Genomic DNA, 71570 nt, shown 5'->3' on the forward strand with positions numbered 1-71570 from the left:
AAACAGGGCCACACTGGGTGTGAAGCCTGTTTTATAAAGTCCTTGTTTACATTCATGGGGACAGCCCTCATGACCTCACTACCTCCTAAAGGCTCCACCCCTCAATGCTAGAATAATGGGACATTAAGTTTCCACTTGAATTTTGGAGTGAGCTATTGTTAGAATATTTATCCCCATCAAAATGTAAGTTGAAATTTAATTGTCATTATAACGGTGTTAAGTGGGACCTTTAAGAGGTGATCCTGGCTGGGCAAGGTGGCTCACACTTGGAATCCCAGCACTTTGGGAGACTAAGGTGGGTGGATAACTTGAGGTCAGGAGTTCGAGACTAGCCTGACCAACATGGTGAAACCCCATCTCTACAAAAAAAAAAAAAAATTTGCTGGGTGTGGTGGCATGTGCTGTAGTACCAGCTACTTGGGAGGCTGAGCCAGGAGAATTGTTTGAACTAGGGAGGTGGAGATTGCAGTGAGCCAAGATGACACCACTACACTCCAGCCTTGGTGACAGAGCGAGACTCCATCTCAAACACAAACCAAAAAAGAAGAGGTGATCCTGCCCTCATGAGTAGAATTAATAAGGGTGAATTCAGCCTCCTTTTGTCTCTCTTGCCCTTCTTTCTTCTGCCATATGAAGATGCAGTAAGAAGGTCCACACCAGCTGCCTGCACCTTGATCTTAGACTTCCAGTCTCTAAAACTGTAACAGTATAAATTCCTGTTCTTTGTAAAGTACCCAGTCTCAGGTATTCTGTTATAGCAGCAAAAAAACAGACTAAGACAAAGGAACACAAACATACAAACCATAGCAAGCTCTAAGCTGTATTAAAATGATATTTGGGACCAGGCGCAATGACTCACACCTGTAATCCCAGCACTTTGGGAGGCCGAGGCGGGCGGATCACCTGAAGTCGGGAGTTCGAGACCAGCCTGACCAACATGGAGAAACCCCATCTCTACTAAAAATACAAAATTAGCCGGGCGTGATGGTGTATGCTTGTAATTCTCGCTACTCGGGAGGCTGAGGCAGGAGAATCGCTTGAACCTGGGAGGCAGAGGTTGCAGGGTGAGCCGAGATCATGCCATTGCACTCTTGCCTGGGCAACAAGAGCAAAACTCCATCTCAAAAAAAAAAAAAAAAAAAAAAAAAAAAAAAGATAATTGGTAAATGTCAGAAAGGGGCCTGCCATTCCTCTCATTCCTCCAGGGCTAGGCTTCTACAATGTGGGTGGCTTCTCCGGCGTTAGGCTCCTGCCATGTGCACTGACCAGAGGCACCTCGTGACTACAAGCTTCCCAAAGAACCTTTTTGAGCAGCTTCACAGCAGAATGCTGTTGACAAGGCAGCTCCTTGGTGCCACTGGTGCTCCTTCTGGTGGTTTTCCAGAATGTCCCAGGGGCAAGACACATCATCTAGTGAGCTATGTTGCACTTTTCCTGACATCTAGATCTCAGCTCTGGGCATGCGGAAGACTCTTCTTTGGGTGCTCTATCAGCTCCAGGGGCAGTGGCTACTCCATTTCTGCTTTCTCTTTATTCTACAGAGTTTTCTTTAACTTTTAATACCCAGTCCCTCATTACCTGAATCCCTTAAACTTTTCATGTTCAAGTTACTGTGTTGTTTTTTTCTTGTCACTGAACTCTGATACGCTGTTTTTATTAGATGTTTAAATGTTTTTTATTTTACATTCTGCTGCTGACCAGAGAAATGTTTAAATTTTTATACACTACATGTTATTTATATGTATGTAGTAAATTACCGTGTTTTAGTCCAATAACTAAGGTGTTTTTTGTTGTTGGTTTTTTTTTTTTGTTTGTTTTTTGAGACAAGAGTTTTGCTCTGTCACCCAGGCTGGAGTGCAGTGGCGCGATCTCATTTCACTGCAACCTCCGCCTCCTGGGTTCAAGCAATTCTCATGCCTCAGTCTCCCGAGTAGCTGGGATTACAGCTGCTTGCCTCCACACCCAGCTAATATTTTGTATTTTTAGTAGAGATGGGGTTTCAGCATGTTTTCCTGGCTGGTCTCAAACTCCTGAGCTCAGGCAATCTGCCTGCCTTGGCCTCTCAAAGTGCTGGGACTACAGGCGTGAGCTACCATGGCTGGCCCAAGGTTTACCTATTGCAAAGAAATAAGAAAATCTTGGTTATTGGACTAACGCATGGTAGTTCACTACATACATCTAGTGCCTGTCTATGCTTGCATCGACAGATTTTCAACACTGGTCTGCACTCAAGACATTGAAAAATGCCAGAAGGCAGAATGTGATACTATCCTTAAATCTCCAGGTAGTTCATCTATTCGGACCCCAAGAGTTGTCTCTCTGACAAATATGAAATCTATTCAAATTTTAACTGTTCAAAAATGTTAAAACTTGAGGATTTTACTCCACAATATGTGCTCTTCTAGAACCTTTCCTGTGGTAGTGGGGGGATCAGAAAAGGGCAGATTTGATCTAATCACAGTTATTAGAAAATGGCTTGCTATTACCTTTTAGATGAGCTAACCCAATGCTAAAATTATTATTATTGAGACAGAATCTCACTCTGTCGCACAGGCTGGAGTGCAGTGGCAAGATCTCGGCTCACTGCAACCTCCGCCTCCCAGGTTCAAGCAGTTCTCCTGCCTCAGCCTCCTGAATAGATGGGACTATGGGGCGCGCCACCAAGCCCAGCTAATTTTTGTATTTTTTAGTAGAGACAGGGTTTCAACATATTGACCAGGGTGGTCTCGAACTCCTGACCTCATGATCTGCCTGCCTCAGCCTCCCAAAGTGCTGGGATTACAGGCGTGAGCCACCGCGCCTGGCCCAATGCTAAAATTATTATATGTATTAATGGTGTCTTAGATCTCTGTACTTTATGGCTTATAATTAGCATTGTGATTCCACATCTAGGCCATATCCTAAGTATGGATTCTATTTAAGACAAATTTGCTGCAAAATAATATTTCATTGTACAATATCTTTATTAAAGGAATGCATTCCAGCAACACTGTCACCATCTTTGTTACCAAAGAAATATATCCTTTTAACAAATAATCTGTATCTTAGTTTTTTCCTTTCCAAAATAAATGGTGTATATCAACTCTCGTACGATTCTAAAAGCATTGTGCTGTGCTGCCTCACAGGGGTATGTTCCCAGAGGTTTCTCTCTAGAGCAATCCTAATAGGACAATTGTTCTCTCTGAGGCTTCTTGCTTCCCATCGCTCCTCCCTTGGGGAACTGCTGCTTCTCTGTAGTTTGCTTCCCTGTGACACAGGGACCATAGTTTCTGCTCTAATTACACCTTTTCCACTCTGAGGTAGCCGAACCATATACTACATTGCCTTAGTCCTGTTCACCCATGGTGATTCTTTTCCATTTGCCACCCGGCCTCTTCCTCCTTAGTCACTTCGTTTTTTTGTTTTTTTTTTTTTTGTTGTTGTTTTTTTTTTTTTTTGAGAGACAGAGTCTTGCTCTGTCGCCCAGGCTGGAGTGCAGTGACAGAATCTCGGCTCACTGCAACCTCTGCCTCCTGGGCTCAAGCAATTCTCCTGCCTCAGCCTCCCAAGTAGCTGGGATTACAGATGTGTGCCACTGCACCTGGCTAATTTTTATATTTTTAGTAGAGACGGGGTTTCGCATGTTGTCCAGGCTGGTCTCAAACTCCTGACCTCAGGTGATCTGCCCACCTCAGACTCCCACAGTGTGTGGGATTACAGGTGTGAGCCACTGCGCTCAAAACGCTCCTCAGTCACTTCTAACAATTGTCCTCACTTGAGGAAGCTGGCCTTTCTCCTGTACCCTGTTTTACCAGTTGTCTTTTTAAAAAGTAACTTTCCTCCAAATAACTTACTAATTGTATTCATATAGCACTCCTCAGGAGCTCAAATAATTTTAATCATTTTTTAAGGCAAAGAAAATACTTTTTACATTTGCTAGATGTTTATTTGCAGAGCTACATAAATGTAACACCATTAGAATGGGATTCTTCCTACTTTGGGAAACTACCAAAATAGTCACACACACTCTCACACACATATACCCCAAAGAAAATATATCCAAGAACGTGGTCACAGTTTTCAGTTTTTATCATTTAAAAAAATTTTTTTATATCCCAGCCCTCACATGTAAGACTGGTCAGTTTTTAGAATCCTCAGCCATATCAAGGATATAGAAGGGGTCCAGGATAGAGACCAATGAAGAAATTTCTTTGAAGAGAATTATAAGTGCTCAATTCAGCCTTCTTGGACAAAGGAGTTACTACCTTCTACTTTGAAACCCAGTGAACTTCAAGGAAACCCTTCAGAGAACTTTGAAATGTGTTTTCTACAACCATTTAGTTGGGGAGCCCAGACAGGGCTGCTGCCATGCGATCTCCCTGAACTTGTTTATTTTTTCAGGCCAGGGATGTGGGAATGTTTCCTGAGGACCAGATGTGTGACACTCAGGACAGAGTCAGCATTAAATAGCCTCAAGAAGTAAAGAAAACCTCAGGACAGAGGCTGGATACTAGGGGCTAGGAAATAATTACAGACTTTTTTTTTTTTTTTTTTTTTTGAGACAGGGACTCTCTTTGTCACCCAGGCTGGAGTGCAGTGGCACAATCAAGGGCTCACTGTAGCCTTGACCTCCCAGACTCAAGTGATCCTTCCACCTCAGCCCCCTGAGTAGCTGGGACTACAGGCACACACCAGCATGCCCGGCTAACTTTTCTGTATTTTTAATAGAGAAGAGGTTTCACCAGGTTGCCCAGGCTGGTCTCAAACTCTTGGGCTCAAGCGAATGGCACCTCTGAGCCTCCCCAAGTGCTGGGATGACAGGTAGGAGCCTCCGAACCTGGCAGAAGACTATTTTAAATTGAGATGGGTCCATCAGATACCAGGGAACTACAGGAGAGGTAACCCAGCAGAGAACCTCCAAAGAGGTCATACAAATGCCTGAGAGAGAAAAGGTCGGTTTAATTATCTGCAGGGTCCAGGGATTATGAAGCCAGCCAGCCAAGGAAGAACCACCCCATCTCCTCACTCCTCACCTTTCGTACCTCCAGTCTACACTTTAATCCCACTGAGGAGTTAACTTGCAGTTCACAGTTCCAGAAAAGTATAAGGAGAAAGCTGAAATCAGAGGCATCATGCCCTCTCCACTGCCAGCTTGCGGTTTAAAGCAGGCCCGAGCTGGAAGAAGTGAGTTAAGATTATGTTCTGATGATTACATAGGACTGCACATATTACTTATTGAAATAAAACTGTTTTCGCAACCAATCATGATGAAGATATTTTCTGTTATCTGTGAGTAATCTAAAAATGTATGGGTCAGGTCAAGTCTTCATCCTAGGGCACCAGAGTATACTCCCACCATATAAAGACACAAAAGTAAAAGCAATCTTTTAATCTCAATCCAATCCACACATGATGCTTATTCTACATACTCATGTACATGAGAACCATTTTTTCATGGCAACTTTTCTTGTCAAAACATCCTTTTTCTTACAAGGAAGATTTTGTTTAAGTCCTTCCTTTTTTTTTTTTTTTTTTTTTTTTTTTTTGAGATGGAGTCTCGCTCTCTTGCCCAGGCTGGAGTGCAATGGCATTATCTCAGCTCACTGCAATCTCTGTCCCTCTAGGCTCAAGTGATTCTCTTGCCTCAGCCTCCTGAGTAGCTGGGATTATAGGCATGCACCACCACGCCTGGCCAGTCTTTCCATTCTTAGTTCCTGAGGTTATTCATAGTCTTCACCCTGTGCTTCTCTTGTATTATGATCCAACTTCTTCGTTAAAAAAACAAACAAACAAAACACCTAAATATAATCCAAATGTGAAATAGCCTCTTTCTCTGAAACAAATTCTTCAGTAAAATAATTCTGTAATATATTAGTTTCCTTTTGTTACATGAAGTTATGCCATTATAAAGGAAAGTTTCAATTACAGGCAAGGTTAAACTCTGCAAGCAACCCAAAACTCAAAAAGGGCTGAATAAGTCAATCAGGTAAAGACAAAAGAATGGCTCCTTATCATTCAGCTTTCTTAACCACCTTTCTAAAGGTTCCTCCATCCCCACTGTCTATTATGCTCATGGTATCCTTGTCTTTACACACTTATCACTATCTGTAACTGCCTATTATGTCACCTTCCACATACATACATATAGTACATGCATACATGATTGAAATGTCAGAGCAGGGTCTTTGTCTTGTTTTCCACTTAAAAGTTTCTGGGCATAGAATAGCTTTTGACACATAGTGGTCACTAAATAGGTATTTGCTTCATGAATGAAGGGCACCATTTAGTCAGTAAAAATAAAAGGGAACCACAGAATAGGTAAACTTCCGAGTGTCTAGTGTTGTCTTTAAACTAAGCTCCCCATTCCTCACTGCCCAGTCTCCCGACCTCTTGGCAAACTGGTTTTTCTTTGATGCTCTAACATGAGAGAGGTTTATGAAAAGTAAACACTAGCCTAAATTTTGCCAAATCCAGAATTTTAAAATATATCTTCATTCTCTTTGGCCTCAGCCACATGTGACCGATTGCCCCTCTCAAACAATCTCCTTTCTTGGTTTGTGTGACTACGTCCAATTCTAGTTTCCTGAGCTAATTCTGCAACCACTTAAGTCAACTGTCAACTTTAAGAGGGCAGGAACCACATCTGGTTTTGCTCCCACTGTATCTCTAACATGGCTTGGCACACAGTAGGTGCTCCACACATACATATGTGAACAAATGAACTTCTCCCTCTCTCTACTTCTGTCTCCAATGGACAACTCCCCACATCTTACTTTGAGCCTCTAAATTATCTTTTGTTTTTGGAGTCTGTAAATTTACAAATGGTTTCCATCAATACTAAATCAAGGATAGTTACTGAAGTTCATTGATGAACTCAAGTTCTCTTGCTTACTCTGATGTCTAAATGCCTATCAAATCTCATTATTACCTCATTTCCATGCTTATATTTTTACCATTCTAACTCTTAAAATCAGTTTCCATTCACAATTGTTACTTCCAAATGTAGATATCCAGTCCTGACTTTCCAACTCAACTGCTTCCTAAACACTTCCCTCCCCCTTGGTGTCCCCACAGGCATGTCAATAAAACCCAACTTTACTATTTTCCCCTTATTACCTCTTTTCTATATTCCTTATCATCCTATATCTCAATGGAGCAACCACCTCCTCCCTTGCTTTTGTCCAGAAACCTAAGGCATCCCAAAACACCTGTCTCCCTGTTATTTTTGAGGCTTGCTGTATTAGACACAATGCTGTTGTTACATATATGATCTCATGTAATCCTCACACACCTTATGAGATGCAGAAAATCATACAGAAAGAGGAACTTGGAAGTTAGCTACTCACTTGCATTCAAGTTTCAGATCAGAGAACTCCCCAACAGCCCCACAGCCACTGCCTTAGTCTGAGTCATGATTTTCACATGAACTATTTAAGAACCTGTTACCTAGTTTGCAGCTTCAAGACTCATCAATGCACACTAACACTTTCCACATTCATCTTGCTAAACAACTATTCCTAACATTCTGCTTTAAATCCTCCATAATTTGTCAAGACAAATTCTTCATAATCTGATCGCTGCTTTTCCCTCAATTCTTTTCTTACCAACCCTACATCCACCTTCTTCTAATCTGACACCCAGGGTGTCTGCAGTTTCATAGCTATGCCCTCCTCTGACTGGTTACCCTTATGTCAGCTGTTTCATTGCTGGCAAAGCCACTTACCTCCTCTCTCATCACGATTTCTTCAAGTCTTCCCTGGTTCAGCTTAAATCTTAGCCTGGCTTCACCTATTAAGTGACAAACTCCTTTCCAATGCTCTCACAGCAACTGGTGCATTTATCCATCATAGTGTGTGTGTGTGTGTGTATGAACAATATGTAATTATCTGTGTCTCAATTAGAGGTGAGGCCTCTGAAGAAATTGTACTTTCAACTTTGGCTCAATAGTTTACTGAATGAATCTGCCCGTTACTACTTTTTATTAAGTGCAGGGCAGTTACTGTGGGAGTTACAATTAAGGTATGGTTCCCAAAGGTTTTCAATGCCATAGACTCAACCTTTCTATTTATTTTTTTTTTGAGGCAGAGTTTCGCTTTTGTTGCCCAGGCTTAAGTGCAATGGCGTGATCTTGGCTCACCGCAAACTCCACGTCCCAGGTTCAAGCCATTCTCCTGCCTCAGCCTCCCGAGCAGCTGGGATTACGGCATGCACTACCACGCCCGGCTAATTTTTTGTATTTTTAGTAGAGACAGGTTTCTCCATGTTGGTCAGGCTGGTCTTGAACTCCTGACCTCAGGTGATCCGCCCACCTTGGCCTCCCAAAGTGCTGGGATTACAGGCGTGAACTACCGCACACCACAGATTCAACCTATTAGCCTTTCTAATTTTGTAACTTTACAGAACATAACCAGTTACATGTGTAAACAGGTAGTCTGCTTTATTTGACAGTCGGGGGCAAATCAACCTGACTTTGTGAACTGAGATGGGAGGGAAGTAGGGGCTGGAGGGAGGCTTTTCAGGCAGAGGACAGAGTTGAAAAGCATATGGGGTACTTAGGAAAAATAAATTTAACATTTATTTAAATTTAACATTAAATTTAATTTTTGCACACCGAAACACAACACTGCAGAAAAAAGCATAATTTCTGCTGAAAAATTTAAACTATAATGGGTGTTTATACATAACTATAACTTAAGGCAGGACTAAGTGCTGTTAAAGACAAATATTGACAACAGGTGGGGTGTGGTGGCTCGTCCCAGTAATCCCAGCACTTTGGGAGGCCAAGATGAAAGGATCACTTGAACCCAGGAGTCCAAGACCAGCCTGGGCAACAGTTTTAACTCCATCTCCAATGCAAAATCCACTGCTTATTTTGTTTCATTTGAAAATTTGGCAGCGATTCTCCTGCCTCAGCCTCCCAAGTAGCTGAGACTAAGGCACATACCACACCCAGCTAAATTTCGTATTTTTGGTAGAGATGGGGTCTCACCATGTGGGCCAGGGTGGTCTCGATCTCTTGACCTCGTGACCCGCCCACCTCGGCCTCCCAAAGTGCCAGGATTACAGCTGTGAGCCACCACACCTGGCCTCAAGGGTTATTTACATGAGGGTCAGGGTACTTTCACAGCCTGGGCAACAAGAGTGAAGGTACTTTCACCAGACTGAAAGTCCAGTCTATCTTCAATAGACTATCTTCACTTTAAAGTTTGGTGACGACAGCCAGGCGCAGTGGCTCACGCCTGTAATCCCAGGACTTCGGGAGGCCGAGGCTGGCGGATCACGAAGTCAAGTTTGAGACCAGCCTGGTCAACATGTTGAAACCCAGTCTCAACTAAGAACACAAAAAGAATTAGCCGAGTGAAACTCCATCTCTACAAAAAACACAAAAATTAGCCAGGTATGGTGGTGTGCATCTGTAGTCCCAGCTACTCAGAAGGCTGAGGCAGGAGAACCACTTGACTTGAGCCCAGGAATTAAGAGGCTGCAGTGAGCTGGGATTGTACCATTGCACTATCTCTAAATAACAAAGGCAATGGCAACTGGACTCTAACCATACATCATCCCTTTTTTTTTTTTTTCTCGAGAGTCTCGCTCTGTTGCCCAGGCTGGAGTGCAGTGGCACAATCACGGCTCACTGCAAGCTCCGCCTCCCGGGTTCACGCCATTCTCCTGCCTCAGCCTTCCGAGTAGCTGGGACTACAAGCGCCTGCCACCACACCCAGCTAATTTTTTGTATTTTTAGTAGAGACGGGGTTTCACCGTGTTAGCCAGGATGGTCTCGATCTCCTGACCTCATGATCCACCCCGCTCGGCCTCCCAAAGTGCTGGGATTACAGGCGTGAGCCATTGTGCCCAGCCCTAACCGTGCATCTTTAAAGTATAGTCTCACATTACGGGAAGAAGCCCAAGAGAGATTTAATCAGCAGGGTTTCTTTACCAGTGAATGTTCAGAAGCTGAGACCTGAAGGGTAAATTACGAGTTAAAATACAGGATGAGAGTAACAATTAGGTAGCACATTATAAAGCCATTCCAGGTTACACGTAAAACGGATACCCTTCCAAGGCCAGGTTAAGAATCTCAGATGTTCTAGTATTCAAGTTCCCTTCAATTGCCCCTGCCGTCTCACTCAGCAGTTGGTTGACTTTGTCCCTTTATTTCTTAAAAAAACCCCAACCCTGTCAATAATCCACCAAAACTGTGAAGGCATGACAGCAAGTTTCAGCGCTTCCTTCAGCACAGAAACACCCAAGTTAATTTAGTTGAGGGCTAAAAAAATTCGACCAAGTAGTCCCACATCATTGCCTTTAGTCTACAAATCTCAGGGTTTTTACTTGATTTTCCTTTATTTCCTGCTCAATCTTTACTTGTACCCAGCCCTACCTTTTCTCAAACCTACTTATTTCTGAGTCACACCTAGCAGGCTTTTTTCACTTAGCTAGTCACCTTACACAGCCCACCAGCCAGGTGTGCCAAGTGAGCATTAGATACTAGGATTAGATCATCTTTTGAAAAACAGAAGCCACCTAAACTCCTACCTGTATGTTTCCAGTGGTACTCCGAGGCTCTATGTGACCAATAATCATCCCCCTAAAGTCATGACAGTATAGCAAACGAACATGCTACTAAAGGTAATTTAAACATCATGCTCTTTCCAATTTACTCGAATGTCTTAAATACCCATCTATGCCACATGAGCTGTGCTATTTTAATCTGCTGTACTGTCTTCCAGTGCCCTCTGCTTCAAGGACTCCTGGAATTCTGCTTGTTAGTCATTGCCTTAAAACGCGTTACAACCCCAGTCCAAAGGAAACATTCCAAAACAGTCACTTAACAAGTAAATCTGATATTAAGCTAGCCCAGTCCTTAAACCTACATTATTTCACTGATACTACAAGTCTAACTGATTAAAAATACCTCAGCACACACCAGATATGTATTTTTTAAAACCAGAACATTTATTGCATGACTAATCGTTGACATTCTTAAGATGAACTAGATGCTGCAACAGCTGCCCTCTTGGGTTTAGGTGTTGTTCCTTCACGGAATCCATGCCTGCACGATGTCAAAAACAAGAACAAGTTACTTCAGCAACATCGATGAATCAATTTTAATTTTTGTTAAACAGATTTCAATGCGCTTATCTCAGTTAAATGCTGAAATCAGTACTGCATTCATATGTTCAGACATTTATTTTTACAACATCACTGATAAGCTGCAATTCTTCACTTTGCTTAAAGATACCCATTTTCAGATATAGTTAATCGCAATTGCAATTAAGGCTCAAACACTTATTTGGCTATACTAGTCAAGGGCCAGTATGTTTGTGCTTACTTGGCAAGAGATCAAAGATTATTTGTGAAAATGGTTCCCTATGCTGAGAATAGATCACAACCGCTTTGACTAAGCAAGGAAAAAACAATGAGCATGTTTAATGGCAGACATTTTCTAAACCAAGAGCTTTGCATTTTAACTTACTAAACATCCATATCTACTCTAAGAGAGGTCAACTATCCTACTTTTAAAAGCCTGGCTTCAGTTCAAGCTCCTAACTCCTATATCGTACTAACAGCCCATTCAACATTAAGCCCACAAAAACGTATGACTCTAAGTGCAAAGAAAGTTGCTTCAGCACATGAACACATCTATGGCTGTCCTTAAGGCAACAGCAACAATCAGGGCTGTTTTCTATAGCACTCTTGCCCACAGCCACTATACTGAAGATTGAACAAAGCCTGACTCCCAGATCTTATTCACTACTGTCTTGACAAATTTTGACACCAATTAAAGATAAACATAATAAATATCAACTCTTTGGGACCCTGGCTCAAAAAATGCTCCTGAAACTTAATTTATACTATTGTTTAGTGAAAAAACTAATAAAATCCAAAGTAACTGATCTCAAGGTTACAGTGGCAGAAGATAAAAGTTTTCAACATCTGGCCTGCGGCGGTAGCTCCCGCCTGTAATCCCAGCACTTTGGGTAGGCCCATGGCTTCAGCCCAGGAGTTCTGAGATCAGCCTAGGTCATGGCAAAATCCCATTCTCTACAATAAATACTAATTAAAAATTAGCTGGGCATGTGGCAGCGCACACCTGTAGTCCCGGGTACTCGGGCGGCTGAGGTGAGATCACCTGAGGCTGGGGAGACTGAGGCTGCAGTGAGCCGTGATCGTGCCACTGCACTCAAGCTTGGGCAACATAGTGAAGCCCTGTCTCAACAGCCACCAAAAATAAAAATGCTTCCAACAACTCATCCCCAGTAACCATCAGGGTAGTGTTATTTTTACAAGTAAACACGAGGGTTTCATTCAAGCCCATAGGACCAATTATGATCGAACATACAAACTGTACCTGAATCTGCGGTATACAATTTTTAGGTGCCTCATTCGACCAGTTCCGGTGGTATTTCGTCTTTTAGCCTTGGCACTCCAGTTATCTAAGACAAAGTTCAGAAAAGATTTCAAACGGTTTTCCCCCACACACCTTGTAGGTATTGTTAACACACGAGTTTTATGCCACCTCATCGGCATACAGATGTACAAGTTTTAAGATAGGCACCAAATGAAGTTCAAACCTATGCCCCCACTTAAGTGCAATACAAACAAAAGCTAACACAGTTGGTCTGAAAAATGTTACTTACACTTTCTCTTGCGCTTGGCAGGGTAGCCACATTTGCCACAGGTCGACTTCTGAAGGTGGTAGGCCTTAGAGCCACAGCGGCGGCACAATGTGTGCGTCTTATTGCGACGCTTTCCAAACGATGACGTTCCCTTCGTCTGCACATTAAAGGAATAGCTAATTATGAAACGCGGCAATTTCTAGATTTACTCGAGTTCTTCGGGAAACCAAGCACTGATAAAATCTAAAGGCAATCATAAAGGTCGGAACTGTGGGAGAAGACTCCACGAATTCCAAGTCAGAGACCACTACCAGCATTTCACGTTACCTAAAGCCCTCCACAAGAGTTGCAACGTTCTGAAATATACCTTATCTTTATAGACTCCGGCCAGACAGCATCACCAATGAATTATTTGTTACACACAGCCAAACATTCCCAAACTCCTTCCTTCAGCTCCCAAACAAGGCTAGAGCTATGAAAGGTCTCCAAAGGTTGTACAGAAGCAAGGGACACAATGCGGCTCTAGCTCCACAATTACGGCGGGATCGGTCCCCCAAGCACCAATTAGCAGCCATTCTTCTGGCTCTTGAGGGCCACTGCATGCCTCTTTTCTGCCCACCAGTTCCCCTTATCCGGAATCTTGCCAGACCCCCAAGGACAGCAGACAGGGAGGCACAAAGAACGAGGATGGAACGCGATTCACACAGACCCTCGTCACAACTCACCATCTCGCTTCTGCAGCCGAGACCAGAGAGACCGGAAGAGAAGGCACTTCCGCTATATCACGCTCAGAAGCTTCCGCCCAGGGAAGTACTTCCTGCGGAGGGCTGTGCAGCGTTCCCAAGCGTCCGTCGCCGTAGTGTCGGTGGGGTCAAGAGGAGGATGCGGTACCAGGCGCGGCCAATCGCGTCTTCAGTGCCGGAAAGGTGGGTGGGACTCCCAGTTGGCTGGCGACCGGTTGGCCGAGTGTTTGCCTGCCCCGCTTGGACCGTGAGCGGCTTTTCGTGCCGCCGTTCCTGGTGCTACTGTTACTGCTGATCGGTTTCGCGCGTTAGCAGGCAGATCTGTTGCCGTACCGTGGATTACTGTCGTCTGGGCACATGGAGAACCTGGAATGCGTGGCTGGCCCTGCCTGGGGGTACACGCACCGACTGAGCGTCCCCGGCGTGTAATGACCGTGTGCGTCTGGGATCAGCCCTATTCAGGAGAAAGCAACTTCTCCAGCCGCCTCCTCATTCCGATCCCGGAAGCTCTTGGCCGACGCTGACTCTCCCTGTGAGAGGTCGCGAGGAGTACGGAGGCCTGGAGCTGGAGCTTAGGATGTAAAGGGAAAGGCAAATAGTGATTTTTGTTATTGTTGTCGTTACTGTAGTAAATCAGAGGCAAGTTATCTGATCCCATATTTCATTGTGCCGAGGAATCACACATGGAACTTGTTCAATGGTTTCCAGGGGCCTGGCCCCGTGGCTTAACGCCTGTAATCCCAGCACTTTGGGAGGCTGAGGCGGGCGGATCTCTTCAGCCCAGGCGTTGGAGACCAGCCTGGGCACATAGGGAGACCCTGTCTCTACAAAAAATTAGCCAGGCGTGGTGGCGCGCGCCTGCCATCCCAGCTACTCAGAGGGTGGAGGTGGAGGTCGCAGTGAGCTGAGATGACGCCATTGCACTCCAGCTTAGGTGACTGAGTGAGACTGTCTCAAAAAAAAAAAAAAAGAAAAGAAAAGAAAAGAAAACTAAAAATAAAATGTTGCCGGAGCTGCTTTTCTTTCTTGGAGGTTCTAGGAGGGAGAATCTGTTTCCTTTCTCAGCTTCTAGAGACTGCCCAAACTCTGGTTTATTGCTCCCTTGCATCTTCAAAACCTGTGATACTGTAGTTTCCCTCCTGTTTCTGTGGGGTTTAAGTTCCACCACCCTCAGTGGATGCCTGAAACCACAATACCAAACCCTATATATACTGGTTTTTCAGTACATGTGTACCTGTGATGAAGTTAGATTTATGAATTAGGCACCATAAAAGATTAACAACTAATAGAGCAATCATAACAGTATACTGTAATAAAAGTTATGTGAGTGTGGTCGGTCTCTTTTTCTGGAAATACCTTATTGTCCTGTACTCACCTGTTTTTAAACCATGGTTGACCATGGGGTAACAAACCCTGAAATCCTGCAAAGGGAAACCTTGGATAAGTGGAGACTACTGTAGGCTTTCTCACATTGCATTACTGTTTATTCTGCATCCCTCTTTTTCTTTTCCTTTTATTTATTTATTTTTTTTTTTTGGTAGTAGAGACAAGATCTCACTATGTTGTCCAGGCTGGTCTTGAACTCCTGAGCCTTCCTGTCTTGGTCTCCCAAAGGGCTTGGGTGCCCTGCCACTCCTCTCCTACTTTTAAGGCCGCCTGTGATTACATTGACTCCACCCAGATAACTTCCTTATCTCCAGTTTGGCTAATTAGCAACCTTAATTCCCTCTGCAATTTTAATTGTCCTTTGCCACATAATCTAATTTATTCACAGGTTTAGGGGATTAGTACCTTGTTATCTTTGGAGACAGCCATTATTCTGCCTACCACAGGGGCTGTGAGAAATGAGGTCAGTGTAGAAAGGGTAGGACAGGTGTCAACCATTAAGGAACCAAGCAGTGTGACAGGCATTATGTCAGTCTCTTTACTCCAGACATTCCCAGAATTGAAGACAGGAGAGAGAATGACTTTTCCTCCTCTCTAGTGTGAGGTGGTTCTTTTTGGTGTATGTCAAATCATGTAAATTTTGCCCTGGTCAAGCAAACTCTTGGCTTTCTAGAGGTCTATGAAGGCTAGTCAGACCCTCCAACTTTCTATACAATTGCTAGGTTTAAGTCAGGACTAGAGACTATATCAACTTTTTTTTTTTTTTTGCGCGACAGGATCTCACTGTGTCACCTGGGCTGGAGTGCAGTGGTGCCATCTCGGCTCACTGCAACCTCTGCCCTCCCGGGTTCAAGCAATTCTTGTGCCTCAGCCTCCCAAGTAGCTGGGACTACAGGCACACGCCACCACACCAGGCTAATATTTTGTATTTTTAGTAGAGACGGGGTTTCACCATGTTGGCCAGGCTGGTCTCGAACTCCTGACCTCCAGTGATCAGCCCCCTACTCAGCCTCCCAAAGTTCTGGGATGATAGGTGTGAGCCACCATGCCCAGCCAGGACTAGATCAACGTCTGAAATGGTTGATCTAAGGCTGTTAGCCTAGGCATTCACCCCCTGACATTTTGCTTTTTGGCAATGACAGAAACTATATTAAGTCCTGCATCCATGGTTCTGATACAATCAAGTCTCTTGACCACCAGGACTCAGCACTGAGACCTGCCTCTTTTTATTTCTACAATACATGAAACTACTGTTGACTTTTGTCTTGAAAACATCACATAAATTCGTTAGCAGCAATTCAAGGGAGAATTTTCTATACATTCATATCTATGATAAAGTTTAATTTATGAATTAGCACAGTAAGATTAACAACTAATAATAAGGCCAGGTGCAGTGGCTCATGCCTGTAATCCCAGCACTTTGGGAGGCTGAGGCAGGCAGATCACCTGAAGTCGGGAGTTCGAGACTAGCCTAGCAAAAAAACAAAAAACAAAACAACAATAATAAAATAGAGCACATTTAAGACTTTTAGTCCTGTGTTATTCATTCCGATTTGAGGTCTATACTTTCAATTTTGTACCTCCTGGCTATATTTTATGTAATAAAGAACATCCTGGTTACACTCACCCTTCCCCCAACTCACTTCCTTTGCATTCTAAGGCTGTACTATGCAAATTTCTGTTATCAAGAAACAATTTCTTTTTGAGAGGGAGTTTTGCTCTTGTTGCCCAGGCTGGAGTGCAATGGTGCGATCTCGGTCACCACAACCTCCACCTCCCGGGTTCAAGCAATTCTCCTGCCTCAGCCTCCCAAGTAGCTGGGCTTACAGGCATGTGCCACCATGCCTGGCTAATTTTGTATTTTTATTAGAGATGGAGTTTCTCCATGTTGGTCAGACTGGTCTTGAACTCCCTACCTCAGGTGATCTGCCTGCCTCGGCCTCCCAAAGTGCTGGGATTACAGGCGTGAGCCACCATACCAGGCCATCAGAAAACAATTTAAACTAGACAGCCTGGCATGGTGGCTCACACTTGTAATCCCAGCACTCTTGGAGGCCAAGGTTGGAGGATCACTTGAGCTCAGGACAGCCTGGGCAACTTAGGGAGACCCCATCTCTACAAATAATAAAAAAAAATATGGTTCACGCCTGTAATCCTAGCACTTTGGGAGGCTAAGATGGGAAGATTGCTTAAACCCAGGAGTTCGAGACCAGCCTGGACAATGTAGTGAAACCCTGTCTCTACAAAAAAATTTTTTTTTTTTTTTAAAAAGCTGAACAGATTGGCACAGGCCTGTATTCCCAGCTACTCAGGAGGCTGAGGTGGGAGGATTGCTTGAGTCTAGGAGTTTGAGGCTGCTGTGAGCTATGGTTGCACCATTGCACTCCAGTCAGGGCAACAGAGTGAGACTCTGTTTCAAAACAAAACAAAACAAAAACTTCTAGAAGGAAGTTTAAATTTCAATGCTAAGTTTTCCACTTCAAGTGAACACTTTTTTCCTATCGGCTTTGAAATCTCAGAAAGGTTATTGTGAGAAAGGAGCATACTTAAGGTGGAGCATTGGAGAGGAGACTGGTGGTTTGAGAGACCTGTTATTAAAGTACCTTCCTGATTAAGTTGAACAACAACAACAAAAAATTGGCAATCTTTATGACAGTGTCAATCAAATTGTGGGCCTGAGGTGGGATGCATCACTTGAAAGCCATACTTTTGAAATACATATTTAAGAACTCTTACCTAGAGTATGATGGTGGTTACCAGAGGGAGGCTGGGAGTTGCGGGGAAGGGAAGGGTGCTGGTCAAGGGATACAAAGTCATAGACAGAAGGAATAAATTATAAGTATTGAAGGTGATGTATATGTTAATTTCAGTGAATCATTCCACACTGCATACATATAAAATTACTGAATATCCCATAATTATATATGATTATAATTGGTCAAAATAAATAAAAATTTTAAAACTCTTGAATTTTATAAAACTCTTACCTAATATTAATTTTTAATATCATATGAGGATTTTTTTTTTTTTAAAGAGTCTAGGCTAGAGTTACTTACTACAACCTCGAACTTCTGGGCCAAAGCAGCTCTCCTGCTTCAGACTCCCATCCCGAGCAGCTGGGACTACAGATGTGCACAACCACAACCAGATAATTTTTACATATTTTGTAGAGACAGGGTCTTGCTGTGTTGCTCAGGTTGGTCTCAAACTCCTGGTCTCAAGTGATCTTCCTCAGACTCCCAAAGTGCTGGGATTACAGGCATGAGCCACCTCGTCCAGTCAGGATTTTAAAATACTTTTTTAACCTTGGAGATACCGGAATTGGATTACTCATTATCCTTGGTTCCTAATAGCATTGGTTCATGCATGTTCTGCTTTTATTTACATATTAGCTATTTACCTTTAACAATATAGTAGCCCTGATAAGCCCAACTCCTACATTGTAGGATATCCATGATCTCCTTCTCAATCCCATCCCATCCCCAAGCTTCCCTTATGTGAGATAACCATCATTCTGAATTTCATATTCATCATTCTTTGATTTTTGTGTTGTAAAATTTTAATGACTTGATGTGTACCCTTAAATGTAAGTGTGTGTTTATTTTGAACTTTTAAAAAAGGTGTCATATTATATATAATCCTTTGGGATTTACAGTTTTTCCTTACTATTATTATGATTTCTCTATATTGTGGGTCACTGAAGTTCATTCTTTTTGGATGCCATGTAATATTATGTTATAAGAAATATCACAGTTTATTCATCCAGTATCCTGTTGCTAGTTATGCAGAGCAGATCGCTTTCAGGTTCTTGTGAACTATGAAGGAGTAAATAAAGACCAACCAGGTAATTTTCTTAAAATAAATATAATAAAAAATCAAAAATATAAAATATTAAATAGTAATGTTTAAGGTGGAAGTATAAGTTTCCCTGTAATCATATTCTCAGAGATAACCAGTGTTAAAGTTTGGGATATCTCTTGACTGTCTTCTTTAAAATATAATGTATACCTGTATACACATATTGTATACATATACTATATACACATTAACTTTTTTAAAACACAAATGAGATCTATAACTTGCTGTTTCCATAGCAATATATCATGGATATCATTACTTGTCAATAGGTAGAGATGTACTTTATCCTTTTTAACAATTCTTTAGTGTTTCACTGTCGACATGTCAATATTTATTCCCTAAACCTCAATTTTGGTTATTTTCGATTATCTACTATTGTAAACAATGTTATAATGCAGATTCTTGTACATACATCTTTGGGTATTTGCTTCATTATTTCCTTAAGATAATTTCCTAGAACTGGAATTGCTGTGTTGAAGGATATGAAGTTTTATTTTTATCTGTCTTCAACTTTATTTATTTATTGCTGTATATTGCCAGATTGCCCACCAAATATTAATTAATAATTTACAATCTTGGCATCATAGTATAGTTCTATGAACAGGGAATACCTAGTCCAACCTGAAGTTCAAGAGCGACTTCTTGGAGGAGGTGACCCTGGGTCTGAGTCATGGTGAGAATTTATCAAGCCTTCAAAAGAGCAGATAAATAATCCACAAGGACCCCGGATCAGAGAGTGCTCTGAGCTGGGTTGCCCCACTGTGCTTGTATCTGCACTCTCCAACACTAGGCATCATTGACATATTAAAGCTTAGCCAAATAAAATTGTTCTTTGTCATTCTGTTTTCAACTTTTACTTATTCATTAGGATGATTTCATAATCCATTTCCTGGTTTAGAGGAAACAGGAACAATGGCTACTGAGAGTACTCCCTCAGAGATCATAGAAAGAGAACGAAAAAAGTTGCTTGAAATCCTCCAACATGATCCTGATTCTATCTTAGACACGTTAACTTCTCGGAGGCTGATTTCCGAGGAAGAGTATGAGACTCTGGAGAATGTTACAGATCTCCTGAAGAAGAGTCGGAAGCTGTTAATTTTGGTACAGAAAAAGGGAGAGGCGACCTGTCAGCATTTTCTCAAGTGTTTATTTAGTACTTTTCCACAGTCCGCTGCCATTTGCGGCTTAAGGCACGGTAAGTTGAATTTGTATACTTTCCGGGGTGAGAGGGAGGGGGCAGACTTTCTGAAAAAGAAAGAAAAAAAAGAAAATTGTTGCCTTTTATTTTTGTTAGTCTTTTTCCAGAGATAATTTTTACTGAAATATGAAACAGGGAAAAACTGGAATTTAAAAAGTTTCTGAAATTTAACATCTTACTGGTTTACGGAATCGATAATTTGTTTTTCAGACTGTACTCAAAACTTGCAGTTGTTTGAATGCTAACGTAAACTGCTCATTATACTGACCGTAACATGCTGAACTCTCACAGTTGGAAGGAAAATCCTGTTAATAATAACACAATCCAGGGTTTGTTTTTCAAGTAGGTGAATTCGTGGATATTTACAGTGCCAAGACCACAAGCTGTATCTTTCACTTAGTATAGCCATTTTGAAAATACAAGGAAAATAATTTTTAACACATAGATGGCAGATCAGTAGTTTCATTTTTTTGGTGGTAAGAATGCCAGCAGCAGCTGTTTTCCAGAGCAGTTCCAGTGCTAATTCTTAAATGGTTCAAAGATAACTAGTAGTCCACGAAAAAGCAATTCTTCCAGTTGCTTAGCAATTCTGTAAATTACTACTAGGACTAGGTGTAGCTCCTTTGCTAGGAATCTAAAAAAAATTCAAAATTATTTTAAGGGATGTTAGAGGTAGAGGCTCAGTTAAAAAGGTGAATGTTAATGATACCTAATTTAGGACAAGATTTATATGCTTAGAAATTTTTTTTTTATTATTTCTAAAGCACACTATTCCAAATTAGAGCCATTTGTTTACTGATTAGAAAGTATTTGTGATCAGATTTCATTAGCAGTGGCCCCAGGAGACGTGAGTCTGTTGTGAGTCACAGTAAGTCCACAAGTAAACACTGTTCATATGATTCAAATTTTTTGTTTTACTCACTTACCCTGGAAGGTTGCTGGGAAGGACTCAAACTTTAAGCAAGACAGTGGTGTGATCTGATTTTTTATTTTTTAGTGGAAAAAAGAAAGTTCTGAAAGTTGATATGTTGACATGCAAGTTATATAGGAGGTGTTAGGTATTTCTGTCCTCCAGTGAAATAAGAGGCGGCTGGGCAATCCCAGCACTTTGGGAGGCCGGGACAGGTGGATCACCTGAGGTCAGGAGTTTGAGACCAGCCTGATCAACAAAGTGAAACCCCGTATCTACTAAAAAAAAATTAGCTGGGCACGATGGTGCATGCCTGTAATCCCAGCTACTTGGGAGACTGAGGCAGGAGAATCACCTAAACCCAGGAGGTGGACGTTGCAGTGAGCCGAGATCGTGCCATTGCAGTCCAGCCTGGGCAACAAGAGCGAAACTCTGTCTCAAAAAAAAAAAAAAAAACAAAGAAAAAGAAAAAGAAGAGGGATGATGCTTTGAGGTCTCAGGAACTCCAGCTATTATACAGTTTCTTTTTCTTAATTGGGAAAAACAATTCTTTTTCTTTTCTTTGCAGAAGTTTTAAAATATGAGAATATAGTGCCTCCTCAATCTATGGAGGCAAGCAAGAATTCAGAAGATGCTTTTTCTCCTGGAATAAAAGAGCCTGAGACCCCTGAGATCACAGTGTTCTTCAGTGAGAAGGAACACTTGGATTTGGAAACCTCTGAGTTTTTCAGGGACAAGAAAACTAGTCATAGGGAAACAGCTTTGTCTGCCAGGAAGAATGAGAAGGAATATGACATGCCAGAAGTCACATTATCATATTCAGTTGAGAAAGTTGGATATGAAGTTCCAGCAACTATTACATATATAAAGGATGGACAGAGATATGAGGAACTAGATGATTCTTTATACTTAGGAAAAGAGGAATATCTAGGATCTGTTGACTTCCCTGAAGATGGAGAAGCCACTGTGGAAGAGGAGGTTTATGATGACCCAGAGCACGTTGGATATGATGAAGAGGACTTTGAGAATTCAGAAACCACAGAGTTCTCCGGTGAAGAACCAAGTTATGAGGAATCAGAAACCAACCTTTCATTGGAGGAGGAACAGGAGAAAAGTATAGAAGGTATGGAAATACCTTGCATAGTTAGTTAGGCAACAACTTAATAAGTTAATAAGCTTGCCATGACATAATGGGGATAGGAGGATGACAAAGGCACAGATGTCAGCAGAAAATCAACTACCAAGAAATTCCGGCCGGGCGCGGTGGCTCAAGCCTGTAATCCCAGCACTTTGGGAGGCCGAGATGGGCGGATCACAAGGTCAGGAGATCGAGACCATCCTGGCTAACACGGTGAAACCCCGTCTCTACTAAAAAAATACAAAAAACTAGCCGGGCGAGGTGGCGGGCGCCTGTAGTCCCAGCTACTCGGGAGGCTGAGGCAGGAGAATGGCGTGAACCCGGGAGGCGGAGCTTGCAGTGAGCTGAGATCCGGCCACTGCACTCCAGCCTGGGCGACAGAGCGAGACTCCGTCTCAAAAAAAAAAGAGAAAAAAACAAAAAAGAAATTCCTTGTGCCTCTCTGATCTGGAATCTCCTTGAGGTAGGTGTTGACTTAAAGGAGCTCCCAGGACCTACGAAATGATGGACAGCATACACAAAAGTAAATATTGATTGTCAGTTTGTAAATTTCTGTAGTTCGTATAAGGAGCTGCCAATCATTAATTTCCCATAATACGTACAAGGAGTTACTAATCATTAATTTCAGGCTAACCTATTCCTCAGGTTAAATCACTTTGTTTATTTTAATGCCTTTGTGACCAGAGAGATGTGGGAATTATGGGTTTGACTATTTAAGTGAAAACAGTCAGTAAATGGCTAAGATCCCAAAATATTGTTACTTGGCTTGATCCAGTCCACATAATGCCATCTTGATGAGAATTATATTTGTATCTTGAATCTGAATATTTCCTTATTTAAAAAAGAATGTCTTTGAGACACAGTCTCATTCAGGCTGGAGTGCAGTGGCACGATCATGACTCACCACCGCCTCTAACTCCCAGGCTCAGGTGATCCTCCCACCTCAGCCTCCTGAGTAGCTAGCATTACCGGTACCCGCCACAATGCCTGGCTAATTTTGTATTTTGTAAAGATGAAATTTTGCCATATTGCTCAAGCTGGTCTCGATCTCCTGGACTCAAGTGATCGGCCCAGCTTGGCCACCCAAAATGCCGGGATTACAGGTGTGAGGCACTGCACCTGGCCAAATCTGAATATTTCTTAATGAAAATTCAAAATGAGAAGTGTTTCATTGGAGTGATATTGCCTGGGAAAATAAACATCACTAAGTTCTGAGTAGAGGATGAAAATGTAACTACCATCTCACATTCATTTCAAATCTTGGGGACTCGTCATCCACTTATGGGTAGGAAGAGAGTCATTTCTTCCTCATCACACCTTATATTAGTTTGTGAGGGATGCTGTAACAAAATACCACAAAATTGGTGCTTAAACAATAAACACAAATTTCTTGTGGAGGCTAGAAATCTGAAATCAAAGTACTGACAGGGTTGGTTCCTTCTTTTTTTTTTTTTTTGAGACAGAGCGAGACTCTGTCACCCAGGCTGGAGTGCAATGGTGCGACCTTGCTCACTGTACCCTCTGCCTCCCGGGTTCAAGCGATTCACCTGCCTCAGCTCCCCAAGTAGCTGGGATTACAGGTGCGTGCCACCACACCTGGCTAATATTTGTAGTTTTAGTAGAGACGGGGTTTCACCATGTTGGCCAGGCTGGTCTCAAACTCCTAACCTCAAGTAATCCACCCACCTCGGCCTCCCAAAATGCTGGGATTACAGGCATGAGCTGCCACGCCTGGACAAGGGTTGGTTCCTTCTGAAGGATGTGATCTGAAGGATCCTAGCTTTCCTGGTGGTTTGCTGGAAATCGTTGACACTCTTTGGCTTGTGCAAGCATCCCTCTGATATGTCTTTACCTTCAAATAGCCTTGTCCCTGAGCGTGCATCCCTTTGGCCAAAATAAAAGACACGAGTCATACTGGATTAGGGCCCACCCTAATAACATTATTAAAACTAATTACATCTGCAGTGGCCCTATTTCCAAATAACATCACATTCTGAAGTACTAGGGGTTAGGATTTCAACATACGAATTTTGTGAGGGACATAATTCAACCCATGCCTCTTACCCCACCCCCAAATAACTTCTTAATACATGATTATTTTGGGGCCCCATTCTTAATTTTTATTTATTTATTTATTTTAGTTGGCGCATAGGGTTGAATTAATTAATTCATTGCATAGTGTCATCATTATTCTGCAAAAATCCCGTTTATCTATTCTGTTTTTTTCTCCATTTCCCATTTACTTTCTTCCATAGGTAACATTCTAATATTGCAGTGTGTCTCTTACATATTGTTTTATTTTCATGAAAATTTTTTTTCTGTATCAGGTACTGACTGGATTTCACCAGGCTGTCCAGGCTGGTCTTGAACTCTTGGCCTCAATAATGCTACATAACAAATCATCTCAAAATTCAGTCACTTCAAACACTAGAGAGTTTATTATTGTTCACATGTCTGTGGTTGGCTAGGCAGTTCTCTGGTCTTCCCTGGGTTCACTCATGCATGTGTGATGAGGTAGTTGAAGGCTGGTCTCTCATCTTCTAGCAGGCTACTCTGGGCTTGTTCTCAGAATAGATGCAGTATATATATATATATATGTGTATATATATATATATATTTTTTTTTGAGATGGAGGCTCATTCTGTTGCCCAGGCTGGAGTGCAGTGGCATGATATTGGCTCACTGCAACCTCTGCCTACCAGGTTCAAGCGATTCTCCTGCCTCAGCCTCCTGAGTAGCAGGGATTACAGGTGCCCACTACCATGCCTGGCTAATTTTTGTACTTTTAGTAGAGACGGGGTTTCACCATGTTGACCAGGCTGGTCTTGAACTCTTGACCTCAGGTGATCCGCCCATCTCGGTCTCCCAAAGTGCTGGAATGATGGGCATGAGCCACTGTGCATGGCCAAATATATTCTTATGACGAGGGTAAAGGAGAGAGAAGGGGAGAGAGAGCAAGGTGGAGGGAGGGAGACAGAGAAGTAGTGAAGGCTTTTTGAGTCTTAGCTTGAGAACGATCATCATGCCATCTGTATTAGTTTCCTAGGGCTGCTGTAACAAAGTACCACAAATGATTGGCTTTAGAACAACAAAAGTTTATTGTCTCACAGTTCAGAAGGCCAGAAGCCTAATGTCAAGGTATCAGCAGGGTCATGCTCCCTCCGGAGGTGCTAGGAAAGGATTTGTCTCAGGCTTCTTGCCTAGCTCCTGGTAGCTTCGTGCATTCCTTGACTTATAGATGACCATTTTCTCCCCGTGTCTCTTCACATCATCTATCCTCTGTGCATGTCTCTGTGTCTAAATTTTTCTTTTTTATTAAGACACCAATTATATTGATTTAGGCCCCCCAACCCCCAAGACCTTATTTTAACTTAATTACCTCTGTAAAGATATAGATGCTGTTTATAAAATTACGCCACATTCTGCAGTACTGGGGGACTTCATATCTTTTTGAGGGGGACAAAATTCAACCCATAACACCATTACTTCTGCCACATTCTGTTGACCAAAGCAAGTCTAAAAGCCAACCCAGGTTTAGGGTTGGGGGAAAACAAGTTCTACTTCTTGCAAAGTAAGAGAGCAAAGAACCCATAACACCATTACTTCTGCCACATTCTGTTGATCAAAGCAAGTCTCAAAGCCAAATCAGGTTTAGGGTTGGGGGAAAACAAATTCTACTTCTTGCAAAGTAAGATAGCAAAGACTATGGATACCAGAAAGCCATTAATTGGGGACATTATTACAATCAATCAAACATCTTTAGCAAAACAGATCAAGAGAAGTCTTAATAATAATGTAGTTATGATCTGTAATGTAAGTCTAATGGCCGCCCATCCACTCTAATTGACTGGAGGCATGTGGCTATTCTTTGTTTCTTTCTCAAGTAATATTTGTCTGTGCAGCTGAGAACTGAAAAAAAAAGTTCTAACTCAAAGGGAGGTCTTCATGCTTTTTGTCATGCAAAATTTTATGTAAAAAATATCACAGTGTCAAAGTCTCAGAAAGGCTTAAACTATTGCCTTGTGTGCTCTGCACTATAGAAGGTCAACTTGTGTAGACAGTATCAATTGACTCTCTTCCCCCTCCAGCTTGTAGTTGGGTTCAACCATTGGGTGGAACTAATATGTCTCCCTTTCCCTGTGGCCTTTCTTTTTTCCTGAAGATCTAGGTTTTCATTTTATATTATTTTCCTTTAGCCTGAAAAATTTATTTATTATTTCTCTTAGTACAAGTCTGCTGGTGGTAGATTCTCTTAGTTTTTGTTTATTGAAAGATGTTTTTGTTTTGCCTTCATTCCAGAAGGTTGCTTTTGCTGGATATAGGATTCTACAATGTTTGCCTTTAACATGTTATGGATGCCATTTCTCTGTCTTTTTTTTTTTTTTTTTGGAAACGGAGTCTCATTCTGTCACCCAGGCTGGAATGTGGTGGCATGATCTTGGCTCACTGCAAGCTCCGCCTCCCGGGTTCACGCCATTCTCCTGCCTCAGCCTCCCAAGTAGCTGGGAGTACAGGCGCCTGCCACCATGCCCAGCTGCTTCTTTGTACTTTTTAGTAGAGACAGGGTTTCACCGTGTTAGCCAGGATGGTCTCGATCTCCTGACTTTGTGATCCACCCGCCTCGGCCTCCCAAAGTGCTGGGATTACAGGCGTGAGCCACCGCGCCCAGCCTTCTCTGTCTTGTAGCTTCCATTGTTTCTGATGCCAAATCTTCAGTCATTTTATAAGTGCTATGTCATTTATCTCTGGTTGTTTTCAAGATTTTTTTCTTAATTTTTTTTTGAGCAGTTGACTCTGATGTATCTAGGTGTGATTTTTTTTTTCTCTTAGTGTTTGCAGAGTTTCCTGAATCTATAAAAAAACCTTTTAATCAAATTTGGAAACTTTTCAGCTGTTATTTACCAAGATTTTTTTCTTTCTCACTTTTTCTCTTCTCTCTTTCTGAGACTTCAAGTACCTGAATTTTAGAGTTTTAAAAGTATTGTTCTACAGGTTCCAGAGACTCTGCTCATTTTTCTTTAATATTTTTTCTCTCTGTTCTTCAGGTTGGATATTTACTTTCTTCTGTCATCTCCAGTTTGTTGTTAGCACAAGTAGTGATTTTAAACAAATTCATATATTGTGATTTTTAATTCCAGAATTTCCTGTTTAAAAGTAGTTTCTATTTTTTTCCGGAGAAATCCTATTTAATCATTCATTGTGGATTTAATTTTAATTTTTTTTTTTGCGGGGGGGACAGAGTCTTGCTCTGTTGCTCAGGCTACAGTGCAGTGGTGCAATCTTGGCTCACTGCAGCCTCAACCTCCCAGGCTGAGGATCAAGCCATCCTCCCATCTCAGCCTCTCAGGTAGCTAGGGCTACAGGCACAGAAAATCATGGCTGGTTAATTTTGTATTTTTTGTGGAGATAGGGTTTTCACAATGTTGCCTAGGCTGGTTTTGAATTTCTGGGCTGAAATGATCCTCCTGCCTCAGCCTCCCATGGTTTTGGAATTACAGGCATGAGCCACAGTGCCTGACTGTAAAATTCTTATATGCTAAATCTAACATCTGGGTCATTTTGGAGTCAGTGTCCATTGAGTATGAGTTACATTTCCTACTTCTTCCTATGTCTGTTAGCTTTGGATTGTGTTCTATCCATTGTATATAATAGGTCATACTCTAGATTGTTATATTTCTTCCAAGAGTCTGAATATTATTTTGGTCTGTTTTTGTCTCCAATTAACCTGACTGCGCTTAAATTAAAAATTTAGACTCCTTTTCCATGGGTGGCAGCTGAAATCTCTGTTTATTTCTTTTTGCCTTAGTTGAGTTATTTTTATGAATTTTTAATTTATAAAACAGATTAGTTTCTTGATACTTTTTTCACCTAGCTCTGTGCTTAATTAGATACATCTCTGTTTTGTGTGTACATCTACTCTGTTGCTTTGATCTGCTCCATAGTGACACTGTTATTACCTTGTGGACATACCTGGCTTGGATACTGTGGGTACTGATGTCTTTCTTTTTTTTGAGATGACAGGCTGGAGTGTAGGGGCATAATCTCGGCTCACTGCAACCCTGCAACCTCCATCTCCTGGGTTCAAGTGATTCTCCTGCCTCAGCCTCCCGAGTAGCTGGGACTACAGGCACCTGCCACCACACCTGGCTAATTTTGATATTTTTAATAGATGGGTTGTCACTATGTTGGCCAGGCTGGTCTCAAACTCCTGACCTCAAGTGTTCTGTCCACCTCAGCCTCCCAAAGTGCTGGGATTATAGGTGTGAGCCACTGCACCCAGCCATGAGTACCAATTTCTGCCTGAAGAAGTAGAGAATTGCTTTCCTAAGGGAAAGTATGAGACAGGAAAAAGCAGAACTTAAAAGCTGTCCTGCAGCCTACTCTCTCACTGCTTCCTCTGTGAACTCTTCATGATAGATTCAACTTCCCCCTCACCGTTTTGCCCCAACACATATACCAGTTCAAGCAACTTTGAGACTACTCAAAGGCTTCTTATAGTTACTTTTATTAATTCCTAAAATCCATGCTTTTCTCTTCTGTTGTTTCTTCAAGGCTATTTTTAAGGGTAATTTTACATTTTTACACTAGCTGGCCATCTGTCAGGAGTAGGAAATCCAATCTGATCTTCTCTCTCTGTTATGCACTATCTCTGTATTTATAAGAAGTAGGTAGGCCAGCCAGAGTGGCTCGTGCCTACAGTCCCAACATTTTGGGAGGCTGAGGCGGGCAGATTAGTTGAGCCCAGGAGTTGAGACCAGCCTGGGCAAAATGGTGAAACCCTGTCTCTACAAAATGAAGAAATGAAAAGTTAGGTGGGGTTGATGGTGTGCACTTGTGGTCCCAGCTACTCTGAAGGCTGAGGCAGGAGGATCACCTGAGCCCAGGAAGTTGAGACTGCAGTGAGGTGAGATTGCACCACTGCACTCCAGCCTAGGTAACAGTACAAGACCCTGTCTCCAAAAAAAAAAAAAAAAAAAAAAAAAAAAAAAGTAGAAGATAGTTTGGAAAATGGGAGATCAGGAAAAATTAGGTATAGCCTGTAAACTCTGAGAAAAACTTTGAAGGAAATAAAATCTTCAGTTCCTGTAAACTTCAGCAAGAGATAAATTTAAGAAAGAACCAGTATCGGCCAGGTGCGGTGGCTCACATCCGTAATCCCAGGACATTGGGAGGCCGAGGCAGGCGAATCAAGAGGTCAGGAGATCGAGACCATCCTAACTAACATAGTGAAACCTCATCTCTATTAAAAATACAAAAAATTAGCCAGGTGTTGTGGCACCCGTATATATGGTCCCAGCTACTCGGGAGGCTGAGGCAGGAGAATCGCTTGAACCCAGGTGGTTCAGGGTTTCACCATTTTGCCCAGGCTGGTCTTAACTCCTGGGCTCAACTAATCTGCCCACCTCAGCCTCCCAAAATGTTGGGATTGTAGGCATGAGCCACTCTGGCTGAGGTGGAGGTTTCAGTGAGCTGAGATCATGCCACTGCACTCCAGCCTGGGTGACAGAGCAAGACTCCGTCTCAAAAAAAAAAAAAAAAAGAAAAAGCCAGGCACAGTGGCTCCCGCTTGTAATCCTAGCACTTGGGGAGGCTGAGGCGGGTGGATTGCCTGAGCTTAGGAGTTAGAGACCAGCCTGGGCAACATGGTGAACTGTCTCTACTAAAATACAAAAAAAAAAAAAAAAATTGCTGGGCGTGACAGCGGACGCCTATAGTCCCAGCTACTTGGGAGGGTGAGACAGGAGAATCACTTGAACTTGAGAGGCGGAAGTTGTAGTGAGCCAAGATTGAGCCACTGCACTCCAGCCTGGCGATAGAGCGAAACTCCGTCTCAAAAGACAACAACAACAACAACAACAACAAAAAACCAGTATCAACCTGGAGTATTTCTCATAGATGTATATAATTTAACCTTAACAAGATGTTTTGCATTGCTGCATGTAAATGTTAGCACATTTTTAAAAAATAAAAAACCTAAATGATCATCCATAGGCAATTGTTTAAAATAGTTACATCCATCCAAACCATGGAGTACCATGAAAGAGCTAAAGTGAGTTAGGTAGATCAGTATGTATGCTGACTTGAAATAATTTGCAAGTAATACCACTAAGTGAAAAGAAGCTGAAGAATTATTTGTTTCGTATAATATCATTTATGCAAAAAAAAAAAAAAAAATAGCATGGGCTGGGTACGGTGGCTCACGCCTGTAGTCCCAGCATTTTGGGAGGCTGAGGCAGGTGGATTACTTGAGGTTAGGAGTTGGAGATCAGCCTGGCCAACATGTTGGAACTCCCTCTCTACAAAAATACAAAAATTAGCTGGGTGTGGTGGCGCACGTCTGTAATCCCAGCTACTCGGGAGGCTGAGGCTGGGAGAATTACTTTAACCTGGGAGGTGGATGTTGCAGTGAGCTGAGATCTTGCTACTGCACTCTAGCCTGGGTGACAGAGCCAGACTCCATCTCAAAAAAAAAAAAAAAAAAATAGCATCTACTAAGTAAAACTATTTATTTCTATATATGCATGCATACTTAAGTACTTGCATAGAAAAAGGATGGGATGCAAATATACTGTACCATATTGATATCTCCCCTAAAAACAAAGATGACTTGCCAGAATGGTGAAAGGAGACTTCTACTTTATTTATATTGTTTCGGTTTTTTTGCAATGAAAGTGTAGATTAGACCAGGTGTAGGGGCTTATGTCTATAATCCCAGCACTTTGGGAGGCTGAGGCAGGCTAATCACTTGAGGCTAGGAGTTCAAGACCAGCCTAGCCAACATGGTGAAATCCCATCTCTACTAAAAATACAAAAATTAGCTGGGCATGGTGGCACACACCTGTAGTCCCAGCTACTCGGGAGGCTGAGACACAAGAATAGCTTGAACCCAGGAGGTGGAGGTTGCAGTGAACTGAGATGGCTCCATTGCACTCCAGCCTGGGTGACAGTTTTCTTTCAAACTCTGTCTCAAAGCAAAAAATGATGCAGATTATTTATTTAATTTTAAAAGTCACGCTGAGCACAGTGACTCATGCCTGTAATCCCAGCACTTTGGGAGGTTCATTTGAGACCAGGAGTTCAAGATCAGCATGGGCGATATAGCAAGGTCCCATCTCTATTAAAAAAATGAAAAGTAGCCAGGCATGGTGGTAGGTGACTGCAGTCTCAGTTACTTGGGAAGCTGAGATGGTAGGATCCCTTGAGCCCAGGATGATGATCACGCCCCTGGATTCCAGCATAGATGACAGAGTGAGACTGTCTCAAAAAAAGAAGTCGATGGGGGAAATTGAGATTCTGAACATGGCATTCACTATTATCTTCTCTCCTACAGAAAGAAAAAAGGCGTTTAAAGACATCCTGTTATGTTTGAACATGGATAGAAGCAGAAAGGTTCTGCCAGATTTTGTTACACAATTCTCCTTAGATCGAGGATGTAAGTGGACCCCGGAGAGTGCAGCAGACTTAGCCTGGAATTTCCTGATGAAAGTTCAGGCACTAGATGTGACGGCTAGGGATTCAATCCTCAGGCACAAGGTTCTGGATGAAGATAGCAAGGAGGATTTGCTGCCTGGAGTGGAGAATTTGGAAATTCGAGACATACAAACCATTAATCCCCTTGATGTCCTTTGTGCCGCCATGCTGTGTTCAGATAGCTCTTTGCAACGCCAAGTCATGTCAAACATGTATCAGTGCCAGTTTGCTCTTCCCCTGCTACTGCCAGATGCAGAAAACAACAAAAGTATGTTAATGCTGGGGGCCATGAAGGACATTGTGAAGGAGCAGTCCACACAGTTTTCAGGAGGGCCTACAGGGGAGACAGAAAAGTTTCTGACTCTCATGAAGATGCCTGTCATCTCTTTTGTGCGTCTAAGATACTGTAGCTTCTCTAAGTCCAGAATCCTCAACACACTTCTCAGCCCTGCCCAGTTGAAATCACACAAAATCTTTCTTCATCAAGATTTGCCTCTTTTGGTGCTTCCCCGGCAAATCTCTGATGGCCTGGTTGAGATAACGTGGTGTTTTCCTGATAACGATGATAGAAAGGAAAACCCCTGTTTTTTCCAAAAGCCTGTTGCTCTGGCTAATCTCCGTGGAAATCTAGAAAGCTTTTGGACTCAGTTTGGTTTTTTGATGGAAGTTTCTTCAGCTGTGTTTTTTTTCACTGACTGTCTAGGTGAGAAGGAATGGGACTTGCTAATGTTTTTAGGAGAAGCTGCCATTGAAAGATGCTACTTTGTTCTCAGTCCCCAAGCCAGGGAGAGTGAAGAGGCTCAAATTTTTCAGAGGATGCTGAACTTGAAGCCAGCACAGCTACTGTTTTGGGAAGGGGGAGATGCTGGGGACAGAAGGAAGAACATGGAGGGCCTTCAAGCTGCCCTCCAGGAAGTGATGTTCTCTTCTTCCCTCAGATGTGTGTCTGTGGAGGATATGGCCGCCCTGGCCAGGGAGCTGGGGATTCAGGTAGATGAAGACTTTGAAAACACTCAGAGAATTCAAGTTCCCTCAGGAGAAGACATGGCTGGAACAGCTGAAGATGAGGGTCAGCAAAGACGCAGTCAGCTAAAAAGCTCATCTAAAAGCCAAGCTCTAATGCCAATACAAGAGCCTGGAACTCAATGTGAGCTCAGCCAGAATCTTCAGAATCTCTATGGTACCCCAATATTCGGGCCTCTTCTAGAGAACTCCTGGCCCTTTCCAACCAGAATTGGAGGTAACTTTAACCATGTTTCCTTGAAAGCCCCCTGGGTTATGGGCCACCCCTTTGGGTCAGAGCAGAGACCCAAGTGGTTCTGTCCTTTGCCCTTTCAGAATGCAAGGGCCCGGGGCCGAGGTAAAAGTTTTAGTATTCAATCCTTCCATCCCCAGGTATTTTATTCAGGTGAAAGATTCTTGAAATTTTCCAGAGTTGCTCGGGGAGGTCACTTGAATGGAACATTTGGGAGACCGCCAAGACCCATTTGTCAGCATGTACAGGCCTGCCCTGAGAGACCACAAACGATGGGAACTCTTGAAAGGTCTGGGACACTAGTCTCCCAGGTAGGTCACTCCTATTCCCTGGGTTCACAGCCAGCAAGAGCAGTAAGGAAGCCATGGCCTCAGCAAGCTTGTACTAGGGGAACAGAATTAACTGAAGCAACTGGAAAACTGATAAGAACATCCCATATTGGAAAGCCTCATCCTCAGTCCTTTCAACCAGCAGGAGCCACACAAAAACTAAGACCTGCTTCTCAGCAAGGAGCCCAGATGAAGATGCAGGTTAGGGCTTCAAATCCAGCTCTCCAAATAGGGTCCTATCCCATATCCAAGAGCTCTCAGTTCAAATCCGATCAGTCCAACGCATCCACAGTCAAACACTCCCAGCCTAAACCCTTCCATTCTGTGCCCTCTCAACCTACACTTTCTCAGAAAAAATCCTGTCAGTCCCAGCCCTCCCAAACTAAACCTTCTCCATGCAAGCCCACTCAACCTAAGCCAAGCCAGCCCCAGCCTCCCAAGTCTAAGCCTTCTCAGCCCAGACCCACTCAACCTAAGTCATCTTCAACCAATCCTTCACAAGCTAAGGCACACCACTCAAAAGCAGGGCCAAAGAGGGGAGGGAAGCATTAAAGAACTAAGTCCATCTTCATTACAGCTGAGTCAAGGAAAAATAGGATTGGACTATTTCTTGAGTAAGTCATCCTGTTTGACCAAATATTGTATAATAAACTTGAAATTATTAAAAAAAAAAAAGAAAGAACTAAGTCCAGAGATCTATAAAGCATATCCTTTACCCAGGCCATCCCAATCATATAGTAAGCAGAAGAGTTGCCATGAAGGTGAAAGACTACTGTCACTAGCATGTAAAACAAAGAAAGATATACATGACCGAATTGGATATCTTTTTGTTTGTTTGTTTGTTTGAGACAGAGTTTTGCTCTTGTTGCCCAGGCTGGAGTGTAATGGCACGATCTCGGCTCACTGCAACCTCCGCCTCCCAGGTTAAAGAGATTCTCCTGCCTCAGCCTCTCGAGTAGCTGGGATTACAGGCATGAACCACCACACCCAGCTAATTTTGTATTTTTGGTAGAGGCAAGGTTTCTCCATGTTGGTCAGGCTGGTCTTGAACTCCCGACCTCAGGTGATCCACCCACCTAGGCCTCTCAAAGTGTTGGGATTACAGGTGTGAGTCACCGCTCCCAGCCTGAATTGGGTATCTTTAAGATATCTGTGAGAGTTGTATTCATAACCAAGAAGAAAAATATGAAAATAAGACTGGAATCAAGCAGTAGATAATTGAATCCAATCTTGAGTATTATTAGATAATGTATAGCTTGCACCCAGGGAATGGGGGTCTATGAGACAGCCCCACTTGGAGAAGAATGGGGTTAGGGTCTCTAATTGCAAAGTAACTGTAAAATAGGACGAAAGTTGCCTCTGTGTCTGAAAAAGTGTCTTAGTTGTTGGCTGCTCCAGAAATGTCTTTGTCAAAAGTTTCTGGTTCAATATCAGCCAGTGAGCAGATAACCCTGCTTATTTGGTGTGGTTAAATCAACTAGCTTCTGCTAATAGCCCCAATTTGCTTGAATGGTAAAACTCTCTCATTTAACCCTTATAGGTAGAAATAATGAATTAACAGCCAATAAAATTAATTATTTGGCATTAACTTTGGAAAAGATCTATGTTTGTTTCATATTTGATACCATTTGGCTCTGTCTTCACCCAAGTCTTATCTCGAATTGTAATCCCCATGTGTTGAGGGAGGGACAAGGGACCAGGTGGGAGGTGATTGGATTATGGGGCAAGTTTCCTCCATGCTGTTCTTGTGATAGTGAGTGAGTTCTCATGAGATCTGATGGTTTATTTTTATTTTTTTGAGATGGAATCTCACTCTGTCACTGAGGCTGGAGTGCAGTGACGTGAACTTGGCTCATTGCAACCTCTGCCTCCCAAGTTCAAGCAATTTTCCTGCGTCATCCTCCCAAGTAGCTGGGATTACAGGTGCCTGCCACCACACTTAGCTAATTTTTGTATTTAGTAGAGATGTGGTTTCACCATGTTGGCCAGGCTGGTCTCAGACTCCTGATCGCAAATGATTCACCTGCCTTGGCCTCCCATACTGCTGGGATCACAGGCGTGAGCCACCACGTCCAGCAGAGATCTGATGGTTTAAAAGCGTGCCACCTACCCCCTTGTTCTCTCTGTCTTCTGTCGCCATATAAGCTACCTTGCTTCCTCTTCACCTTTCATCATGATTGTAAGTTTCCTGAGGCCTCCCCAGCCATGCAGAACTGTGAGTCAATAACCTCTTTCCTTTATAAATCACCCAGTCTCAGGTAGTTCTTTCCTTTTTTTAGACGGAGTCTCGCTCTGTCACCCAGGCTGGAGTGCAGTGGTGTGATTTTGGCTCACTGCAACCTCCGCCTCCTGGGTTCAAGCGATTCTCCTGCCTCAGCCTCCCGAGTAACTGGGACTATAGGTGCCCACCACCACGCCCAGCTAATTTTTGTATTCTTAGTAGAGACAGGGTTTCGCCATATTGGCCAGGCTGGTCTCAAACTCCTGACCTTGTGATCTGCTTGCCTCAGTCTCCCAAAGTGTTGGGATTACAGGCATGAGCCAGCACGCATGGCCTCAGGTAGTTCTTTATAGCGGTGTGAAAACAGGCTAATACAATATTTTAAATATTTGTAACAGTTAAGAAAATTGAACTTATTAGAGGGTCTGGTATTAATATACTAATACTTCATGATTAAAATTTAAAATGTTACTGAGTTTTCAATTTTAGAGTTGTAATTTTCTTAAGTTAAAAGATAAGTTTACAAAAGTTTACAAAAACATTGAAATGTTAAAGAGAACTTAAGATTCACAGAATTTATATTTTTATTAGATTCATATTATTCTAAACATTTGGGTAAATTCTGCTTGTTAGAGGCATTAAGGAAAAATAGTGTATTAAATTTAAAATATTTAAGTGACATTTAGTTAACTAGGTTTGTAAATGACATCAAGTATGGATAAAAGGACACTTTAAAAATGGGTGTTAAAATTCACTAGATTAAGAATAAAATAATAACGTTTATAAATTGAACTTAGCCTCAGTTTGTGAATTGGTAACTTTAGTAAAATTTCTTAATTTAAAGCACTACAATAGCCCCCAAATAGTCTTTTATGTGTAAAAAAAGTACCTTCAAGTACATTAAAAAAGAAAAAGTCATATTGACATATGAATGAAAGCTGGTCTTTGAAAAGGAATAATTAATCCTTGAGATTATCCTATCACAATATATTTCCTTTGTACATGTATTAAACAATGAATATTGAGTGGTTTTTTTTTTTTTTTTTTTTTTTTTGATGGAGTCTCACTCTATTGCCAAGGCTTGGAGTGCAATCTCAGATCACTGCAACCTCCTCCTCCCGGGTTCAAGTGATTCTCCTGCCTCAGCCTCCCGAGTAGCTGGGATTACAGGCATGCACCACCAAGCCCAGCTAATTTTTGTGTTTTTCGGTAGAGACAGGGTTTCACCATGTTGACTGGGCTGGTCTTGAACTCCTGACCTCAAGTGATCTGCCTGCCTTGGCCTCCCAAAGTGCTGGAATTACACGGTGTGAGCCACCGTGCCTGGCCCTAAAGGAAGTATTTCTAAAGGACTGAACAAGATAAAGGAAAAGAAAATGCAAAGGAGAGTGCAGTACCTTGGATCCGGTAAAAGCACTCTATAGAAGAGAAGAAAGTACCTTCCCCAATCAGAAGAGCTGTTTGGAAATGGCCTTGGGTCTAGTTCGTTGAGGGATACAGCAGGCTACAGTGAGTGACCTGAAGGAAATAAGTATCTCCTCCCTACCTCTGGTCTGCTGCTGGTGCATCCCCTTGGCCAAACCCAGTCAGAAGCCAGAGGGTAAGGTAGCCTGTCCAGGCAGCCCATGTAGTCCAGCCTTTTAGGATTTAGAGCAGAATGGACAGTGGATTTGCAGGGGCAAGCAGGAGACATCCAGCAGATTCCTCTCTTTCCATCCCATTCTTCTTTCTTTTTCTTTTTTTTGTTTCTTCCGTCTCTAACATTTATTTATTGAGCATCTATTATGTGCGAGGCTTTGGAATGTTTACAGGTAGCCAATCACATTTTTGAGTTTGTACTAGGGTTGAATGTGTCAAAGTCAAACATAGTGTTAGGAGTAGGCAGTATAGATAGCATGAAATGTTGGTTTTTTCAGATGTATTAAGAAAGTCTGGGCCAGGAGCAGTGGCTCATGCCTGTAATCCCAGCACTTTGGAAGGCCGAGGTAGGCAGATCACAAGGTCAGGAGACCAGCCTGACCAACATAATGAAACCCCGTCTCTACTAAAAATACAAAAATTAGCTGGACATGGTGGCAGGTACCTGTAATCCCAGCTACTCAGAGGCTGAGGCAGGAGAATTGCTTGAACCTGGGGAGGCGGAGGTTGCAGTGAGCCAAGATCACACCATTGCACTCCAGCCTGAGCGATAGGGTGAGACTCCATCTCAAAAAAAAAAAAAAAAAAAAAAAGCCTGAATTCAGCACGTGAAACAACATTTTAAGAGTACCGCTGCATAAAGCACAAGTCCAACTGTACTCAGTCAAACATGGAAAAACTCAAAACTTGTTTATAAGCCAGGAGCAGTGGCTCACACCTGTAATCCCAGCACTCTGGGAGGCTGAGGCAGGTGGATCACCTGAGGTCAGGAGTTCAAGGCCAGTCTGGCCAACATGGTGAAACCCCGTCTCTACTAAAAATACAAAAATTAGCCAGACATGGTGGTACACGCCTGTAATCCCAGCTACTTGGGAGGCTGAGGCAGGAGAATTGCTTGAACTCAGGAGGCGGAGGTTGCAGTGAGCCAGGATGGTGCCACTGCACTGCAGCTTGGGGCGATAGAGCAAGACTCCGTCTCAAAACAACAATAACAACAACAACAAAACACAAAAACTTGTTTATATATATACATTATATATATATTATTTACTACATTGAAAGCATTCAAGTTTGTACTTGACTATTTTTGTAAGCAGATGCCACTCAATGATTTACCACTTTCGACACCTGAAAATCTTATCTTCTTCTTTCTATATTGCCCAGCCTGGTCTCGAACTCATGGGCTTAAATGATCCTCCCACCTTGGCCTCCCAAAGTCCTGGGATTACAGGCATGAGCCACCCTGCCGGGCCTGAAAATTCTGTCTCAAACGTCTTAAATTCATTTATATTTTGTACAAGAAAGTAAATAAAAGTTGTCTTTTTAACATTAAAAAAATTGTGTTCTTTGTTGAGATGCTTGAAAGGCATGCATACCAATGTGATACAAAGACTGGGTGTTGGGCAAAGTTGTGCATTTAATGAATCAAATTAGCTTCATAAACCTAGGTTTTGCCTGTTTCACTTGATCTCCTACATTTTCTTAGGTATTTGAATTTTTCATGGTCTCTTCTTGTGATTAAGGTGTTTGCTATATAGGATTCACAGAACCAAAATATTTGGTGGGGAAGATAAACATCATTCTGATTGCCAGTGGTTCAGTCTGACTTAATAAGTGCCTTTAAGTGCTAATTAGCTAAGGGCATCTTAGCCTTTACTCTAACAAATACCAGTGCCTTTAAGTGCTAATTAGCTACTAGTATTTATTAGAGTAAAGGCTAAAATGCTGTAGTAAAAATAAGGCAAAAGTATAATGGCTTAAATACTATGGGAACTTATTTCTCTCTCATGTAACACTTCAGCCTGTCTAGTTTGATGGAGCAACTTTTCTTAGTAGGGTTAATCAATAACTAAATTCCTTCTGGTTTGTTATTCTTCCATTTCCTTGGGCATCATCCTGTTCTGTATGAATGAAGCTGGTCTTTCTCATTTCTTTGATTCAGTTTACAAAACAACGAGAAAAGGCAAAGTTCAGAGGGACCAACTTGACTTTAAGTTAGAGATGACTTGGAAATGTTAGATGTTTTACAATCAGCTCCCATTGGCTCAGACTTGGTCATATGGCCATATGTAGCTGCAAGGGAGGTTGGGAAATGCAGTTACTAGTGGCATGACTGTGCATCCAGGAATAAGAGGAGGAGAAACAGTCAATCACAATATTGTAGAATATCAAAAACACCAGGTTGGGCATAGTGGCTTACACCTGTGATCCCAGTACTTTGGGAGGCTGAGATGGGAGGACTACTTGAGCCCAGGAATTTGAGACTAGCCTGGGCAACATAGTGAGGCCTCATCTCTACCAAAAGTAAAGAAGATTAGCTGGGCGTGTTGGCATATGCCTGTGCTCCTAACTGCTTGAGAGGCTGAGGTAGGAGGATCCCTTGAGCCAGGGAGGTTGAGGATGCAGGGAGCCCAGATCGTGCCACTCCACTCCACTGTGGGCAACAGAGTGGGATCTTGTCTCAAAAAAAGAAAGGAAAAGAAAAGAAAGAGGCCCAGGTAAAGTCAACAGATAGTACCCCAAAACAAACATTGATCACAATTTACTACTTATAGACGATACATTATTTTAGTGATGGGGAGTGGTAGCAATGGTCTAAATTGAAGAGCAAATCTTGAATGATGTTTCAATGACAAAAAATTTTTAGATTGTACACTCGTTTGATAAAGGAATGTTGCTATTGTGATCTGGGTATGGCTGCTCCTTACCCTAAAGCACACATGAAAGCTGTGAAAGTTATCAGAATCAAAATGGAGTCACTAACGTTAAGAAAACCCTGAAAAAGGGAGCGAGGGAAAGCCATAAAGAGAGAGTTCTCGGCTGGGCGTGGTGGCTCATGCCTGTATTCTTAGCACTTTGGGAGGCCAAGGCGGGTGGATCACCTGAGATCTGGAGTTTGAGACCAGTCTGGCCAAACTGGTGAAACCCTGTCTCTACTAAAAATACAAAAATTAACCGGGCATGGTGACACGTGCCTATAATCCCAGCTACTCAGCAGGCTGAGGCAGGAGAATCCCTTGAATCTGGGAGGCAGAGGTTGCAGTGAGCTGAGATCGCGCCACTACATTCCAGCCTGGGTGACACAGCGAGACTCAATCTCAAAAAAAAAAAAAAAAAAAAAAAAAAAAAAAGAGATAGTTCTCAACCGGGCATGGTGACTCAGGCCTGTAATCTCAGCACTTTGGGAGGCCAAGGCAGGTGGATCACTTGAGGCCAGGAGTTCAAACTCAGCCTGGTTAACATGGCGAAACCCTGTGTCTATGAAAAAAGAGAGAGAGAGAGAGAAATCTCATGTATTATGCCTAATAACAAAAAAGACTACAAAAAACATAATCTTACACAAAGACCATCTCAACCTTATACAAAAAAATACTGCTACAAGGACATCTGCCTAGCAACTGTCTATCTGACCTTGGACTGGTGTCACCCTTGTTACTGATCTTTGTAGCCAAAGGTAATTATCTCAAAACAATTATATAATCCTCCTCATTCTTGCCTTTAAAAACCTTTGTCTTCCTTTTCCTCCCCAAATACATAGTTTACCAAGACATGCCTATTCCCATTGCACACTGTATTCCCAGATTAACATTTTCCATTAGAGAGCCTCTCTGCTTATAATTGAGGTTGACAAGGCCATAAAGATTTATTTTCTTCATGTTTAAAAAAAATTTTATTCACCAAAAACCTTGCAAGGCCATAAAGATTTCTGTTATTCCATAAACTAGACTGTAGACTGTCTTGACTTTTCTTTTTTCTTTCTTTTTTTTTTGAGACAGTCTTGCTCTGTTGCCCAGGCTGGAGTGCAGTGGTGTGATCTCGGCTCACCGCAACCTCCGCCTCCTGGGTTTAAGCGATTCTCCTGCCTCAGCCTCCAGAGTAGCTGGGATTACAGGCACCCACCACTGCACCCAGCTAACTTTTTTGTATTTTTAGTAGAGATGGGGTTTCACCATGTTGGCTAGTTGGTCTCGAACTCCTGACCTCATGATTCACCCGCCTCAGCCTCCCAAAGTGCTGGGATTACAGGTGTGAGCCACCACTCCTGGCCTTGTCTTTTCCTTCTTTCATTTTGTCTTTTTTTTTTTTTTGAGATAGAGCCTTGCTCTGACACCCAGGCTGGAGTGCAGTGGGCCATCTCAGCTCACTGCAACCTCTGCCTCCCAGGTTTAAGATATTCTCCTGCTTCAGCCTTCCGAGTAGCTGGGATATTACAGGCACGTGCCACACACCCGGCTGATTTTTGTATTTTTAGTAGAGACAGGGTTTCAGCATGTTGGCCTGGCTGGTCTCGAACTCCTGACCTCAGGTGATCTGCCCTCTTAGACCGAGCCCGGCCTAGATTGTATTTTCTTTCTTTCTTTTTTTTTTTTTTTTGAGACAGAGTCTAGCTCTCTCACCCAGGCTCTGGAGTGCAGTGGCATGATTTTGGCTCACTGCAAGCTCCACCTCCCAGGTTCACGCCATTCTCCTAACTCAGCCTCCTGAGTAGCTGGGACTACAGGTGACCGCCACCACACCTGGCTAATTTTTTTTGTACTTTTAGTAGAGATGGGGTTTCACTATGTTAGCCAGGATGGTCTTGATCTCCTGATCTTGTGATCCACCCGCCTCGGCCTCCCAAAGTACTGGGATTACAGGTGCACGCCACTGTGCCTGGCCCCTACATTGTCTTTTCTAATCCAAGGTGTCAGTATTCTTCATACCCTCCTGGCCCGGCTCAGTGACTAACGCCCGTAATCCCAGCACTTTGGGAGGCCGAGGCAGGCAGATTACCTGGGGTCAGGAGTTCGAGACCAGCTTGGGCAACATGGGGAAATCTCATCTCTACTAAAAACACAAAAATCAGCCGGCTGTGGTGGCATGCGCCTGTAATCTCAGCTACTTGGGAGGCTGAGGCAGGAGAATTGCTTGAACCCAGGAGGTGGAGGTTGCACCGTGGCTGAGATTGGGCCGCTATACTCCAGCCTGGGTGATAGAGCCAGATTTCGTCTCAAAAAAAAAAAAAATCTAAAGCAGTGGTTTTAACATTTGAGTGTGTGTAAAAATCGTATAGGGTAGATGTTAAAATTGCATATTGCAGAGCTTCACCCAGAGATTCTGGTTCACTAGGTCTGGGGTGGGCCTGAGAAATCAGCCTTTTTTTTTTTTCATTTAATTTTTAAAATTTTCATTTTTTTGTGTGTGGATACAGGGTCTCACTGTGTTGCCCAGGCTGGTCTCAAACTTCTGGACTCAAGCAATCCTTTCTGCCTTGGCCTCCCAAAGTGCTGGGATTACAGGAGTGAGCCACTGTGCTTGACCTGAGAAATCTGCCCCTTAACAGGAACCCCTGCTGAGGCAGATCACAGGGGTTTACTATTAAAAACCCAGATATAGCCTGGGCGAAAAGCCTGTTTTCAGGTGCTCAGAGAAAGATATTTCCATCTAGGCCAAGAATCCGTTACTCTTATTAAACTCATTATTCATCTCCTGCTGGAAAATTGGGCACAAAAGCTGGTGGAATGTGTTGCCTGAAGTCAGGGACCCTGAACAGAGGGACCAGCTGGAGCCTCAGCAGAGGAACATAAATTGTGAAGATTTCATGGACATTTTTCACTTCCCTAATAATACTCTTATAATTTCTTATACCTGTCTTACTTTAATCTCTTAATCCTGTTATCTTCCTAAACTGAGGATGTATGTCACCTCAGGATCACCGTGATGATTGTGTTAACAGTACAAATTGATTATAAAACTTGTGTGTTTCAACAATATGAAATCAGTGCACCTTGAAAAAGAACAGAATAACAGTGATTTTTAGGGAACAAGGGAAGACAACCATAAGGTCTGATTGCCTGTGGGGTCGGGCAAAAAGAGCCATATTTTTCTTCTTGCAGAGAGCCTATAAATGGACGTGTAAGTAGGAGAGATATTGCTAAATTATTTTGTTAGCAAAGAATATTAATATTAAGACCCTGGGAAAAAAATTGCATTCCTGGGGGAGGTCTATAAATGGCAGCTCTGGGAGTCTTGTGAGTTTGGCCCCAATCTGATAAAAAGCCTGAGTTTCCATTGTCTTCTTGAAAGCGCCCCATTCAGGGCTTCCACAGCACTCCTTGGGGCTCCTCTTCCCCATCCAGACCTCACCCAGACTGGGGAATTGACCTTACTGACTTCTTAATGTGCATTACAGGCTGCCCTTGCTCAAGCCACTCTTGCCACTCTGTCCCCAAGGCCCAGGTTACTGTTGTGTTGGGATGATATCTCAGGTATTGGTTGACATATTTTTGTTTTTGCCTTTTTTTTTCTTTTGTTTTTGAGACTGAGTCTCGCTCTGTCACCCAGGCTGGAGTGCAGTGGCGAGATCTCGGCTCACTGCAAGCTCTGCCTCCTGGGTTCATGCCATTCTCCTGCCTCAGCCTCTTGAGTAGCTGGGACTACAGGCGCCCGCCATGACACCTGGCTAATTTTTTGTATTTTTAGCAGAGAACTTAGCTAGGAAGGTCTCGATCTCCTGACCTTGTGATCCGCCCATCTCGGCCTCCCAAAGTGCTGGAATTACAGGCGTGAGCCACCGCGCCTAGCATATTTTTGTATTAATAGTATTTCCTGCTCTCTTACTCCATCCCTTCATTGAATTCAACTATGGGAGATAGGACAGATATTAAAGGCATGCAGTAGTCAAACCTGTCTTCGGGTTTTATTCTTTTTCCTGATACCCAGGAGTAGGGGTGGAGATTACCAAGGACAGGGACTAGGCCTGTCTTATGAGTTTGAGATAATGACTGAAATACGCCCTGGTCTCCTGCAGTACCCTCAGGCTTATTAGGGTGAGGAAAAAAATCGCTCCCTGGTAAATTTGAGGTCAGACCGGTTCTGTGCTCTCGAACCCTGTTTTCTGTTGTTTAAGATGTTTCTCAAGACAATACGTGTACAACTGAACATAGACACTTAGCAGGAGTTTTTGATTTTGCTCTTTGCCTTGGGATCTTTGCTTTGCCCTTTGCCTTGTGATCTTCATTGGCCTCAGAAGTATGTGATTTTTGTTCTCCTTTTTGCCCTTTGAAGCATGTGATCTTTGTGACCTACACCCTGTTCGTACACCTCCTCCCCTGTTGAAGTCCTTTAACAAAAACCTGCTGGTTTTGCAGCTCAGGTGGGCATTATGGTCCTACTGATATGTGATGTCACCCCTGGAGGCCCAGCTCTAAAATTCCTTTCTTTGAACTCTTTCTCTTTATTTCTCAGACTGGCTGACACTTAGGGAAAATGGAAAGAACCTATGTTGAAATATTGGGGGCGGGTTCCCCCGATAGAAATGAGATGAGAATGAGGTAAAAATTTATAGCCCTTTAAGATTAGGGCTGTTCTACTTATAAGTTTCTATATCTAGCACTTTTAATTTTGTCTGCAAATTTTGTACCTGATTAAATGTAAGTGACCTCCTTATATTTTTCATAATGTGCTTCTTTCTCCTTGCTCCATGGCTAGGACTTGATTTTTTTTCCTTAAGTCTCAATCCTTCCTTCTTCTTGCCCAGTGTCACTGGGGGATATGATATCATTCTTTCAGCATTGAGAGAATCACTTTACTAGAGTAACACACAGTATAATTTTTGGCCTGGGGCTCGATTTGATACTGCCATATCTTTAGGCCTCATGGACTAGATGAATTTTTCAGGGACGGTCGAGGCAGAGAGAGTGGAGAATAGATCAAGATATTGAGATACACTTGTAATCCCAGCGCTTTGGGAAGCCGTGAGCGGATCATCTGAGGTGAGGAGTTCAAGACCAGCCTGGTCAACAGGTGAAATGCTGTCTCTACTAAAAATACATAAATTAGCTGGGCGTGATGGTGCATGCCTGTAATCCCAGATACTCAGTAGGCTGAGGCAGAAGAATTGCTTGAACCTGGGAGGTGGAGTTTGCAGTGAGCCGTGATCATGCCACTGCACTCCAGTCTGGGCGTAAAGAACAAGACTCCATCTCAAGAAATTTAAAAAAAAATTTTTTTTTAAAGATATTGAAATACTGAGATGCTGTGAGTTCTCCTGAAGAGGCTCGGCTCCCTAGTCCCTGTCCTTGGTAATCTCCACCCCCACTCCTGGGTATCAGGATAAAGAATAAAACAGGTTTGACTACTGCATGCCTTTAATACCTGTCCTATCTCCCACAATTGAATTCAATGAAGGGATGGAGGAAGAGAGCAGGAAATACTATTAATACAAAAATATGTCAACCAATACTTGAGATATCATCCCAACACAACAGTAACCTGGGCCTTGGGGACAGAGTGGCAAGAGTGGCTTGTGCCAGGGCAGCCTGTAATGCACATTAAGAAGTCAGTAAGGTCAATTCCCCAGTCTGGGTGAGGTCTGGATGGGGAAGAGGAGCCCCAAGGGGTGCTGTGGAAGCCCTGAATGGGGCGCTTTCAAGAAGACAATGGAGACTCAGGCTTTTTATCAGATTAGGGCCAATTTCCTTACTTTTGAACAAAACCTACTTCAGGTTCTTTTAAGATAAGGAATGAGATAAATGTTTCAGAAACTAAGAGACAGCACCACCAAAGGAGTATTCTGCTGCCTCTTTACTCTGCCTAAACTATGTTTTAAATTATTGAGATGTCAAAAATACAGTTGCAGTCCAGGGTTGCCTGATGAGAGTGTTGCTTCGTTCTCCCTTCACAATAGCTGTTATGGTGAGGAGTGTGCTTGGCTGGCTATCCCCCTGTGACACCTTAGGGATCCACTCTGCAGCTTTGCTGAGGCCACACTCGCATAAGCTGCTTCCAGCCAGTGACTGGGCGTGGTGGTGTAATAGAGCTGGGCCAGTCTTTACCATGTGGGACTCCTCTACCAGTCAATCTTTGACCTGGGGCTCTTTGTTGGCCTGGTTGAGACTTTCTCTGAGCTGTGCTGTTGTCAGAAGCTCGTCCATTCCTCCATCCCCTCTCTTTCTCTTTATAGGTATCAGCCCTGCATGGCAGTGTGAGGCTCTCCCTGCCTACTCAGGCTCTATCCTCCCTTCATGCTTCAAAGACTTTTCTTACACTTCTAATTCCATCTCACCATCTGCTTCCCAGCGGACCAGAACTGGCACAGGATCTTTGTGAAAAGTGTTTATTCTTTTTTCAAATGTCCGAGCGGTTTCACATACTTACCCCACCCTCCTTTTTGTGAGAAAGCAGACCCAGGGATTTTTGTCTGTAACTATTGAGATGGGATTTTTCCCTTGACCTTGACCCCCTTCGTGGGAAGGAACTGGAGTGTCTCGTTTCACTCAGCCTGCAGTCCATGGACGGCTAAATGTTAACAGCTCAGTGAAGGGTCAGGGTGACAGCCTCCTGCACCTGCCCTTTTTTGACACCCAAGTTCTTGTTCAGCGTCCAGGAAGGATCAAGTCACAGGAACTGTTTGAAAGATGATGAATGCGGAAGACTTTATTGAGCAGTAGAAGTGGCTATCATGGAAGGGGAGCTGAAAAGAGGATGGTGCAGGAAGAAGGTGATCTTTCCCTGAAACTCAGCCATCTCTGACTGGGCTCCCCTCCAAAATCACACCATCAGAAGTTAGCCACATTTTTCCATAGTCTCTCAGGCTTAATTGTTTCTCTGCTCGTCTCTCAACCGTTTGCATCCCCAAGCCGCAGCAGCTTGTATCCCTGAGGCTCAACCACTTGTGTTGCTCTTTCTTTCCTTCTTTTTTTCTGCCAGCTGGTCTGGATTTTACAGGATAGTGGAAGGGGCTGTCGAGGCGTGTAAACCAGAGCAACTCCATCTTGAATGCAGCTAGGTAAAATGAGGTTGAGACCTACTGGGTTGCATTCCCAGATGGTTAAGGCATTTTAAGTCACAAGATGAGATAGAAGGTTGGCACAAGATACAGGTTATAACGACCTTGCTAATAAAACAGTTTGCAGTAAAGAAGCCAGTTAAAACCCATCAAAACCAAGATGGTGACAAGAGTGACCTCTGGTCTTCCTCACTGCTACAATCCCACTAGTGCTATGACAGTTTATAAATGTCATGGCAATGTCAGGAAGTTATCCTATGTGGTCTATAAAAAGGAGGCATGAATAGTCCACCTCTTGGCATATAATCAAGAAATAACCATAAAAATGGGCAACCAGCCTCCCTCAGGGATGCTCTGTCTACTGAGTACCGATTCTTTTATTCCTCTACTTTCGTAATAAACTTGCTCTCATCTTACTCTATGGACTCGCCCTGAATTCTTTCTTGTGCAGGATCCAAGAACCCTCTCTTGGGGTCTGGATCAGGACCACTTTCCTGTAACAGAGTGGGCCCAAAAGGCAATCATTTGGGCCGAAAAACAGGGTCAGCTGTTTTCACTTAAGGCCAGAGTTCCAGGCTTGAGGGAGGCTTTTAGCTGGGAGCCCAACAATTCTGTATCATTGTGAGAGTCTACTTCAAAGAGTAAAACGATTTGACTCTGTTTAAATTTTTCTTTTTTTTTTGAGACGAGTCTCACTCTGTCACCCAGGCTGGAGTGCATTGGTGCTATGTCGGCTCACTGCAACCTCCGCCTCCCGGATTCAAGCAATTCTCCTGCTTCAGCCTCCCGAGTAGCCAGGATTACAGGTGCTCACCACCACACCCAGCTAATTTTTCATTTTTAGTAGAGACGGGGTTTCACCATGTTGCCCACGTTGGTTTACGAACTCCAGGGCTCAGGGAATCCTCCCGCTTCAGTCTCTGAATGTGCTGGGATTACAGTTGTGAGCCACCGCACCTGACCTAACTCTTTTTTTTATTAACTCTCTTGGGGTGGAAATCATTGACAGAAATTATTAAATCCAATCTAAAGTAAGTAAATTGATTTGGAGTGGGCTAATGAAAAAAGTTTCTCTCTTTTGGTGGTGAAGCTGCCTTTGCAAAAATTGTAGTAGAAAGGGAAACCTGACATAACTGACTCCGTCTTGCTTCTACCAGGCTAAATTTTCTTTTCTTTTCTTTTTTTGAGACAGTTTTGCTTTGTCACCCAGGCTGGAGTGTGGTGGTGGAATCTTTGCTCACTGCAACTTCTGCCTCCTGGGTTCAAGTGATTCTCATGCCTCAGCCTCCCAAGTAGCGGGGATTACAGGCATGTGACACCACACCCAGGCACTGATTTTTGTATATTTTGTAGAGATGGGGTTTCACTATGTTACCTAAGCTGGTCTCAAACTCCTGGCCTCAGGCAATCCTCCCTCCTTGGCCTCCCAAAGTGCTGGGATTGCAGGCGTGAACCACCACACCTGGTCTACCATTCTATCTTTAAATAAAACAGTAACAAAACTTCTCTATTGCTTCCAGTGGTTTTTCTCTGAAAGTGTTTGTCAAATTTCAGTGTGCACATGAAATCCCAAGAGACCTTGTTAAAATGCAGATTAAGATTCATTAGGCAGAGAAGCGTGAGGAGCTGGGATTCATCTGAATGTTCATGCTGATGCTGGCAGCTCACAGACCACTCTTTGAGGAACAAAGTGCTGGAGCAGTGGTCCTCAACCTTCACTGCATTATGGGAATCACCTACAGAGCATTAAAAAATACTGGTGTTTGAGTGCCACTCGGAGATTCTGAGGTCTTTGATATGGGCTGTGGGCTTGGTCTCAGAATTTTTTTAAAACCTCCTCAGGTTATGTAATATGTAGCCAATATTAAAAACTCCTCCTAGCGGCTGGGTGTGGTGGCTCACGCCTGTAATCCCAGAACTTTGGGAAGACCTGAGGTCAGGAGTTCGAGACCAACCTGGTCAACATGGGGAAACTCCATCTCTACTAAAAATACAAAAATTAGCCAGATATGGTGGCACATGCCTGTAATCCCAGCTACCCCAGAGGCTGAGGCAGGAGAATCGCTTGAACTCGGAAGGCGGAGGTTGCAGGGAACCTAGTTTGCGTCATTGCACTCCAGTCTGGGTGACAGAATGAGACTCTGTCTCGAAAAAAAAAAAAAAAAGCTCCTCCTAGCTATAGGGACATCCTACACCACATATTTCTACACAGTTTGAATTTTTTTCTGAATATTATGTTGCCTTGGATTTTAAGAAAAGGAAGATGAATTGGAAGAATGAGGAGAAGGAAAAGGAAAGAATTAAAGAAGAAAGGGAATGAGGAAGAAGGGAAAAGAAGAAAGGAAGAAAAACCTTTCCTGGCCCTATAGATACAGCCCTTTCCTTCTCAATCAAATTTCATAAATGTCCACTTCCACACTTCCCATTCACACCTCAGCCCTTCTCAGCCTGGCTTCTGTGTCCTTTTCTTCCTTAAATGTACTGACAATGACCACAATGCAAGGAGACACATCTGTTATTATCTTACTGATTTTTCTGACTTCTTTGATACAGCTGGCTAATGTTTTAGGAGCCCCTAGGAAGCAAAAGCATTGTCCGTTATTTTTCTCTTTATATGAGAATAGTACATTATAAAATGATTATTGTCACCAAGCAAAAAACAATGTTTAATGATAGATGGGAACAGATAAAATGCGCAATGCATGCACAAAGTTCTAGTTAAAAAGAAAAATCTCTTCATGTCCACAACTGTGATTGTTTTTTACTGTTTACTATTGCTACTGAAAACCAAAATGAGTGACCAAGGCAAGGATCTCAATCAACTGAAGTTTATTAAGCCAGCTTTATGGTGTGCCTGAGAAAAGTACAAGCTACAGACACATCTGTGACTGTTTTGTCCAGAGATTTTCGGGAGATTTAGTATTTCTACATTTATACAGGAGGGGAAAGCATCTAGGAAGAGGGGCAGGTAGGCGGTAAGGCAAATGGCTTCATCTTATGAGACTTTAGCTAGTGCCCAATAAATCTACACTTTATCTATGATAAGGTGAATGTCTGAATTAAAAAAAGGGAGTAAACAAAGAATCAATTACGCAGACCAATCTGGGTGAGTGGAGGAATGGTTGATCTCTTCCTGTCTTTGTTCCACATCTGAAAAGATAGGTTTGTAATTGACATTATCAGTGTAGAATTGAACAGACTTTAGTTTTAGGAGCTAGACTTAGATTGCAGATGGAAAGTTACAGTTGGCTGTCCTTGTTTATGGGAGGCCAGAAAGGAATTTACTTATGAATGATCTGTGGGGGCTGTCATTTCCAGATGCCTGGGTTTTTTACCTTTCTACAGGAATCTGACAAATGCACAGTGCTAGTAACAGCCACTCATTTGGAAGAGGGTGTTGCATGACTCAGCCTCCAGGCTTTACTTTCCTTTTGGCATAAGGAACTTGAATCTCCTGAGATTTTTTATTTTCCTTTATACTGTTGTTACAGCCTGATGGGTTCTTCTTGCCTGCTGCCTGAAAAAAACAAATGCACCGAGAACAGCAGGTTTTGCAGCAAAGAAAGAGTTTAATTATGGCAGGGCCAGCCAAGCTTGAGGATGGGAGAAATTTCTCAAATCTACCTCCCCAAGAATTCAGAGGCTGGGGGGTGGGATTCATTTTTTTTGTGTGTGTGTCTGTTTTTGAGATAGGGTGTTGCTCTGTCTCCCAGGCTGGAGTGCAGTCATGGTACAATCGTGGCTCACTTGTCTTCCAGGGCACAAGCTATCCTCCTACCTCAGCCTCCTGAATAGCTGGGACTACAGGTGTGTGGCATCACACCCAGCTAAGTTTTGTATTTTTGTATACAGATGGAGTTTCACTATGTTTCCCAGGCTGGTCTCAAACTCCTGGGCTCAAGCTATCCACCCACTTTGGCCTCCCAAAGTACTGGGATTACAGGTGTGAGCCACCACACCTGGAAGAGGCTAGAGTTTTTAAGGGTACTTTGGTGGGCAGGGGTCTGGTGAACTGAAACAATTGACTGCTGGGGATGAAATCACAGACAATCTAAACTGTCTTCACGCCACTGATACAGGTCATGGGAGGGGGTCTCAGGGCCAGTTGATGTCTTCTTGGTCTGCTAAAATGATAAATTGGAAAAATATCTCAAAGACCATTTCTTTAGGTTTTATAATAGTGATGTTATCTATAGGAGTAGTGGGGGAAGTTACTAATATTGCAGTCTCTGGTTACATGACTCTGGGGCAGTAAGCAACTTATAGAAGAGCAAGCTAGAGGCCGGGCACAGAGACTCACGCCTGTAATCCCCGCATTTTGGGAGGCTGAGGTGAGAGAAGAGAGATAGACCCTCTCATATTGTTTTATATTGTTTTATACTCAGAAAATGAAAGAGACGCAAAACTAAAGGCAGGTAGCCCGCGCCTAGAAACCAGACTCAAAACCAAGGAACCAGAACCAAAACCAGGCCTGGGCCTGCTTGACCTAAGCCTGTTAGTTAAAATTCCACCCCTGACCTAGCAACTGATGTTATCTATAGATTGCAGACATTGTATGGAAGGACATTATGAAACCTCCTGTTCTGTTTTGTTTCACTCTGACCACCAGTGCATGCAGTCCCTGTTACGTACCCCCTGCTTGCTCAAATTGATCACAACCCTCTCACACGGACCCCCTTAGAGTTGTGAGCCCTTAAATGCCTGCAATCCCAGCACTTTGGGAGGCCGAGGCAGGTGGATCACGAGGTCAGGAGATCAAGATCATCCTGGCTAACATGGTGAAACCCCGTCTCTACTAAAAATACAAAAAATTAGCCGAGTGTGGTGGCAGGCGTCTGTAGTCCCAGCTACTTGGGAGGCTAAGGCAGGAGAATGGCGTGAACCCAGGAGGTGGAGCTTGCAGTGAGCTGAGATCGCGCCACCGCACTCCAGCCTGGGCAACAGAGCAAGACTCCATTTCAAAAAAAAAAAAAAAAAAAAAAAAAAACAGAGTTGTGAGCCCTTAAAAGGGAGAGGAATTGCTCACTCGGTGAGCTCGGCTCTCGAGACAGGAGTCCTGAGGATGTTCCTGGTGGAATAAACCTCTTCCTTCTTTAACTCAGTGTCTGAGGAGTTTTGTCTGCCGCTTGTCCTGCTACATTTCTTGGTTCCCTGACCGGGAAGCGAGGTGATTGGCAGAAGGTGGAGGCAGCTCCTTAGGTGGCTTAAGCCTGCCCTGTGGAACATCCTGCGGGGGACTCCGACCAGCCCCAAGTGACACGGATCCTGAGAGCACTCCTGGGTAGGCATTTGCCCTGGTGGGATGCCTCGCCAGAGCAGTGTGTGGCAGGCCCCCGTGGAGGATCAACACAGTGGCTGAACACCGGGAAGGAACGGGCACTTGGAGTCTGGACATCTCAAACTTGGTAAGACTAGTCTTTGGAAGTTGCCCACTCCATTTGAGTGAAAGTGTGGCCTGATCAACCACGGTGTGCCTGTACCGGCACTTTGGTTTTTGTTTTTGACTTGGCTTGGATTGCCTGATACTTTGGTTTTGGTTTTGACCTGGCTTGGATTTCTGGATACTCTGATTTTGGTTTTGATTTTGGTTTGGTGTAAACTGCAAAAGCGTGTGTGTGCCCTTTTAACCCGTTCTTTGTTTTGTGCTGTGCGTGTGGTGTGAGCATGGTGTTTTGTCTCAAAGAAGCATGGGTCAGGCACAAATAAGCCCACCCTACTAGGAACCATGTTAAAAATTTCAAAAAAGGAAAAAAGGGGGAAGGGTGGAATTTATATAAAAAGACTATTATATGGTAAATTCTTGTCCTGAAATAAATTAACTGGTTGTTTAAAGAAAGAAATATTTGTAATAAGTCAGAAAGTTAAAGCATGCCAAAGAATTGTCTACGAAAGTTGTGAAAGAGAAAAATGTTAGAAAAGAAGAATTTATGCAAGAAATGTTGGATAATTTAAAAGTAATTAGGCCTCCTGAATGTAAAACTATTGAAGAGACAGTTTATGTGGAAGGTGTATAAGGAAAGTAAAGTACACCTTTGGTAAAAGGATTATAAGGAGGCATAAGAATATAGATTTTTTTACCTACATTAAAAGGTTAAAAAAATTGTTTTAAAGGTTAAACAAGTTTTAAAACGTTAATTGTGTGTAAATTCTGTGTGTAAACATATTAGGTAAAGTTAAAGAGGTATCGTCCAGTTTTTCTGTAAACTGGACATTAAAATAAAAGCATAGCAGGTTTTTCTTAAAGCACCAACCTGCTCTTTAGCAAAAATTATAAAAAGTTACAAAGAGTCTATAAAATCTTACCTTATGGTCAAACATTAAAAATTAGATAAATATGTCTACAACGTTTTATTAAAATTAGGTTTAACATTAATAACCCACTAATATAAAGGTAAAATTTAGCTTATCTGATATAAAAATCATACAGGAAGCATTGTTAAATGTAAAGTAGTATTTGGCTTTCTTTGGTTTAAAAACTAATAAAAATAGGTGCTAAAGGAAATTTCTCAGTAAAAAGGCACTACGGACTGTAAAGTCCATTGCCAAGGTCCCCACATTTAAAACAAAACGTCAATTTCTTAGAAATTATACACTTGGTTTATCTTCCACTTTCCTTTCCCTCAAAAACTAAAAGTCTTTTAGCACATATACCACCCCTAGAATTTCCGGTAAACCAGTGCCAGCCTGAAGATCACGTTCTCGTTAAAAGGTGGAAAGAAGAAAAACTTGAGCCAGCCTGGGAAAGACCATAACTTGTGCTGCTAACCATTAAGACTGCTGTTCATACAGCAAAAAAGGATAGACTCACATCCGAGTCAAGAAAGTGCCACCCCTCCAGAGTCGTGGGCCATAGTCCCAGGGGAAAACTCTACCGAACTAAAGCGGAGAAAAATTTAACTCTTTTCATCTATTCTATTACTCTTTCTTCTTTCCTCATTCTATTGCTGACCATCTAGTTATTAACATAACCAAGTCAATTTTGCCTCAAACGATTGCATTTAATGCTTGCTTTGTTATATATACCCTGTGGAGACTTGCCAAGTCAAAGACAACTTTCTACTTCAGAAAAGTACTTCTGTCCCTCCTGACTGTCCTCAGACTAAGCATTAGTAAACTAGGACCATTTAATCCAGGGAGATTTCGATAAAGACCCCAGTGCCAACCAGGAGTCTTGCCCCCCAGTGTGGAGCTTTTATGCTGTAGTTGGTCTAACATTCTGTGGACCACTAAAGAGCAAGGATGGACTGCCCCAACTGATTTTTGTAATTTCCTAAAATCATACATTCATTTTACTAGAGGATCATAGAAGTCGAAGACTTAAAACAAACTTTAGCAATTAACACAGGATACCAAGATGCAAACGCCTGGTTAAAACGGATCAAATATTCCATCTGCATGTTAAACAAAAGCAATAGTTATGCTTGTGCACATGGCAAGTCAGAGGCTCAGATCGTCCCCTTAGTGGAAACTAAGGTGATCCTCTGGTCGACCAGGTGTAGGCTGCATGGTAGCTGTTTTCCAGGATTCTACAGTCTAGAGTAGTAGGTCATGTCAAGCTCTCTCTGCTATATCCCGAAGTCCAGCACCCTGTGGGTCAGCCCCTGAGGGCCATCCAGCTTCCGTCTCCCAACACTAAGTTCATTTTGTGTCTCTCACGACAGAGAGGAAACTTAGCGTTCCTTGGAGACCTGAAGAGATGCGGTGAGTTTAAGAATTTTCAAGAGCTTATCAATTAGTTAGTCCTTGTTCATCCCCGAGCTGATGTGTGGTGGTATTGTGGTGGACCATTACTGGACACTCTGCTGAATAACTGGAGTGGCATTTGTGCTTTAGTCTATTTGGCTATCCCTTTCACCCTGGCATTTCATCAACCAGAGGAAAAAAAATATGGCAGTTAGAGTCTTAACCCAGACTGTGGGGCCCTGGCCAAGGCCAGTGGCCTATCTCTCAAAACAACTAGACAGAGTTTCCAAAGGCTGGCCCACATGTCTAAGGACCCTAGTAGCAGCAGCCCTGTTAGCACAAGAAGCGGATAAGCTAATTCTTAGGCAAAACCTAAACATAAAGTCCCCCCATGCTGTGGTGACTTTAATAAATAACAAAGGACATCGTTGGCCAACAAATGCTAGACTAACTAGATACCAAAGCTCACTCTGTGAAAATCCCTGCATAACCATTGATGTTTACAGCATCCTAAATCCCACTACCTTGCTCCCGGTATCAGAAAGCTCAGTTAAACATAACTATGTAGAGGTATTGGACTCAGTTCATTCTAGTGGGCCCAACCTCTGAGACCATCCTTAAATATCAGTAGACTGGGAGCTGTATGTGGATGGGAGCAGCTTTGCCAAACCCTGCAAAGTGACTCTGAAAAAGACAACAAGCCCTGCTCCAGTCATATCCAGAAACTGACTGGTCCACGCATGGCCGAAGCATGAGGAGACTCATCACGGGACTCATTTTCCTTAAAATTTGGAGTTGTATAGTAAGAACTTCAACTGACTTTCTTCAGATTGAGGGCTGTTCCCAGTGTACACATCAAGTCACTGAGGTGGACAAAAGGTTGATACGGTCATATTATTTTACGGTTATTATAAGTGTACTGGAATTCTAAAAAAAAAAAAACAAAAAAAACTTGCTTGTATAATATTATTATATACAAGATATGTAGCCCAGGAAATGACCAACCTAATGTGTGTTATGACCCATCTAAGCCTCCCATGGCCACACTTTTTAAAATAAGATTAAAAACTGAAGACTGGTGGGAGCTCATAAACGATATGAGTAAAGTGTTAGCCAAAACAGAAAGAAAAAGAGGTGCCCAAACGAGTCACCTTGAAATTTGATGCCTGTGCTGTCATTAATAGTAATAAGTTAAAAATAAGATGTAGTTCTCTTAATTAAAAAAGAGGCTATATGGCAGAAAATAAGTACATTTATCATAAATTAAGACTGTGTAAAAATAAATGTAGATACTGGTCTTGTGTCATTTAAGCTACTTAGATAAGAAATAAAAAAATCCTGTCCACCTTCAGCAAAGGAAAATTGGTCCTTCCTGTACCAGTGGTCATTACCCTTAGAACTGGTAATAACCAACCCCCTTAATCCTTGCTAGAAAAAAAGAGAACGTATAACCCTAAAAATTAATGGAGCTGGACTGGATCTTCAAGTAAATGTCGTGGTTTGAGAAAAAGTTTTTAAATGCTCTCCTGAGCCAGTATTTCAAACCTTCTATGATGAACTGAATGTACCAGTACCAGAAATTCCAGGAAAAACAAGAAGTTTGTTTTTGCAATTAGCCGAGCATATAGCTCAGTCTCTCAATGTCACTTCATGTTATGTATCAGCACAAGTGCACTATATGAATCATTATCAATCTATTACACAGGAAGACATAAGTAGTGAAAATAAGAGTGAGAACTCCCACTAATAAAAAGTGAGAGCCTCAAAGGGGGGAAATGAGAGAAGAGAGATAGACCCTGTCATATTGTTTTATATTGTTTTATACTCAGAAAAGGAAAGAGAAGCAAAATGAAAGGCAGGTAGTCTGGCGCCTAGGAACTAGACCTGAAACCAGGCCTGGGCCTGCCTGACCTAAGCCTGTTAGTTAAAATTCCACCCCTGACCTAGCAACTGATGTTATCTATAGATTCCAGACATTGTATGGAAGGACATTATGAAACCTCCCGTTCTGTTTTGTTTCACTCTGACCACCGGTGCATGCAGCCCCTGTCACGTACCCGCTGCTTGCTCAAATTGATCACGACCCTCTCACACGGACCCCCTTAGAGTTGTGAGCCCTTAAAAGGGACAGGAATTGCTCACTAGGGGAGCTCGGCTCTTGAGACAGGAGTCCTGCTGATGCTTCCGGCCGAATAAACCTCTTCCTTCTTTAACTTGGTGTCTGAGGAGTTTTGTCTGCAGCTTGTCCTGCTACAGAGGCGGGAGGATCACCTAGGTTCAGGAGTTTGAGACCAGTTTGGCCAACATGGTGAAACCCCGTCTCTACTAAAAATACAAAAATTAGGTGGGCGTGGTGGTGGGCACCAGCTACCATGGAGGCTGAGTCAGGAGAATGGTGTGAACCGGGGAGGTAGAGGCTGCAGTGAGTCAAGATGTTGCCACTGCACTCCAGCCTGGTGACAGAGCGAGACTCTGTCTAAAAAAAGAAGCAAACTAGGCAGTGGCAGGTCATTATTTAACTATGCTTATTCTTTTTTTTTTTTTTTTTGAGATGGAGTCTCGCTCTGTTGCCCAGGCTGGAGTGCAGTGGCCGGATCTCAGCTCACTGCAAGCTCCGCCTCCCGGGTTTACGCCATTCTCCTGCCTCAGCCTCCCAAGTAGCTGGGAGTACAGGCGCCCGCCACCTCGCCCGGCTAGTTTTTTGTATTTTTTAGTAGAGACGGGGTTTCACCGTGTTAGCCAGGATGGTCTCGATCTGCTGACCTCGTGATCCGCCCGTCTCAGCCTCCCAAAGTGCTGGGATTACAGGCTTGAGCCACCGCGCCCGGCCACTATGCTTATTCTTTAGCAAAGGTCAGGCCCCTTACATAATTCTAACCTGAGACCTATTGTTAGTTTTCACAAATATGGTTGCAATTTTTGAAAACGATGGGGATCAGTTCAAGGAAAGGACTGTTATGTCCTCAGCACAAGAATGAGCAAAAGTGGCCAGGCATAGTGGGTCACACCTGTAATCCCAGTACTTTGGGAGGCCGAGATAGGCAGATTGTTTGAGGCCAGGAGTTCGAGACCAGCCTGGGCAACATGGTGAAATCCCATCTCTACCAAAAAATTAGCCGGATATGGTGACACATGCCTGTAATCCCAGCTACTCGCAAGGCTGAGGCATGAGAATCACTTGAATCCTGAGGGCGGAGGTTGCAGTGAGTCATGATCACCCCACTGCACTCAAGCCTGGGTGACAAAGCCAGTCCCTATCTCAAACAAAAACAAGAAAACAAGAAGATAGAATGAAGTCATATGTTTATATGCTGAAAAGAAGAAGCTAGAAATGGAGAGCAAGGCAAAGTGTAAGACAGAATGTCATAATTGGTAGGGTAACATCTCAGAAGAGGTGGTAGGAATAGAATTGACAGCTGTTGAAAAAAATGAACTTAGAAAAGGAAGGGGAATTTGTCTTCTGACACTGAAAGGAGGAGGAGATGGATGATAGACTTACAAGAGAGTTTGAGGGTTGGGGGGAAGGAAAGTGATGGAGTTGCCTCCTGCAGGTCTTTGCCTCCTGTTTTTCTCAGGGAAGTAAGAGGAGAGGTTATTTGCTAAAAATAAATGGGTCAAAGATGAATAATGGCTATTGAACATTTACTATGTGCCACGGAGGGCTTTGCATACAAAATCATGCACAATCCTTTCAATAGTCCTATTACAATTCTGCTATACAGATGGGCACATTGATGCTCCACTGGATTCTCCTGTGCTCAGTCTCTAAGCACCTATTCTGAGGTTCCTTCTCTATTTCTCCACTTCTTCAGTGATATCTGCCAGTCCCCTGACTGTAAATATTATTTATAAGACTCACCTCCAGATCTACATTTCTAGTCCTGACTTGTACTGCAAATTCCACCCAACAGTTTATCTTGCATTTCTAAAAAAGGCTCTTGATAGTAATCTCAAAACTACCATGGACAAAATAGAACTCTTCCTAACCCTGTACCCCCGCCTCCCTACAACCTGTCAAAATAATGCTAAAAATTCAGAAATTACCTTGAAAGTGCATCTTCCCTTTCCTTTCCCACTCACTTCAACCCCATCCCAAATCATCAAGAAATTTTGTCAATTTGATTTCTCTAGTATTTTGAGACCATCCACTTCTCTAATATCTCCATCACCACCACTAGTCCAGTCCACCAGCTCTTCATACGTGGATCACGGCAACAGTGTACTAACTGCCATCTCTGCTTTCACTACTGCCTCCCTGCAACCCATTCTCTGCATTTCAACCAGAGTGAGGGATGTGTGTATATACGGGGAAATTTAAAAACATATACATAATATAAAAAATTAGCCATAAGTCGTGGCATGTTCCTGTAGTCCCAGCTACTTGGGAGGCTAAGGCAAGAAAATCACTTGAACCTGGGAGGCGGTGGTTGCAGGGAGATGAGATCACTCCACTGCACTCCAGTCTGATAACAGAGTGAGACTCTGTCTCAAAAAAAAAAAAAAAAAAAAGAAAAAAAGAAAAGCAAAACGGATCAGAACAAAACAAAACCAACAACTACCACCACCACTACCACCAACAAAAACACAAAAAACCCCATACACATAAATAGAATAGTATATCACATTTCTTTATCCTATCATAGCAGCTCCAAAAGCTATCAATAATTTCCCCATCTTTATCTATTTTCCCACTAACACATTTTCTTTTAAGTATTTTAAACCAATTCCAAGATATATCATTTCAACCATAAATGTTTCAGTAGATATCTCTAACGGGTAAGAAATTTAAAGAGTAAAACCAGTATGCAATAATTACACCTAAAAATGGTCAATTATTTCTCAATATATGCTTCGTTATTTAATTATCATTAAATTAAACACATTGGCCGGGCGCGGTGGCTCAAGCCTGTAATCCCAGCACTTTGGGAGGCCGAGACGGGCGGATCACGAGGTCAGGAGATCGAGACCATCCTGGCTAACACAGTGAAACCCCGTCTCTACTAAAAAATACAAAAAACTAGCCGGGCGAGGTGGCGGGCGCCTGTAGTCCCAGCTACTCGGGAGGCTGAGGCAGGAGAATGGCGTAGACCCGGGAGGCGGAGCTTGCAGTGAGCTGAGATCCGGCCACTGCACTCCAGCCGGGGCAACAGAGCGAGACTCCGTCTCCAAAAAAAAAAAAAAAAAAAAAAAAAAAAAAAAAAAAAATTAAACACATTGCATTTGGTTGATATGCCTCTCTAGCTTTTCTTTTGTGTTTTGTAAGACTATACTAGTATACCTATTTTATTCATTTGTTTTTTGAAAATAAAAAAGTTATTTATCCTGGGGAATACTCCACTTTCTGTATCTAGCTAATTGATTCCTTTTAGTGTTGTTAAACTGTTCTTTTAACCTCCAAATTTCCTGTAAACTGGTAGGCAGAGCTTGAGGCTTAATTAGATCCAGGTTCAATTCATTTGGCAAGAATACCTCATAGGTTGTACTGTGCTTTTCCTGTTGCATGACATTAGGCGGCACAAGTCATGTTAAGATTGATTAGTATCAACTGCACTCCAGCCTGGGTGACAAAGTTTACTTTGTTTTCAAAAAACAAACAAACAACTCCATCTCAAAAATAAAAAAATAAAGCAAAATGTTCTTCTGCTCCTATTTTGTCATGATCTGCTCCTCTTTGTCATTAATATTCAGATAGTATATTTCAGATTCATTTCTTTTGTCATTCAGATTTCCCTGACCACTCCCTTTAGAGTATCTACCGTGTCATTCTCTATTACATCACCTTATGCTAATTATCTGCATATAACTTTCTACATTTGCCTTCTTTTGGGTTTATTTATATGCTTGTAGTTTTCTTCTCCCAACATCTCAAATTATAAGTTTCATGGGTCCTTAAGTAGTACCCAACATGAAAATATTTATATCCTGTTTTACTCCATGTTCGTTATTTCAATCAAACCTGAATCTTGACTCTAGATGAATTGTCACCACATTCAGATTCTTTTATAACTTGTTCAAATGTTTAGGGTCTTTTCATTTATAGTCTTATTACTCAAAATGTGGTCCTCAGATCAGCAGCACTGACATCACCCGGGAGCTTTTTAGAAACATAGACTCTGTTATAAATACAGTTTTGGTGCCACCAAAGAAATAGCACTCAAATACAAAATTTTCTTTTTTTCTTCTCAGCAAGGCAAATTACTTCTATAGATGGGTGCACCGTCACAGATGGAGCAATGGTGAGTGCACACCTGGACAAGGGAGGGGAAGGGGTTCTTATTACTGACGCACGTGGCCCCTGTTGCTGTGTCCTTCCCCTATTGGCTAGGGTGAGATCACACTGGCTAAACTAATTCTGATTGGCTAATTTAAAGAGTGACAGGGTGAGTGGTTTGGCGGGAAAAATGGTTATGGCAGAGCCGGAAATCGGAATGAGTCAGGGTGGGGAACGAGTCAGGGCAGAGCAGGTAATCAGAATGAGTCAGGGTGGAGCAGGTAATCAAAATGAATCAGGGGGGAGCAGGTAATCGAAAAAGGTTGCTTTACAAGGAAGTTAAGTTTAAAAGTAGAAGGCACAGAATTGAACATACTGGCATATTGATTCTTTGAAGAGAAATTTAGAACTCATATCTAACAACTCTCAGGGTACCTCCCAAATTATGATTTAAATAATAATCTCCATGTGAATGATATCTCCAGGTAACTTGTTCACCTAAAGTTTGAGAAGCACTGGCATGTAGTCAGCAACTATTAGCCCTAATCTGTGCCTCTCTGTAATGCAACTCTAATTGATCTTATTTACCTAATTTCTAGAGAAGTCAAATTATTCATTCATGGCCTTCCAAACACACTCAGAGTTGTACCACTCTTATCTCTGAAATACCTTCCTTTTCTCTTCTCCTTCAAATATCAAATTCTTTACTTTTTTTTAGGTGAAGACTTTTCAGACCATCATACCCGCTGGAGACCTTTTTTCTCTTCACCGCCTTGCACTGTTACCTGTTTAGGTAATTCTTTCCCTACCCCTTGACGAGGAAGGACATTCTCCTGTGTGTCTTATTACCCCTTTTCAAGACGTAGGTCTTTAACATAATAGGTTTTTATTATATACATGAGGCTTTTATTTCATTGTTTCCTAAACAATAATTTTATTCTAAGTCTTTGAGTAGTTCCCTACAGAACTGCATAAAATAATATTGATTGGGTGGGGTGCGGTAGCTAATGCCTGTAATCCTAGCACTTTCGGAGGCTGAGGCAGGTGGATCACTTGCCGGGTGTGGTGGCGCATGCCTGTAATCCCAGCTACTCGGAAAGCTGAAGCAGGAGAATCGCTTGAACCCAGGAGGTGGAATTTGCGGTGAGCCACTGTACTGCAGCATGGGCAACAGAGGGAGACTCTGTCTCAAAAAAAAAAAAAAAAAAAAAAAATTGGTTGAATGCTTGTTACAGTCTTATGTTCCAGTATGCCCTGTACATTTATATAATTTATCTCATTTAGTCTTCACAGTGGTCTTGTGGGTGGACATTGCCATATGATTTCACCTACAAGGAAACGTAGACTTCAAGATTAAGGGACTTGCCCAAGGGGCTGAAATTTGTAGCGAGTTCTCTAATTCCCTACCTGAGCACATTCCATCCCCTCACGGTTCCTCTGTTCTGTAAGTGTGTGGAGGTTTCCTCCTCTTGTTCTTTAGTGCCTTGTATTTTATGATCTTGCATCACTTTAAGAAAAGACAAAATAAAAACAGGAACAATGTATATATTTTCAGATAATCTGGGTCCAAAATTTAGGAAAACATTATTATACTGCCACCTTCTGGATCTTTTGAATATTTACACATTAATAACGGATACCTAAAACCAGATCTGTCCGGCTCTTTCAAATCTGGTGCTGACATATTACATTTTGTTTATAATTATTTTTCTTTAAAGACAGAAATAGTAAAAATTTTTCTTTAGTGAATTAAGAGAGTTCTTTTTAACTTAATAAATATCAAATATGGAGGATAAAATTAAATGTATTCAGAGGTTGGTAATTATTTTTGTTTGTAGAGGATGGAGAAAAACGTGTACAGTTAAATTTTACGAGTAATTCAACAGCCACCTTTTTTTTTTTTTTTTTTTTTTTTTTTTTTTTGTGGAGACCGGAGTTTTACTATTACTCAAACCAGCCTCCCCGAGCATTCGGTGAGCAGAGTTGTTTTTGTTTGTTTGTTTTTTGTTTTTATTTTTGAGACCGAGTCTTGCCCTATTGCCCAGGCTGGAGTACAGTGGTGCTATCTCGGCTCACTGCAACCTTCGCCTCCCAGGTTCAAGTGATTCTCTGCCTCAGCCTCCTGAGTAGCTGGGCGTATGGGCGTCCACCACCATGTGGCCCAGCTAATTTTTGTATTTTTAGTAGAGACGGGGTTTCACCGTGTTGGCCAGGCTGGTCTAGAACTCCTGACCTCAAGTAATCTGCCCGCCTTGGTCTCCCAAAATGCTGGGGTTACCGGTGTGAGCCACCGCGCCTGGCCTGGAGCAGAGTTTTTAAGGATAACTTGGTCGGAGCGGGGAAGCCAGTGAGCCAGGAGTGTTCACTGGTCAGGGATGAAAGCATAGGGAGTGGAAGCTGTCTCTTGGGCTGAGTCAGTTCCTGAGTGGGGGCCACAAGATCAGATGAGCCAATTTATTGATCTGGGTGGTGCCAGCTGATCCATCAAGTGCGGGGTCTGTAAAATATCTCAAGCACTGATCTTAGGAGCAATTTAGGGAGGGTCAGAATCTTGTAGCCTCCAGCTGCATGACTCCTAAACCATAATTTCTAATCTTGTGGCTACTATTAGTCCTATAAAGGCAATCTAGTCCCCAGGCAAGAAGGAGGTCTGCTTTGGGAAAGGGCTGTTACCATCTTTGCTTAAACTATAAACTATAAAGTGTCCCCCAAAGTTAGTTCAGCCTATGCCAGGAATGAACAAGGACAGCTTGGAGGTTAGAAGCAAAATGGAGTCGGTTAAGTTAGATCTCTTTCACGGTCTCAGTCATAATTTTGCAAAGGCAGTTTCAATCACTCCCTTTGGATTTTATAACACCTTAATCTTAAGGTCAACAGCCACCTTTTGGCTGTTAGGTTCAACCTCTTCCAATTACAGTTTTTAAGATTAATGTTAATAAAGGTGTGGGTAAAAAAGCACATTCACTGCATGTGAGGATATAAATTATTATTGCCTTTGGGGAAGGCGATTGTATTTCATTCATAAAAAATTAAAATAAAAGCCAGGCATGGTGGCTCACCCCTGTAATTCCAGCACTTTGGGAGACTGAGGCAGGTGGATCACTTGAGGTCAGTAGTTTGAGACCAGCCTGGCCAACATGGTGAAATCCTGTCTCTACTAAAAATACAAAAATTAACTGTGTTTGGTGGCTCATGCCTGTAGTCTCAGTTCCTTGGGAGGCTGAGGCAGGAGAATTGGTTGAACCCAGAAGGCACAGGTTACAGTGAGCTGAGATCATGCCACTGTGCTCCAGCCTGGGCAACAGAGCAAGACTCCATCTCAAACAAACAAACAAACAAACAAACAACAAACAAAACCATGGAACCTTTGACCAAGAAAATTTACTTTATGAATTCAACTTACATATATTCTTTTTAATGTCTGTAAAGATGTATATATGTAAAAGATGTACAATTTTACATTGTTTATAAAAGATTAGGAAAACCCAGAATACTTAAGAAAATGATGATACTATGCTTATGCAATGTCATTCTATGCAAGTGATATAGTTTTGCTGTGTCCCCATCCAAATCTCGACTTGAATTATATCTCCCAGAATTCCCACATGTTGTGGGAGGTACCCAGGGGGAGGTAATTGAATCATGGGGGCCAGTCTTTCCTGTGCTATTCTGGTGATAGTGAATAAGTCTCACAAAATCTGATGGGTTTATCAGTGGTTTCCACTTTTGCTTCCTCCTCATTTTCTCTTGTTGCCACCATGTAAGAAGTGCCTTTCACCTCCCACCATGTGGAACTGTAAGTCTAATTAAACCACTTTTTCTTCCCAGTCTCTAGTATGTCTTTATCAGCAGCATGAAAACAGACTAATACAGTAAATTGGTACTGGGAGTGGAGCGTTGCTGAAAAGATATCCGAAAGTGTGGAAGCAACCTTGGAACTGGGTAACAGGCAGAGACTGGAACAGTTTGGAGGGCTCAGAAGAAGACAGGAAAATGTGGTAAAGTTTGGAACTTCCTAGAGACTTGTTGAATGGCTTTGCCTGAAATGCTGATAGTGCTATGGACAATAAAATCCAAGCTGAAGTGGTCTCAGATGGAGATGAAGAACTTGTTGGGAACTGGAGCGAATGTGACTCTTGTTATGTTTTAGCAAGGATACTGGTGGCATTTTGCCCCTGCCCTAGAGATTTGTGCAACTTTGAACTTGAAAGAGATAAATTAGGGTAGCTGGTGGAAGAAATTTCTAAGCAGCAAAGCATTCAAGAGGTGACCTGGATGTTGTTCAAGGCATTCAGTTTTATAAGGGAACCAGAGCATAAAAATTTGGAAAATTTGCAGACTCTGTGATAGAAAAGAAAAACCCATTCTCTGGGGAGAAATTCAGGCCAGCTGCAGAAATTCGCATAAGTAACAAGGAGCCTAATGTTAATCCCCAAGACCATGGGGAAAATTTCTCCAGGCCATGTTAGAGACTTTCACAGCAGTCCCTCCCATCACAGGCCTGGAGGCCCAGGAGGAAAAAGTGGTTTTGTGGGCCAGGCCAAGGGTCCTCATGCTGTGTGCAGCCTTGGGAGTTGGTGTCCTATGACCCAGCTGCTCCGGCTGTGGCTGAAAGGGATCAATGTACAGCTTGGGCTGTGGCTTCAGAGGGTGGAAGCCCTAAGCCTAGGCAGCTTCTATGTGGTGTTGAGCCTGCGGGTGCACAGAAGTCAAGAATTGAGGTTTGGGAACCTCTACCTAGATTTCAGAAGATGTATGGAAACACCTAGATGCCCAGGCAAAAGTTTTCTGTTGGGGCGGTGCCCTCATGGAGAACTTCTGCTAGGGTAGTGCAGAAGCAAAATGTAGGGTTGGAACACCCACACAGAGTCTCTACTGGGACACTGCCTAGTAGAGCTATGAAAAGAGGGCCACCATCCTCCAGACCCCAGAATGTTAGATCCACCAACAGCTTGCACTGGGAAAGCCACAGACACTCAATGCCAGCCCATGAAAGCAGCTGGGAGGGAGGCTGTATCCTGCAAAACCACAGGGGCAGAGCTGCCCAAGACTATGGAAACCCATCTCTTGCATCAGTGTGAGCTAGATATGAGACCTGGAGTCAAAGGAGATCATTTTGGAGCTTTCAAATTTGACTGCCCCTCTGGATTTCAGACTTGCATGGGCCCTGTAACCCCATTGTTTTGGCCAATTTCTCCCATTTGGAACTGCTGTATTTACCCAATACCTGTACCCCCATTGTATCTAGGAAGTAGTTAGCTTTCTTTACAGGCCCCTAGGCAGAAGGGACTTGCTTTGTCTCAGATGAGACTTTAGACTGTGGACTTTTGGATTAATACTGAAATGAGTTAAGACTTTGGGGAACTGTTGGAAAGGTGTGATTGGTTTTGAAATGTGAGGACGTGAGATTTGGAGGGCCAGGGGTGGAATGATATGGTTTGCCTCTGTCCACACCCAAATATCAGCTTGAGTTGTATCTCCCAGAATTCCCACGTGTTGTGGGATTGACCCAGGGTTGATAATTGAATCATGGGGGTTGGTCTTTCCTGTGCTATTCTTGTGATAGTGAATAAGTCTCACAAGATCTGACGGTTTTATCAGGGGTTTCTGCTTTTGCTTTTTCCTCATTTTCTCTTGTTGCCGCTATGGAAGAAGTGCCTTTTATCTCCTGCCATGTGGAACTGTAAGTCCAGTTAAACCTCATTTTCTTCCCAGTCTTTGGTATGCCTTTATCAGCAGCATGAAAACAGACTAATACAACAAGTGACTTAATAAATGGTATAAGCATGCTGGTAATAATAATTGATATTATAAGAGCTTTGTAATGTGTTTTAAATATTGGTCTGAAACTGTGAAATATTATACAAAATAAGTACTGTTTTTATATTTCTTACTAGCAGATATTTATGCAGTAAAAACTGCATTTTGGTTTCTGCTGCTAGAAGAGAGATGCACTCAGATTTTTAAAAATGGAACATGAGGCAGTAAAATATAATCTTAGCTTTATAATCTATGATACAATAAATAAGATAAAAATAACTTGAGTATAAGTTGTACTGTGTAGTTTCTACTTAATAAAAATGTGAACTAACAAAAAGAAAAATTTAGTGCTTCGTGAAATGCATGCTATGAGGCTGAATCTACCGTACAATGTCTTTTTACTTATATTCATTACTTTATGAATAAAATTTTAAATAGTTATGATAATGATGACTGATCTAATTTATTGAGTATTTTCTACATGCCAAGTGTTGTCATAAGTGCTTAACAGGTAATGTCACTTGATCCTCTCTATGATTCTGGAAAGACTTGTAAAGGTAATATTCCTATGTGATAAAATTGAGAGTAAGGGAGGTTAAGTGAGTTGCTAAAGATCACACAGCCTGAGTGGTCAACTCAGGACTTAAGCCCAAATATTCTGAATTTATATGAAATGTTTTTTCAATTATACCAGAATGGGTCAAAAGGGAAAAAAATAGTGCAAATGCCTATATTAGAATGTCTGGTAATGTATATGAAGTACTTAACTCACTGGCACACAGTAAGTACTGAGTAAATGTTGAGTCTTCTTCCTTCTTCCTTTCTCCCATTATCCTTCTCCTTCTCCTTTTTCTCCTTCTCCTTCTCCTTCTTCTTTTTGAGACAGAGTCTTGCTCTGTTGCTCAGGCTGGAATGCTGTGGCATGATCTCGGCTCACTGCAACCTCCGCCTCCTGGGTTCAAGCAATTCTCTTGCCTCAGCCTCCCTAGTAGCTCAGATGACAGTTGCCCACCACCGCACCTGGCTAATTTTTGTATTTTTAGTAGAGACAGAGTTTGACCATGTTAGCCAGGCTTGTCTTGAACTCATGACCTCAGGTGATCCACCCACCTTGGCCTCCCAAAGTTCTGGGATTACAGACATGAGCCACCATGCCTGGCCCTCTTCTTCTTATTATGTTGAAAGAGAATAAGAGTAGGTCTTTTTCTAGTGATGTCGACAAGAATCTTTTCCATTCAGCCCTTTCACTGAAAATCCTGAAGGGCATTTTCATGTTTTCACACGAATATGCAGTGTAAGTCCAGGAGAGCAGGAGCTTTGTCTGTTCTGTTCACTGCTATATTCCTGAGGCCTGGACAAGAGCCTTGCTCACATTAGGTGCTCACTAAACATTTGACAACTAGATTGAGAAACCATAACATTTTCCTGTTTCTTTTTTCATCTTTTTGACTGTGATATTATTGACCTATTCTAGGTCTGCTATTTTGCAAACTTTGTGTGCTTTAGAGTAGTACTTTTCAAGTTGTAGTGGTGGATGAAACCTCCTCAGCACTTGGATGGAGTACACAATGCCTTACGCCTCTGTTTTAGTTATTTCTTTATTACTAAAAAAAATTTTTGGCCTGGTGTGGTGGCTCACTTCTGTAATTCCAGCATCTGGGATGCTGAGGTGGGTGGATCATTTGAGGTCTGGAGTTCAAGACCAGCCTGGTCAACACGGTGAAACCCCATTTTTACTAAGAATACAAAGATCAGCTACTTGGGAGGCTGAGGTGGGAGGATCACTTGGACCCAGGAGATGGAGGCTGCAGTGAGCCGACATTGTACCATTGCACTCCAACCTGGGTGACAGAGCAAGGCTCCGCCAAAAAATGTTTTTGGGGGGTTGTTATTCTATCAAGTTCTTTTTTTTTTTTTTTTTTTTGAGATGGAGTTTCACTGTTGTTGCCCAGGCTGGAGTGCAGTGGCGCGATCTCGGCTCACTGCAACCTCTGCCTCCTGGGTTCAAGTGCTTCTGCTGCCTCACCTCCTGAGTAGCTGGGATTACAGACGTGTGCCACCATGCCCGGCTAATGCTGTATTTTTAGCAGATGGGGTTTTACCTTGTTGCTGATCTCGAACTCCTGACCTCAGGTCATCCACCCACCTTGGCCTCTCAAAGTGCTAGGATTACAGGTGTGAGCTACCATGCCCAGCCAAGTTTTTAAGGTTTTTTTTTTTTTTTTGAGACAAAGTCTTGCTCTTGTTGCCCAGGATGGGGTGCAATGGCATGATCTTGACTCACTGCAGCCTCCACCTTCCGGGTTCAAGCAATTCTCCTGCCTCAGCCTACCGAGTAGCTGGGATTACAGGCACCTGCCACCATACCTGGCTCATTTTTGTATTTTAAGTAGAGACAGGGTTTCAACATGTTGGCCAGGCTGTTCTTGAACTCCTGACCTCAGTTGATCTGCCTGCCTTGGCCTTCCAAAGTGCTGAGATTACAGGCGTGAGCCACCACTCCTGGCCTTCTGGCCTGTTTTGTTTTTTTTTTTTAGACAAGGTCTCACTCTGTCACTCAGGCTGGAGTGCAGTGGCACGACGATCAGGGATCACTGCAGCCTCAAACTTCCAGGCTCAAGTCATCCTCCTGCCTAAGCCTTCTAAGACTTGGGACCACAGGCACATACCACCATGCCTGGCTAATTTTTAAAATTTTTTTGCAGAGATGAGTTCTCCCTATGTTGCCCAGGCTGGTCTCTAACTCCTGGGCTCAACCAATCCTCCTGCCTCTGCCTCTTAAAGTTTTGGGGTTACAAGCGTGAGCCACCATACCTGGCCTTGCCTTGTGCCTTTGGACAGGAGTCAGCAGCAATCTGTTTGCTCGTAGCAATCGGTTGCATCTGACAGAGCAGCTTAACCCAGTTAATTGAACCACTGGAGTCTTGGAGACAGCAGTGGTGGTGATGTTGCAGCCTAGAAACCCTTTGCAAAGTAGATGACCAGTTCAGTCACGGCAGCAGAGTGGACTGTAGGAGAAGGTGAAGTCAGAGTGGAAATTTTGAGAGCCAGAGGTGTTGGCATTACTTGCTTGGCCTTGCCACAGCTGAGACTGAAAGACGAATACACTGCTTAATTGCTTTCCTGTCTTTCCCTTATTCCCTGATATAATTTGGATGTTTGTCCCTTTCAAATCTCAGGTTGAAATGTGATCACCAATGTTGGAGGTGGGGGGCCTAGTAGCGGATATTTTGGTCATGGGGGCAGATCCCTCATGAATGGCTTGGTGCCCTTCCTGTAGTAATAAGTGAGTTTTCACACTGTCAGTTCACACGAGAACTGGTTGTTAAACAAAAGAGCATGGCACCTCACCTCTCTCTCTTGCTCCCTCTCTTGCCATGTGACACACTGGCTCCCCTTGACTTCCCCCATGAGTAAAAGTTTCCTAAGCCTTCACCAGAAGGAGAGCAGATGCTGGCACCATGCTTCTTGTACAGCTTGCAGAAGCATGAGCCAAATAAACCTCTTTTCTTAAATAAATTACTCAGCCTCAGGTATTCCCTTATAGCAATGCAAAACAGATGAACACACCCCTCTTTTCTCTTTTCTTCCACATGATCAGTACTCTTTTCTAGTATAATACTTTTAAGTTGCCCAGACTGGAGATGAATTGTTTGAAGCAAAGAATCAATTGTTGAGGCTATAATGCCAGACCTCACGAGAGAGAATAGTTAAGTCAGGGGTATCTGGAAAATATGCCTGAAAGTGCACGAAAATTTACAATGAAGAACTTTTTGGTTGAAAGAGAAGCAAAAAAAGGCAGGGCAGGGGACAGAGGCTGGGTCACAGGTAAGTCTTTTCAATGAACTTGTGTTACCAATAACTCATGAGAAACACTGCTTTAATGTATCCCAGAATAATCAGGCTCAATAGCACCTTTCATTGCCTAAGAGCTTGATTCATCAGTGGCATTCCTCTCATGATGTTTTTGAAGGTTGCTCTCAGATGAAATATAAAATGCTTAAGAAACCCAATTTTAGTTATAGGCAGTGTCATACTTTTTGTATTCTTGCTAAAGGGACTTAGGGTGAATAGAGGGTCAATTTTATCTTTTTGCACTAGAAGGGCATACAGGCAATTACTCAGCAGAGTATTTACTAGTTATGAGAGTGAAAAAAGTTCCCTTGGTGTAAAGTATGAGGAATTTATTGGATTAGATCATATAATAAGCTTTCTTGGAACGGGCCTCATCAATATATTTTATAGCGCTTTACTGGGATCATTCATGAATAATGGATCAAGCTCTAGGTAAAACTTTTCCTAGTTAGAAACTCTCTGGCTGAAGTTGCAGCCCTGAAATCTGGGATTGTGTCTATGAATGTTAGTCAATGTGCAAAATGCTATGAGCATCTACTATGGGCCCAAAGGCAAAGCATAATTGAGTCTTAAAATGCAGCTTGTTTGGAGGAATGCTTACAAATGTTTGCTGGAAGAAGGGCCACGTAATTTCCCTGCCGTGCAAAATGAATTGTGAAGGGAGTGGGGATGCAATCTCATGTGGTGCAGGGCTGTTCCTGAGCAGAGGTTTTAAGATGGATGAAGGCTGGCTTTTCAGGTTTGTGAATGGACAGGATGGAATCTGGTATACAAATGGAGGAATTTGCCTCAGCAAGTAGCACGTGGAGTTCACCTACAGTGACAAAAGGTAAGGCAGAGTATTTTGGGCACAGATGTTGGTGGGTGGATTGATAGGAATGTGTATAAACACTCTTGCAATGGATTCCATTTTATCAATGAAATAAGAAAGTTATTGGCTAAGAATGAATATGAGACAGTAGATATTAGAAGTATGAGGGAAAAATGAAGTGTGAAATAGTTATCCACAGTCTTTCAGTGTAAGAATTCTTAGATTCTTTCAGTCTAAGCTATACTCATCAACTTTCCCCATCACATTCACCTATCCCTGGCATCCAAATTATCAACATTATATAGAAACCAGTGAAGAACGATTCACGATGATGAACAAGAGAAGAATATCACAGGGCACAGACATGCAATGATTAAGCTCAGTACCGATTCTACTAAGTCCCATGGGACTGAGAGGGCGCTCTGTTCCTGTCACCTAAAGTCTTGGTAGCATCAATTAACCCATCTTCATGCCCATCCCAGTGCCCCCCAAAGACATCAGCTTGATTACATGGGTAGGAGTAGGGGCAGAGGCATTTTCCTATCTGGAATGCCTGCCCAAGAGTATTCTTTTTTTTTTTTTTTTTCTGACAGGGTCTCACTCTGTCACCCAGGCTGGAGTACAGTGGTGCAATCTCAGTTCACCGCAACCTCTGCTCTCAGGTTCAAGTGATTTTCGCGCCTCAGCCTCCTGAGTAGCTGGGACCACTGACATGCGCTACCACACATAGCTAAT

The 71570-nt window shown here is 42.6% G+C and overlaps 2 protein-coding genes and 1 non-coding gene across 3 annotated transcripts; 1 reads left to right on the plus strand and 2 right to left on the minus strand.

Annotated features, from left to right (window-relative positions):
* Positions 1-10914: 10914 nt before the first annotated feature.
* On the minus strand, positions 10915-13472 carry RPL37 (ribosomal protein L37). The gene is made up of 4 exons (XM_050793431.1): positions 13325-13472; positions 12621-12756; positions 12332-12416; positions 10915-11032 (listed from the first exon to the last, which is right to left on the minus strand). The coding sequence occupies exons 1-4, from the start codon at positions 13325-13327 to the stop codon at positions 10963-10965; spliced, it is 294 nt and encodes a 97-aa protein (XP_050649388.1). The 5' UTR covers positions 13328-13472; the 3' UTR covers positions 10915-10962.
* LOC126957788 (small nucleolar RNA SNORD72) lies at positions 11115-11194 on the minus strand. Its single transcript, XR_007726953.1, has one exon. It is a non-coding gene; the product is annotated as a small nucleolar RNA SNORD72 (small nucleolar RNA).
* A 5674-nt stretch (positions 13473-19146) lies between the features above and the next one.
* CARD6 (caspase recruitment domain family member 6) lies at positions 19147-34475 on the plus strand. Its single transcript, XM_050793404.1, has 3 exons — positions 19147-19781; positions 21263-21817; positions 31164-34475. The coding sequence occupies exons 1-3, from the start codon at positions 19499-19501 to the stop codon at positions 33437-33439; spliced, it is 3114 nt and encodes a 1037-aa protein (XP_050649361.1). The 5' UTR covers positions 19147-19498; the 3' UTR covers positions 33440-34475.
* The last annotated feature ends 37095 nt before the right edge of the window (positions 34476-71570 follow it).

The sequence above is a fragment of the Macaca thibetana genome, chromosome 6 (assembly GCF_024542745.1).
Source record: "Macaca thibetana thibetana isolate TM-01 chromosome 6, ASM2454274v1, whole genome shotgun sequence".
Lineage (NCBI taxonomy): Eukaryota > Metazoa > Chordata > Mammalia > Primates > Cercopithecidae > Macaca > Macaca thibetana.

Excerpts from the sequence above, each read along its gene's own strand:
- RPL37 (XM_050793431.1), bottom strand. Across the intron at positions 12,417-12,620 it reads TGCCAAGCGCAAGAGAAAGT|ATAACTGGAGTGCCAAGGCT; the intron begins GTAAGTAACATT and ends ACTTTGTCTTAG. Across the intron at positions 11,033-12,331 it reads ATTGTATACCGCAGATTCAG|GCATGGATTCCGTGAAGGAA; the intron begins GTACAGTTTGTA and ends GACATCGTGCAG.
- CARD6 (XM_050793404.1), top strand. The coding sequence starts at position 19,499 with ATGGCTACTGAGAGTACTCCCTCAGAGATCATAGAAAGAGAACGAAAA. Across the intron at positions 19,782-21,262 it reads CATTTGCGGCTTAAGGCACG|AAGTTTTAAAATATGAGAAT; the intron begins GTAAGTTGAATT and ends TTTTCTTTGCAG. Across the intron at positions 21,818-31,163 it reads ACAGGAGAAAAGTATAGAAG|AAAGAAAAAAGGCGTTTAAA; the intron begins GTATGGAAATAC and ends TCTCTCCTACAG.